Genomic DNA, 71,579 nt, shown 5'->3' on the forward strand with positions numbered 1-71,579 from the left:
CGACCAACTCCTCTAGCCTTTCATCTATTTCTCTACATCTCAAGAGAGGAGGAAGAAGACACTTACAATTCTGATTTTTCTTTTCCCCTTTCTAAGAATTCCGGTGCTATTTAGAGCTTCCACTGCAGTGGAGCGCTTCCTGATTGATGCACTGTCTATGGTTTACCCCAAGATCAGATTAAAGAAGCAGGGGTCCCTTCAGTGAATATCTCTGCACAGTGCTATTCCCTTGGGAAGGCAAGAGATTCCATTATCTTTCACTCTTCATGAGTGCACACTTCAAGCAGCATCTTGCCCAACATGTTCATTTACATCTTCAAAAGCCTGCTTCTGCATATATAGGACAATAAAAACGACAATAAATACACCTTGAAATACAAAGGTGAGCCAAGCCCAACGTCCAAAACTCTTTTGACATCCTATCTTAGTGCTCACATTAATCAGCATGTTACTGCATGTATGGATCTAAAATGAATCCAAATTTCAAATTTAACTTTATTTAGTTGGTTAATGGAATGCTGTTTATGTATTCCTTACCTTCTCTATTTAGCCAACGTATAGAGGATGAAGTTGCTCAAAATCATATGAAACAGAAAAAAGAATGGAGGACATTCCCGGCACTGCATTCTTTTCTTCTATATATTTCTGTTTATTCTAGTTATGGCCAAAGGAGCACATCTGACTTAATTTTTGATAAGTAATAAGAGTATATCATAGTACTTAATACTGCCATAATTTTATCAATAATCTCACTAGGAACAAAGCCCATCTTGGAAACGATGAAATCTCTCCGCATCTCTAGCAATTCATCAACCGACTACTTCAGATGAGAAATCTAATTGGCCAAGTGTGAGAATCTTCATAACTTAGTTCTTGAGGATTCCAATACCATGAAGCGAAATAGCCATGGATAGCATCCAACTGTCATGATACCAAAAACATCTCCTCCTCATCCAAGTCCTACAACACAAATCTGCATCAGGAATAAAACCCTTATTTTTTTACCTTCTCAATTAGTTCTTCTAACATTTCAGGTATCTTTTTACGTCTTTGGTGAGACCAATCTTCAGCTTTGGAAGTATGAACATCCTTATCAATATCCACCGAACTCATTGCAGAAATTTTCTTCAACTTCATATCCTTCATTGCACTTTTCACCTCAATAAACTGGTTCCAATTTCCACAGGAAGCATAATGCTTCGACAGCAGGGCATCAGTCCTCTCGTCCTCTGGAGCAAACTCCAGGGCTCTATTTACAACTCTTTCTGCCATGTCCACTGCTCCATGAATCTTACAAGCACTTAAAAGTATTCTCCATAGGACCACATCCGGATCTTTTACGTGTTCTATTAACATTTCAGCCTCTTCAAGTCTCCCAGAACGTCCCAGCAAATCGACCATACCATGCTAGCATAGTGATCTGTGGACAATTCGATATTTTGATTGTCCCTGATGATGGCAAAGATTCGGCAGCCTTCTTCAACTAACCCAGCATTGTTGCACGCTAAGAGAACATTCAAAAACGTGACGTCATTGGGCTCAAGTCCCAAATCCTTCATTGTGTTGAGTAGTTCAAGCGCTTCATATGCAAAACCATTTTTGGCATAACTACAGATCATGGAATTAACGGATACCACGTCAAATTCAATCAAAGCATCAAAAACAGACCTTGCCATTTCTGTATTTCCACACTTACCATACATGTCAATGAGGGCGACACTTGCATACTTATCTCTATCCAAATTTAATTTCGTGGCTATGTCATGGATTTGTCTTCCTTCCTCAAGCTTTGCAAGCTTTGAGCATGCCTGAAGGGCAGTAGATAAAGTGAAAGAATTAGGGATTATTGAACTGCGAATCATTTGTCTAAATTTTGCCAAAGCAATGCCCTTTCCGGCCACCATTTTGCACGAGACCCACCATAAGAGATGTCCAAGTCACCTGGTTCGGATTAGAAAAGCGTTTAAAAACCTTTAAAGAATAAATTATCAAGCCACATCTGGAATACATAGTAAGAAGTGAAGTCTGAGAGGCAACAGCAGATTCGAAGCCGGATTTCATGGCTAGACCATGAACCAATTTCCCATTTCTTGAATCCTTTAAATTCCCACAACTGATCAAGATGCTTGCAGTAGTAAACTCATTAGCCTTAACTCCTTCATTGATCATTTTTCCAAAGACCTGGAGAGCTTCACCCTCTTCACCGTGCTGGTTGTATGTTGGTTACAACTAGGGGTGTGCAGCGGTTCGAAATTCAGTTAAATCGGCGAAGTCGGTTCGATTAACTGACATGGTCGGTTAAGTCGGTTAATTTGCCGACATTTAACCGACAAGGAAAAATTTCGAAATTTTCGGTTTTGGCGGTCGGTAAACAGTCGGTAGGCGGTCGGTTAACGATCGGTTAAAGCGGTCGGTTAATCGGTTTTGGGTAAGATTAAGCCTTAAAATGGGCTTTCTGGCCCTTCTTAATTTGGGCCTCATTTTTTTAATGGGTCAAAGACTCAAAATAATTTTAAGGTTTATATCAATATGGTTTATTTTTTAGACAGTATTTGGGCCATTTGGCTATTTGCCACTTGCCAGCAAGCCCAGCCTGGCCAGCCAGCACTCAGCACTCAGCAGGGCCACTGGGCAGTCTAGGCCAGCAGGCCCAGCACGACAGCACCACCAGTAGTAACCACACTTGAAAATCAACTAGCCCATTCAAAATTTCAACTGAAAATCAAAATTATTTTCTTAATTTCTTATACCTTATTAACCTTAAGGCAATAAGGCTTGAGTCCTTTTTACTGTTTTACATAATTTTTTTTTTTTTAAAAAAAAAGAAAAACTGGAAAAGTGGTCCAGTGGCAGAATAGTAGTGGTCTCGGTGAGTCGGTGACTGCAAATGTGAATTGTGATTCTGTGAAACACTGAAAATTCGAAATATGCATTATGTACAATTGTGTTGTGCTTTCAAGTTTTACTGCTTTGTGTCTTGTGCGGCTGTGCCTTTGTGCAAAATTCCAAAGACCAAATTGAAAAATGAATCAAAATGTCAAATAGTGAAATACTCAAATGTAACCCTGGTGGAGCCCTTGTCACGTGGGGAAAGCAAAGCACCATCACTGCTGCACTGAGCAGTCGGCGACTCGGCACTGGGCAGATGACTAGGTCAGTAAGGTCACCGACTCACAGGTGGCCAGGTGGGGACTGTGGGGTCGTGAGGACTCGGGGTCCCGGGGAGGCGTCGCCGCAGCCGGCAAGCGGCAGCAAAGAAAATGCCAAATCCAAATGGAAAATGGAAATTATGGAATGGCGATGGCCAATCAATGGAGAGGGGATCCGGGAGTCGGGACCGGAAATCAGGATAGCCAGACTGCCAAAGCCCGAAAGCCGTCCATCAAGGCGTCAACACCGTCAAGGTTAGGGCAACTGGGCAAGGAGGTTCACGATTCACGAATCATGAAACAGTCGAAAGAGATGAAGAGCGGAAGAATGCGATGAATATATACTCCATACAAAACAGAGTCATTTCATGTGTAACAAAACGACACCGTTTTGACCATTTTGTGGTTTTTTAAAAAAATCAATTGAAACGACGTTGTTTCTTTATCACTAAAACGACGTCGTTTCAATATAGACGGTCGGTTAACCGATCGGTAATCAGTCAGTTAATTTTCGGTTCAGGTCAGTTCGAAAATTCGGTTAACCGCTTAACCGACCGCCTACCAAACAGACCAATATTCAGTAAAAAGATTCTCTTCCGACTACCGAACCGAATTTTATCGATTAAGTCGGTAGGCGGTCAATTTCGGTTCGGTCGCGGTTCGGTAGGCGGTAATCGGTTAATTTGCACACCCCTAACCAACAATTAAAGCTGTAAATAAAACCACGTCTTTCTCCGCAACGCGGTCCATCACAAGCCTTGCATCTCTCAATTTACCAAACTTAGCATACATATCAACAAGAGCACTGCCAACAAACACATTAAAAACCTCCAAACCCAAAACCACGGACAACCCATGAGCTCTCCGGCCTTCAAGTACAAGACCCAGATCAGAAAAAAGCCTTGAAGACACTGGAGAACGTGTACTCATCGGGTAAAACTCCCTCCAAAGCCATCCTCTCATAAAGCCCAATAGCATCTTTACTCCTTTTATGGCTAGCGTAAGAAGAAATCATTGAGTTCCCCGTAACTATGTGCTTATTATGCAATTCATCGAATACTTTGACGAGTATCCTCGACACTACCGCACTTAACGTACGCATCCATAAGCTTACTGCCCTACATTTAGGTAAAAACCAGATTTGATTATGCGGGTCTGGATTTTCCCCACGTCTGTTGAGGACCTCTCCTCCGTACATAGTTGAATAACTTGAATCAGAGATGAGTAAGACTGTGAGGCGCCCTCGGTGAGGCTTGTGCTGTTGAAAGAGGCGCCAAAGGAGTTTTGACCAAAGCACGTAAAAGCTTTGAGGTGGAGTTGGTTAAGTTGGCCTAGTCTGCTTACATTGATTTGGACGGTAGAGCTCGTGTACCCATTCAAGAGCATGGGGAAATAAACGGCTATAGAGTGCGGACTGCGTTGCATCCGCGTCTGGGAGGAAGAAACTGAAAGAGCACTGTTTTGCATGTCGTATATGGTATATATATATATATTACGGTTTTGTGGCTTAGGGTAGGGGAAGGAGAAATAATAATAATATGATTTTAAGGTAAAAAATTTCATAAAATAAATATAGAAAAATTCAAAATCAATCTACGTGTTACACTAATTTGCAATAAGTTCTATGTAATATAAAATATTACAAGAACTCGCCGTCCTATGCAAAAAAATAAAAAATAACACACAGATCCTTACATACAACTTTCGTCTAATTTCTTATAAAAATAGTCAAATATCACGTGAACACTAATTAAATTATGACACATCTAACTCATAATAATAATATATGTATTTAAACCAAAAATAAATAAAAATTCCTGGAGTGGGGTGGCCGAATCACCTCAAATGGACAGAGTTGGTTCAGTCACTCCAAATATGCTCGGGGGATGGTCTCGGCTACCCCAAGGTGGCTGGACTCTATTTGCAGGAGGTAGAACAAAATAATCTTGAAATAGAGTAGGCCTTCAAAGCATTCTTAGTAACCTCACCAAAATAAATTTTTAGTCAATTTGATGAAAACACGAAAAAAACACTCTTAGCAACCTCACCACTTTAACTAAAAAGTTTTGATGAGTGAAATTACTCGCCAATTCTGACAAATAATATCCATTCACCAGCTCCCTCACCAATTTTACTTTTCTCTCACTCACACGATCACAGCTCACGATTAGTTCCGAAGTTGGTTCTATTTGCTGAATATTTTCGAGACTCTGTCTCTCTCCCTCACATACGGCGCACGTCATAAGCAGCATTACTATTATCTGCTGCAGCTGCCAATTCCATCAATCTCTCATAGTCTATCTCAGTGGACTTGAACTTCAACTTGATTCCTCGATGGGTCCATGACCTGATACAAAGGAGCGCCTCTGCAGTTTCATGTGGCATACTTGCTTATCTATTCGAAAATATGACGGTTAGCATAAAATAAATATTCATAAGTATGATCATTTGGAAAATATAAATTTTTAAAATATATGACTATTAGGATCAAATAAATATTTATAAATATGACCGTTAGAAAAAGACAAATTTTTAAAAACATGACCATTAAAATAAGACAAGTATTTAAGAATATGATCGTTAAGAAAAGACAAATATTCAAAAAAATATTAAATAGAGAAAGAATAAAGAAATCTAAAAAAGTATTATTTAAATAGAATATTAAATAGTTAAAATAGTGAGACTGCTGGGAGAACTTAAAAAAATGGCTCACCAGAATAGAGAAAAATGGTTTTTAACTATTTTGGTGAGTAAAATTTGGTGAGGCTAGTAGGAATGCTCTTAGAGATCGTATCTAGTACCATGTTAAAAACCAGAGAAAACGACGAAGGTAAACAAAGAAAGAAAAACTTCATACAAACTGTATATTTTCTTGATGATTGATCATGTAGATTACACAATAGGATATATACAAGAAAATTGAGAGACAATCCCGTAATTACATGGTGCGTATTAACTATGATTATTATTAACGTGGAAGTCACCACCGTAAAAGGAAGAAATTATCCTCGCTCCGCAAGCTCAATAGGTGATCGACAAAATTCCGGGCCGGATTTTTCTTTCTCAGTTGATTTGTGAGAGGTGAGTGAATGACGCCCTTAATTTCCTTTTTTGCTCAGATTCTCTTCCATAAGAGCTTTAAAGTAGAATCTGCACATAAGTATGAGAAATGCACCGATAACAGCTACTCCTAAAGGACAACTAAAGTGAGCAACACAACCTAGCTGTCAATCAATCACTTGATGATTAAATGAGATGAGACTAATGATATGGTGTTTTCCCTGCAGATTGGATGAAGGCTTGAAGCAAGCTCTGGGCTGCAAGGGTTTTATCAGGTGTCCCTGAAATAACGACCCTCCCTTCTCTTTCACCAGGACGAGGATCATGCACTTCGACTTTTGCACCTGAAATCTGATTCAGATTACCAAATGAAGAGGTAAAAGATCTAACTGACTGCAAGGGTTAGCACAATTTAAATGAAAATGTTTATATGTTTATGTGTGGATGCATATAAGCGTGTTTATGCTTATTCACGAGGATAAAGCGTAAAAGATGAATACAACACAGTCCACAGAACCACAACAATAATTCCTTTTGTCTTTGTATAGGTAGTTACCTCTATTATGCGATCCAAATTGGTCCCATCTTGACCGTAAACAGAGCCAAAAACATGTTCAGAAATCAAAAGTTCGACCGTTGTATTTGTCACAGTAGCAAGGTTGTTTCCACTGCGCACACAAAAAAAAAACAATATCTATAATATACACACACATAAATGTATGGAAATTTTGAAGGGCAGATATTTGCAGCTAAATAGGTCTTAAAGAATGTTAAATCTTTTGATTTTCTATCAAAGGTGATTAATTTTATCAACGGCCCCAATACGTCACTGTTATGTTTTTAGTAAAATGAAATAGATTTGCATCTAAGAAGCTGAGGGAAAGCATCCAAAGGAGTTTGGATCAACCCATTGCATTTTGCTAAGGGATAGAAGTACAGGTTGGTTCTCAGTATAAAAGCACCACCATAATCAATAAACAATGCCCTTTTTTTTCAAATAAGTATTAAGATGCCAATTTTCTTCCTCTTTGTCCCTTTTCTCTTATTTTATCTAGATATTAAAAATTCTGTAATATTAAGTAATCATCTTAAACCATCACCCTTTGCATAAGTTAATAAACACTAAAGCTGTTATACCTAAATTATAGAAATATATGCACTTCAACTGAGGCCCTACCTATAGTAGTCCCCATCCAGCCACCTAGAACTATCCAAATATCAAACTTTGAATATATTATATGAGAAAGTGCATGCAGAGCAATCTCACTCCTCCCTTGGTTCACTTGTATGAAAAGAAAAGACAAGAAAAGAAAAGAAAGGACAGCTTCCGTAGTTGCACAATACTGACCTCCCGAGCTCTAAATCACCACCAAAGGTTGTCAAGCACCTTTCATGATCTGAAATCCCTGCGGTTTGTCCTCTTCCCACAGTCTGCAATTATAGCCACCCCAAAACACTGAGGCCCTTACAGTGAACTACGTATTTTTGAAGAATCTGGAGAAAGCAATGACAACTGCAAAACGATGAGAAGGGGAAGAGAGAGAGAGGGGGGGTTCACCTGTGGCAACTGCAACAACGGTGGTGAAGAAACAGCACCTTTGTTGTGGGGAACAGTGTTGTTTCTCACAGGGCCCTCGTTCACTCTTACACAGCGGGATTTTGCTCTTGCTTCTTTGAACACCTCACTGGGCAAAAATTTATCCCTCAGACTACCAGTGACTTGAAACAAAGCATTCTGTACACTTTTATACTCTCCTGTAATCTGCACAAGTTACATGTTTTTCTTTCAGTATAAATATGGCTAGCAGTTGACACCAAAAGTTTCTTAGTGGTTGGAGTTTAAAACAAGGACTCATAGCTCTCCATAAATGCCTGAAAGGCCATCTACATTAGGCAATCGCCCAACATCACAAGATATAGATTTCATTCTTTATAACAATTAGCTGTCGAAGTTTTGTTGGTAGACGACAACTTGCCAAAATGCAATCACAAGAAAAATTAAGCAATAAGGACCTGAAAGGTATCACGCATGCAGGTATCCTACAATGAACATATAAATCTCTCTTATTCTTTCCTTACTTAGCTGAAATTAAGCATATAAATCACATGTAGAAAAATCTAGCAGGGCTATCCTAAAATTTTGAAAAGAAAAGGAAATTATCATGTATCTAAGAATTATAATAACTCAAAATTAACTGGATAACCCAAAAAAGAAGTACTGATATGGAAAATGTATGGTTTTAAAAAGAAAAAATTTAAAAAGAAAAGAAAAGAAAAGAAAAAAGCAATTCATAAACACCAAAAATAAAACAACACTTTCACAACATAAGGTGATCATCAAAATCAAAATCTCACAACATACTCTAGTTCAGTTGTGTTGATTAATAAATATGAATCTGTAAGATCCTTCAAAAATCACAGTTGAATTTAGATAAATATGAAAGGTAATCTCACCTGTACTACTACATCATTCACTAGAGCACAATCTAAAATCTGGTCTCTTTCCAATATCAGTATGTCAGCACCAGTGACTTCTCTCATTTCTGAAAGTACCTTACCGTTATTGCCACTCAAAAAAGCAACCAAGTCTGATGAAACTAGAAGCTTGGCTGTAACAGGTCTACCCTCACTCCAGCCTGATAGATTTCCCTTTCCAATGACACCCTCGATAATTCTACAGAACACAAGAACTACAGCATTTTGTGCAGGAGAGTACGCTGATTCAAGGTTCTACAAGATATCAAGTCAACCCCAGATCAATGATAAAGATGATATAGGGGACTGTGAGTGTGTGCATGAGTTTGTGATCCAGAAAGAATTTTTTTTTTAAAAAACAAATGTAGAATATTTCTACAAAAACTACTCCACTAGTGTCAGAATTAATGGTAGAGCTTCTACAAATTACAATAGCACAACGAACCTCCCATGCAGAGATGGTGACAACACGGTCACGGGACTCAGTTAATGGAGATGAAAATGATATAGAAGCACCAGCTTCATTCTGCAGCGCTCTGACAACGGTCCCTTTTTTGCCAATCACACACCCAGCCGCATGACCAGAACACAGCATTCTGAACACAACTTCTTGTCGTGTACCCTTTCTGTCTTGGCCCGAAACTACTCCATCAGCACGTATCAGTGTCGACAATGTATTGGCATTTGAAGCACTATGCCCCAAATTTCCAGGCAAAGGTGGTAATGGCGAACTAAGATGTGAGAAAAGCTCTGCATGCGGCTCAGGAGAGGCTCCATAGGAAGAGCTTCCAAGAGGTCTTCTTAAAGGGGTTGGGGCTTTGCCTAATGATAGACAATCTTGGAGACAAGTAGAACCATCCGGTTCTTTCTTTACAGCCAAAAAGCCATCTGTAATCTGCTCCCTCACAGTGCAAACAAATTCTCAGATGGGAAAAAAGGAGCAAATTTTTTCTCTGCTTAGATATGTCTACCAGTCTAGCTTTGATGTGAACCAGATTCTATTTTATGTTCAGGTAAAATTACCTTAAGAAAAAATTTAATGAAGTTGGCAACAAAAAAATAAGGTGTCGAACCAAAGCTAATCAAATATTCATGAAAATTGCCATTAAAGCTTCAATATAAAGTAATCATATAAATAAATATACCATTAAGTCGATATTTATGTCCCGGAATTTCTTTCTCAAAGAAAATACTTACTACAAAAGTAATAGATTAGCATAGGACATAAGTAGATTGGGCACTAATAGCTCTGGCCTCCTTTTGGTGCTCTAAGAAAAGCAAAAATGAAGGAAAAGAAGGAAATTCCAAAAGTATTTCACTTCCATAAAGCATTTTTTATTGCACTTTTGCTTTCATTTCTCTCATTTTCTTTCCAGAGAACCAAACATGGGGCCTGAATCCCATGGCCAAAAGAATTCTCTTTCACCTGAATCAATTCATCTCCCTTTACTTTTGCTATTAGTTGCCTAATCTACATATTTTTTCTAGGGAAAATTACATTTTAGCCCCCCAAATTACCACCCATTTTTCAACTAGCCCCACAAACTGCCAACACTCCGACTCCGGCCCCCCAAACTACCAAAACCTTTGAAAAATGCCCTATTTAGCAAAATATCCCCATATTACCCCTATCACGTGTCATTTTTCAATTAAAAAATAATAAATAAATAAATTAACAGGCCACCCCATTTTCCTTATTTTTTTAAAAAAATTAAGTTTTTTTTAGTTTAATTTTTTATTTTTTATTTTTTATTTTTTATTTTTTATTTTTTATTTTTTATTTTTTATTTTTTATTTTTTATTTTTACTTTTCTTCTTTAAAAACATATTATTTTTTAATGGAAAAATGACACGGGGCAGGGGTAATATGGGGATATTTCGTCAAATGGAGCATTTTTCAAAGGTTTTGGTACTTTGGGAAGCCGGAGTTGGAGGTTGACAGTTTGTAAGGCTAATTACAAAACAGGCGGTAATTTGGGAGATAAAATATAATTTTCCCTTTTTTCTATGTTGATCTTTTGCTTTTGAAAAGAAAGAATTTTCGTTTGAAGTGAGGCCTGTGGAGTGAACTATATACTTTTGAAGAAGCTGGAGAAAGCAACGACAACTGCAAACAGGGGGGTTGTGGGGGGGATTTCCACCTGCTGTAACCTCAATGCTGAAGAGAGAGCACCTATGTTGTTGGGAACAAGATCATTTCTCAGAGGCTCCTCAGTCACTCTTATATAAGGCTTCTTTGCTCTCACTTGACTATCCCTCAGACAACCAGTGACTTGAAACAGAGCATTCTTTACACTTTTATACTCTCCTGTAATCTGCACAAATTACACGTTCCCTTTTCAGTATAAATTTGGCTAGCAGGTGGCATCAAAAGTTTCTTACCAGTTGAAGTTAGAAATAAGGATTCATATGTCTCCCTAAATGCCTGAAAGGCTGCCAACCAGTTAGGCAATCCACCAACATCAACATCACAAGATATAACCTTCCATTCTTTATAGCTATTAGCCATCCAAATTTTGTTGTTATATATAATTTGCCAAGATAAAATCACAAGGAAAAATAAAGCAATAAGACTAGGAAGATATCACGCATGCGTGTACACATACACACATGGGATTCCCCAACAGTAAACATATAAATATTTCTTCTTCTTCTTTTCTTATTTGGCTCGAATTAAGCATACAGATCACATGCACAAAATTCTAGCAGAGTTATCGTAGAGTTTTGAAAAGAAAAAGACATCATCATGTATCAATGTATTGTAATATCTCGAACAAACAGGATAACGAAAGAAAATTACTGAACGGACAATATATGGTTTACTAGAAAACATACTTCATAAACACTGAAAATAAAGAAACTTTTCACAACACACAAGGCAATTATCAAAACCAAAAGCTCACAAAAAGCTCTTGTTCAATTGTGCTGATTAATACTATAAGATCCTTCATATATCACAGTTTAATTTAGATAAATATGAGAGGTAATCTCACCTTGACTACTACATCATTAACTGAAGCACAATTCAGAGTCTGCTCCCTTTCAAATGCCCATATGTCAGCACCAGTGACTTCTCTCATTTCTGAAAGTACCTCACCGTCATTGCTACCCAAACAACCAACCAAGTCTGATGCAACTAAAAGCTTAGCCATTACACGCCTACCCTCACTCAAGCCTGATACAAATCCCTTATCAGCGACAGCCTCAATAATTCTAGCGAATAGAAGAACTACGGCTTTTTGTGCAGGAGAGCAGGCTGCTTCAAGGTCCTACAAGAAATTAAGTCAACCCCAGATCAATGATAGCACATTTATACAAAATTACTCCACTAGCATGAGAATTAATGGTAGAGCTTCCAGGAATTATGGTAGCATGACAAACCTCCCAAGCAGAGATGATGGCCACACGCTCGCCGGACTCGGTTAAAGGAGCTGCAAACATTATAGAAGCACCAGATTCATTCTGCAGAGCTCTGACTATGGCCCCTCTTTTGCCAATCACCCAACCAGCTGCATGATTAGTACACAGCATTCTGAACACAACTTCTTGTTGTTGTGTACCCTTTATGTCTTGGCTGGAATCTCCTCCATCGTCAGCTCGTATTGACCAATTGCTATTCAAAGCACTAATCCCTGAGTTTCCAGGCGAACTAAAATATGGAGAAAGATCTGCATGTGGATCAGGGGAGGCTACGTGGGAAGAGCCCTCGGAAGAACCTCCAAGAGTTCTGGTTAACGAGGTTATGGATTTGTTTGACGGTGGACAGTCTTGGAGACAGTTAGAAACATCAATCAGTGCTTTCTTTACAGCCGAAGCAACACCAGTAATCTGCCGCCACAGAGCAAAATTTTCCTCTGTTTAGTAGATTGGCTATACTGTGATGCTAATCAGACTCTACTTTACTTTCGCGTAAATTTTTCTAGAGAAAATATGTAAGTGATAGAGATTATAGCTCCAGTATAAAGTAATTATAGAGATTGATATAGCATTATAGACGATATCTATGACTCAAGTAAAAACTTCATGAGAAAAGCGACAAATCAACGTAGGGACCAAAAGCTCCCTTTGGTGCTCTAAAAAAAGCGAAAAAAGAAAAGAAATGCTAAAAGTAATTCGCTTTCCTCTCGCACATCTGCTTTCGTTTCTCTCGTTTTCTTTCCCGAGAAGCAAACAGATTGTGCCTGAACCCCATGGTTAGAAGAACTCTCTCTCTTTCTCTCACTCTCACCTGAATCAACTCGTAGTCCTTGACCATCCAATCCGGCGCCGGGAAGATCCTGACCTGAGCGCCGCTCTCGCAGCTCACTCTTTTGATGTTCTTACCTCCTCTCCCCATTACCGGGCCAATCTGAGACTTGTGCGCCACCATTTTCCACCATACCTCAATCTCATTCTCCGCCACCGCCGATTCCCAAACCCTCTCGAAAACCTTAAGCATCGCCTCCTGAGCGCTTGACACCTCGCGCTGGGCTTTCAACGCGGATCCGACGACTAGGACGATCCGGTGGTCGGATCCGGGCGCTGCCGCCTCGCAGTGAATTCTGGCGGCGGTCTCTCTCCGGATGCGCGACACGCCGGCGCCGTTTTGGCCGAGGAGGCCGCGGGTGGCCGACACGTGGATGAGGAATCGGAAGGCCGCCTGGCTCGGTGAGAGCTTGGTCGCTTGCCGTTTGGGATGGCCCCGCTTGTGCGAGCCCTTGCGTTGTTGTTGCGTTGATGAAACGGCGTCGTCCGGTTGGTCCCAAAGCGATGAACAAGTAGTCGAATCTTCCATACCTCTCTCTAGAGGGAGTGTTTGGGGTCGTTGCTTTACAAGCACTGAAACTTGGAGGTATGTACAGTACACGGCTAGTTCGCAGCGCGCGGAGTTGGCTCGGACCTCACATACTGAGAACCAAACAAACGAGGTTGCGCTATAAAGCGCGCGAGGATATTAAATAAGGCCTCTGGCAAAAAGAAAAGAATCGCCAAACGGTGCCCCGTATTATTATTAATTAACGCATTTTATTTTGTAAAAATCTTTTAAATACTAATTATTATTTTTAATTAATACGACATATATAATAAATATTAAGATGATAAAAGTTAGATTATAAAAATGGTAAATACTGGTATAACAACGTTCTATCACATTTAATTTAAAAACAATAAATAAGAATTATAAAAAATCCATATGATACAATACCATAATAATATTAAACGATGTTAGTGCTAAGAAACCCCCTTTCGGATTATTTGGACTTGTAATTAAAAACTACTTTTTATTCTTTTTTTTTTTATTTAAAAAAAAAAATGAAGAGCTTAGCTGAATCATATTAATGTTGCAAATTAAGGATTCGGCTTCTATGCGAGATGTTGTTTTAGACTAACAACATCTATGCGGTAGTTTACACTACCACATAAAAACCGAATCCGCAAATTAAAACAAGGTCAACGACTCCAAATTCACAACACGATCACCTAATATTGCATAAAAAAATAAAAATAAAAATAAAATGTTGATTTGGCAAAACTTTTTGGACGGTTGTTCTTGCTTTTTGTTTGAAACAATATTTTAATTTAACACAAAGATAAAAAAAAAATAGCTTTAAATATTTTGTGTTTTGATTTATATATCAATATTTTTAGTTTGTTTTGGTAAAAAGCAAAAAAGAAAAAAAAGAAAATACCAAACCGATTGAAGGGAGTTGTGCTCGTTTTCTCAAAACAACACCAAATAAAAAATAAGAAAAATTACACATCATTTCAAATTATTAGGCAATTTGAAATGTGGTTCCAATTTTCAATTGAAGTAATGACTTTTCAAAGTATCATAAACTTATTCTATACCCAAAATGACAAAAATATTCTTAAAAGACTTAGAAAAACATTTTAAAAAAATTATGGACCCACCCACAGCCATTAATTTGTGGGTCGCAAGCCACGTGGCCACTTTGGTTTTTCTTTGTTTGTTGCGAACTTTTAAGAGTATTTTTGTGGGACAAAAGAAGTATATTACAAATTTTTGGTAGTTTTTTTTATAAGTGACATTGCTTTAATCAAAAGTTTAAATAATATTAAAAATTATATGATAATTTGAGGAAAATATATGCACTTTTCTTTAAAAATAAGAACAACGTTGTTAATGGGACATGCTTTAGAGCATTCATAGTAGCCTCACCAAAGTAACTAAAAATTATTTTTCTCTAATATGATGAGCTACTTTTTTAAAATTCCTTCAACAGTCTCACTATTTTAACTATTTCACTATCACTATTCTATTTAAATAATATTTTTTCATATTTCTTTATTCTTTCTCTATTTAATCTTTTCATACAACAAGTTATCATACATCTTCATCTTGAGAGTAGATCATTGCTAAGAAATTCACAAAAGTTTTCATTTGCTTCTCAACTAAATTCAAGAAAGAAAGAAAGAAAAGATAAATAAAATAACTACAAAGTTTATGTCAGGAACAAAAAAAACCTTCGTGTCCATGAAATAGGGACATTATCGTGTAAGAGAGATGAGAGATGAGAGATGGGAGAAGAAATAAAAGAAAAAAATGTGTTGTGATCATGTGAAAAAGAAATGAGAAACAAAATTGGTGAGTATTTTCACTCACTAAAACCATTTAGTTAAAGTTATGAGACTGTTGAGAGTGATTTTTTAGTATTTTCATCAAATTAGCTCACCAAAAAATAACTAAAAAGCTATCTTGATGAGACTACGAGGAATATTCATATAATTTTTTCAATCAATATTTAATTCTAAATTTTCTATTAAAAAAAAAAAAATGTAAATTAAATTTGAACCTTGAAAAAATTACTAAGATTTATCGCAATTCGTTTTTAAATCCGTTCTAGTTTTGTACTGCCATGCTCCGCTGCCTCCTCATCGCAGCCGCCACAGACCATTTCCGAATACACTCAAATGCGTCGAGAACCATAGCCACACACAACCATTCAACATTCATGAATGGGTTCCTCACCGCCGCCCGATGCACCAAGATGAGAAATACGACGGCCATTATCGCCCCAGGCGAGCCCCTCCTCCACTTCCATTTTCTCCTACTCGTCAAACCCTTCTTTTCCGTGGCCTCTCTCCCCGCGGACCATCTCCACCCGGACCCAATCGATCTCCCGTCCCAGCTCCTCTCCATCCTCTCCCGCCCCAATTGGCAGAAACACCCCTCCCTCAAGAACCTAATCCCTTCCATATCCCCCTCCCATGTCTCTACCCTCTTTACCCTCGACCTCGATCCCCAGACTGCCCTAGGGTTCTTCCACTGGATCTCCCAAAAGCCAGGGTTCAGTCACAACGTTCACTCACACTCCTCGTTGCTCAACGTTCTCGTTCGTTTCGGTCATCTCGGTGCCGCCGAGAAGATTCGGATTTTGATGATCAGATCGTGCGAATCGCCCGACGATGCGCGATTCGTGTTGGACGCACTTCGGAGGATGAATCGCAAAGACGGTGAGTTTCGGTTCAAGCTTAGTCTTAAGAGCTATAACATGCTGTTAATGTCGTTGTCGAAGTTCCTTATGGTTGAGGAAATGAAGGGCGTATATTTTGAGATGTTGGAGGATTTGATTCCGCCGAATATATATACTTTGAATACAATGGTTAATGGGTATTGTAAATTGGGGAATGTGGTTGAGGCACGGTTGTATGTGAGTAAGATAGTGCAGGCCGGGTTGAGTCCCGATACGTTTACATACACTTCGTTGATATTGGGGCATTGTAGGAATAAGGATGTAGATAGTGCTTACAGGGTGTTTAAGCTTATGCCGCAAAAGGGTTGTCGAAGAAATGAGGTTTCTTATGCTAATTTGATTCATGGGCTTTGTGAAGCCGCACGGATTGATGAGGCTCTTAAGTTGTTCTCCCAAATGGGGGAGGATTATTGTCGTCCGACGGTTCGGATATACACTGTTATCATATGTGCATTGTGTGGATTGGGTAGGAAGGTTGAAGCTTTGAAGTTTTTCGAGGAGATGAAAGAGAAAGGTTGCGAGCCAAATGTTCATACTTACACAGTTCTAATCGATAGCATGTGTAAGGAGCATAAGCTTGATGAGGCAAGAAAAATGGTACATGGGATGTTAGAGAAACGGTTGGTTCCCAATGTGGTCACATACAATGCTTTGATTGATGGGTATTGCAAGGAGGGAATGACTGAGGCTGCATTGGAAATTTTTGGTTTGATGGAGTCAAATAAGTGTAGTCCAAATGCTCGTACATACAATGAGTTGATATGCGGGTTTTCTAAGAAGAAAAACATGCACAAGGCAATGATGTTGCTTAATAAGATGCTGGAGCGGAAGCTTTCACCAAGCCTTATCACATATAATTCCTTAATCCATGGGCAGTGTAGAGCAGGTCATTTAGATACTGCTTATAGGTTGCTTAACATTATGAAAGAAAATGGTTTTGTTCCTGACGAGTGGACCTACAATATTTTCATAGACACTCTTTGTAAAAGAGGGAGGATAGAAGAAGCTCGTTCCCTCTTTGATTCTTTCAAGGAGAACAACATAAAGGTGAATGAAGTTATATATACTGCTTTGATTGATGGGTACTGCAAGGTTGGGAGAATAGATGATGCTCAATCTTTGCTGAATAGAATGCTTAGTGAGGACTGTTTGCCAAACTCATTCACTTATAATGTAGTGATAGATGGGTTGTGCAAAGACAGAAAAGTGCAGGAAGCATTGTTGCTTGTGGACAAGATGGTAAAGATGGATGTGAAGCCCACAGTTATTACTTACACAATTCTCATTACAGAAATGTTGAAAGAAGGTGACTTTGACCATGCTAATAGGTTACTCAATCGTATGGTTTCATCGGGATGCCAGCCTGATGTCTGTACTTATACTGCCTTTATTCATTCGTATTGCAGCCAAGGGAGATTGAAAGAAGCAGAGGATATGATGGTTAAGATGAATAAAGAAGGAATATTACCAGATTCGCTGACTTATACACTATTAATGGATGCATATGGACGTCTGGGATTAATAAATCGTGCACTTGATGTTCTAAAGCGCATGTTTGATGCTGGTTGTGAGCCTTCACATTATATCTATTCATATTTAATCAAGCATCTCTCAAATGAAAAGCGGATAAAAGAATATAACAACTCTGTGGAACTTGATTTGGTTTTAAACACTGCATTAATTGATAATGCAGATGTTTGGAAGATGATGGAATTTGAAAATGTTATGGAGCTCTTTGAGAAAATGGTTGAACAGGGTTGTGCACCAAATGTTAACACTTATGACAAGCTCATTATAGGACTTTGCAAAGTCGGGCGCTTAGAAGTCGCCCAAAAGTTATTTAATCATATGCAAGAAAGAGGATTGTCTCCTACTGAACATATCTATAACTCGCTTCTTAATTGTTGCTGTGTATTGAATATGTATGGGGAAGCTGTAAGATTGGTGGATACAATGATTGAGCTTGGTCATTTACCGCATTTAGAGTCATGCAGACTGCTTCTTTGTGGGCTATATGATGAAGGAAATAAAGAGAAGGCTGAAACTGTTTTTTGTGGTTTGCTTCATTGTGGGTATAATCTCGATGAAGTAGCTTGGAAGCTTCTAATTGATGGCTTGCTCAAGAGGGGCCTAGTTAATAGATGCTCAGAGCTATTTGATATCATGGAAAATAAGGGTTTCCAGGTTCATCCTCAAACATATTCAATGTTGATTGAGGGACTTGATGGAAAATAAGATATTTATTCTTGGTATTGTTTCCATTATAGTTGTTTTTATTTATGATGAAAGAGGCCTTTCCCATTGCTGTTTTTCTTTGACGATGGGGGCTAATAGTATATTGATGGAACACCAGATTCTTTGGACACAACTTCAAAACAAATAGGTGGCCTGTTGCTCTAGCAGAGAAATTCATGTTAGATTGTCACGGAGAAGCTGTTTTCTGAGAAACACAGAAATTTGGATGTTCTATCAGCTGTTTGGAGCAGTAGCACCACACTAGGCAAACAAATTTTATTGAACATCAGGAGGCAAGTGAATATCTCTTCTGATTTGTAAATTCTTTATTTCTTGTCCTGGTACTTTTGCTTTCATTTTTAATTAAAAAAATTCTGATCAAAGCTACTTTAAGTGGAATCTGAAAAAGAAAATTAAGTTCTCAGATTCTACTGGCTTGAAGTATTACTTTCTTGAATTTCAATATATAATCTTTGACTGGATTCTATAGTTTATTTTATTTTAAAGCTTTGAGATCCCTGGTTCAGTAGTTACTATTCCTTTTTCCATTTTTATTAGTGAACTGTTTGATTGCTGTGTCTGATATTCATACTGTTGCTGTCATGATCTGAAAAGAGAACTTGATGAACTAGCTTTTCACCTAGTTTACTTTTGAAAGCCATTTTATTACATTTGATGGAATAATGTTTTGGTAGTCTTCTGAAGGCTTGTTCCTTACAGCTTTAAACTTAGAGCAGTTGAACTGCTAAATTGCTATGAATGATTATTAGATAATGAACTGAACACAGTTATAAGCACTTCATATCTTGAGATATGTAAATGTTTATGCACTAAACGTCAGGGTCACATAATAAATTGTGACCATATTACTTAAAATTTATTTGTGACGATATTCCCCGATTTGTTTAATGACAGATTTACGATAACTTATCTGGTCTGGTTGTAGTCTGGCAATGATTACTGCACAGCATATTTCTGAAAATAACAGTAATGAGTACAGATTTGTTTTCCCCCCCCTTCTTTTGGTGGTATGTGTGCATATATTTGAGGTACTAATAGATCTCCTGACTCTCACCCTTATAATCTTCTCCCCCTAAATCATCTAGCAAACGTTATTGCAAATAGTTTTTCATATTGCTGAAAAATCCACTCTCTGTATGCAACACCACTCTTATAACAGTGTGCACCACCCTTGTATGAGTTCCAAACTCCAGAAAACTCATAAAAGAAAACAGTAAAAAGATGTAGCAGAGAAGGAAGACTGGTAGAGAAGAGGTGTGACTGGGGGTTGCCTTGGCAGAGTTTACTCATCTCAGACTAAATGATCCTGCCAGTAAGAAAAAAAGGATAAAAGAAAACTAATCAAATATTAAATTAGCCAATGAGTTCCTGCTCAAATTTCACCTTCTCCCATTGTAAGAATGAGATGGAAGGTGTAGTCATGGGTTCAAGACTCACTAAGTGCGGGTGTAACTTATAAAAAAGGACAAATAAAGTATAATAATAACAATGAAATAAACAGTAAAAAAAATGGAAAATCTGAATAATATAGATTATAGAAGAATATCAAATCCGGATTTATATATAAATCTTATGAAGAACTTTAGGAGAGAAATATTGGGCAACTGTGCAAAGTAGCCGTGGATTTCTAATTGCTAAATAAATACTTAAATTTGGAAAAAGTTGTAGGCTGACAACTTCTGTAATGCTAATTGGCAGAGTTTCAGTATTGTTCTCAAAGGAAATTAAAGTGATGAAGATGGTGAAGAGTAAGATTATAAATATATTTATGGAAGTTCTCTTTCTTTTATTTTCTTTTTTCTTGTTTTTCACTTTTTTTTTCAGGAAAAATGAGGGAATACTTTTCCTGGAATATATACTAAGATAATTGTCTTCATAATTAGTTTATGTTTTAGTCTTAACCTTTTTTATTCTTTCACACTTTACAGGATGTGTTTTGCTGGTTCTTGAGCACAGGGTGCTCTAGTCTTCTATCTTTGGACAAGGATCCTCTCCATTTGCCTTGAAATGGAGAGGAGTCATTTTATGGTCAAAACTTTTAAATGATGTGACAACATATTCACCACGTGACATCATATCTGTGAAATAAAATCTTGACTATGAAATGGCTCCTTTCCATTTCACTTAAAATGGGGAGGATCCAATTCCTCTATCTCTGCACCCAAGTGAAAAGGTTTTATGTGCATTTATGTGAAGCTCACCACATAGTGGCAAATAGATGGATCTGCTGAGCTATCAATGCAAAGAAGGATGATTGAGGTAAATGAATGCATGTGGCTGCATGAATTTGTATAAGAACAAGGATTATATTCTTTTTCAAATGTTATGATAAACAGGGTAGTTACATTGTTTTACTGTATGTAAATTGATGCATGCTAACGTGCCGAATACATTATTTAGCTTTACTTATTGAATTATTAAGTCAGAGAATGAACCAAATTTGTAATACTTCTTGTCTGCCATTTTGCGTACTTATCCATTCTAATGTTTGCACCTTAGTGTTCTGGCCTGCTTGTTCTTAATTAAGAAGGCATTACATGCTGACCCAGCATATCCCACTATTTTTCTTCTTGTCTGTATTTGTTAGTGTTTTCCTGCCACTGGCTGAAAATAGGATGACAATTACCAAATTGTTTGTCTCAATGCAATCAGGTGATGATCCTGTTAAGATTTTACAGGGGAAGCCCGTTAGTTAAGATTACATCTGCAGATGATCCTTTAATCCTCTTCCCCCGTTTACTATTAGAAGGCCTGTCGTGGAAGTTTGAGATTTGTTCATTATATTTACTGAAAATTTGGATTCCCGTTATTGTATCTCACGTTGAGAATTTGCATATGTAATGTAGGTCAAGTTTGAGATACCAATGAGGTGCAGATGCATTTGCATGCAATATTCATCTTTCCTTTTCTTTCTGATATGAAAATTCCCAGACTGTGACTAATCTTAAGGATACTATAATTAAATCAGAATGCATTTATGTGCTTTTAGGCATATAATGTAGGTTTGGTTCGAGAGACCAATGAGGCATTCACATGCTTTCAGGTTTCCAAGTTTTTGTAGCCACTTCCATGGCCCATTAATAGTATTGTTCCTCTGGCAGGCAACATATCCTGTCCACGGATGAAGGGAGCTAGAGGTGATATGAAAGCATTAGAGCTATGACTACGTGGTTGGCTACAGGGCAATACAATTGAATCTATAATCTGAAGACTCAAGTCATCTGCTCTGATCGAGATTGGCGATCTGCCAGGCATTTACCCCACAGGTGCCTTAAGACGGGAACAAAAAAGATTGTTGAGTCTGCGTTTCAATGGTAATCAGCCTCATAACATATGCTTGCCCACTAACCAAGAGTGGAAGAGGTACCATACGCACCAGTTTCGTCTGATTTTGTTCCTTTTGATTGGAAACAAATGCGTTTCTTCATATGGAAGCTTTTTTGTTTGTTGTATTTCTAGTCAAATTGCTTGGTTATGGTCACATGCATTTGCATGCAGAATCGAACAAATCTTGTAACTGTCATAAAACGAGTTACAGAACTGATCTGTAGTGTCAAAAAGGTCTGGAAGCTGAGCTCCTTTAGAGGTATTACAAATGAGGATCTCAGTTTATATTCCTAATTAAATTTTACAGAACTGTTTGTAAATTGATGTATATTGATGTATGCTTAAGTGCCTAATATTATCTTCATCACTTTTAGCTCTTTTTTTTCAATTAATTATTGAGCAATTTGTTATATTAATACAATCCTGTAGCACTTCTTGTGTACCCTGTTCTTTTTTCTCTTCGTTATTATTTTCATGCACTAGCATTACAGGGATTTTTTTCCAGAAAGAGAAACCAAGGGCAATCTTTTCCACTGTCGAGATGGATGGCAGGCGCCCCAAAAATGTTGATTCATCAGAACTATTCGTTCAAAATGATAGTGATCCCCTTGTAAATCAAGTTAATTAATGAATTTAATGTTGTACTTCCTCGCCAATTAGTGTCTAAGTGTGAAAATATCAACAGAACACTGAACAGTCCTCAGTCATCAAGCCGGCAAAAGAGAAACAAAATGTAGGCTTTAAAAAAGTTGGTAACTAAAACAGAAAAATGTAGGCTTTTAGCTAAAATGGAGAAAACATTTGCTCAGCCAGATATAAATGCTCCAAAAAAGGTTAAAATGTCGAAATCTTAACACTTGTGTCCTATCAACGTGCTGAATTATCTAAAAATGGATTATATATCTAGATATATATCTTGCATATTAGATGGATTTATTCTTACTAATATTTTCTTATATAATATTTTGGAGTAGCTATTTGTTGATGGCCCATTCATCCCACCACGTCAGCCAAGCTGTCGAAGGCCCTTTTGACGTCCTTCAAACCACTTGTGACTTGGGCTTTGGACCCCACTGGAACCCGTTCAAAAACGGGGGCCCGAATGGAAACTCTTGGTCTCCTGTCTATGAGTCTATGACTACTAAACGGGTCCACTAAATGCCATATAAGTGCGCCACAGTAGATCCTTTCCTCCTCACGCATATAGTCAGTATGTCATGACCAATTAATCCATCCTTTATTACCTTACTGATTTAATAAGGAAAGATGACGTTGGGGCACTCTGCTTAAGGAAGGTGATTTATTAAACGCCGGATATTGAATCCGGTAAATCACGCCGGATAATGAATTAGAACACTTCCTTAATTCAAAATATCAAGTCTATGGGTATAATTAGACTCATTAATATATAGTATATAAAACCTCTCCAACATGTGAAAATTTAAAAGATTGAGGATCTTATGAAACTCTCTGTAGAACCATTTGGAGGCACCGATCGATATTAAACTATAAAACAGCAATAACAACATGTCTAATATTGAAGAAGAAGAAGAAGAAAAAAACCGTCATTTGGCTTTGTAAGACGTTTATGTAAAAGCAATTTACAGAGGCAAATTCATGCTAACTTAAATTACTAGCTTATTACATAACTTTTTGTCAAGGACATTTTGCTTAATCTTGTAGCTTCTTTTTTTTTTTTTTTTTTTTTTTTTTTTTTTTTTTCCACTGTTTGTGGAAAAAAGAAAAAAAGAAAAAAGATTAATTCAACGTGCCCTTGTTGACATGCCTGTGGTTCCCAAGAAAATGAACAAATTTGTCTATGTATTTGGACTGGAGGTTCTTGTCTCCGATGATGGTGGCCATTTCCTTAGCTTTGTCACGATAAATCTTCCCCTCCTCATCCTTCATCACCAACTTCAGCGTTTGGGCCACCGAGTCACTGGTAAACGACCCATCTTCCTCATTTCTGGGTACCTCAACACCCACTTGCCTCTCTTCCAAAAACCTTGCATTCAATCCTTGGTCCGACAAGAAGGGCAACAGAATAAGCGCACGTCCAAATTGAAACGCCTCTGTCACTGAACCCCAACCACAATGAGTCAAGAAACCCCCAACCGATTCGTGAGCTAATATCCTCAACTGAGGCGCCCAATCCGTCCAAACAATCCCACGACCTTCGGTTCGCTCCTCGAATCCTTCCGGTAGCTCAACTGAATCCTCTCCGAAGACAGAGCCGCTTTGCTTTCTTAGAGCCCAAAAGAAGGGAAATCCCGATTGCTCAAGTCCAAGAGCTAGCTCTGTGAAGTCCTGTTGATTTGGTCGAATTTCGCTTCCGAGTGCTATATAAACCACTGATCCTTTCTCTTGCTTGTCTAACCATTCAACAATCATATCCCATGTGCTATCTTTGTTGCTGTCTCCTCTTTCTTGAGTCGAAGGTGGCAATAAGCCCACTGGAATTACAGGTATGTAATCATGAAGCTCTCCAAGGAGCTTCAACCACTTACCTTCGACCTCCATGCTGGTTTTAACAACCATGGCCTCCGTGCCTGAGACCACCATCTCAACACGAAACCAGTCTGAAACACCAGAAGCATTGTCTCCACGGTTGTCAAAGATTTTCTTCGCCTCAAACAAACGATGCGCTACTTTGGTTGGAAAAGGGACCCATTTGGGAGGGACAGTGAAATGCTCCGGCTCCGTCCTTGTACTTGGATCGTGCGCGTCCGATGTCCTCGTCCCTATTGGAAAGAAACACCACGTTGATGCGCTAAAGATACTGAAAAAGGCCCGTGAGATGCCTAGCTTGGTAGCGATTGGTGGTAACCAGTGGGGGGCAAAATCGTGAATAATCCAATCAGGAGCTGAAGTTTCTAAAAGATGAGATAAAGGTTCTTGGAGGCCATCGTGGGCTTTCTTAAGGTAAGGGATTATGTGGAATGGTACGTCCATGGTGGCTTCTGCGTTTTCTGGCAGGTTCTCTACGTGGGGTAAGGGCAGCTTCACGAAAGTTATTAAAAGTGATAAATCTGGAGGGATCTTTGGGAGGCGTTCAATGTTTCTAGGGGTTGATATGAATGAAATACGGTGACCCTTTTGGGCAATGAGCTTGCCGAGCTCTAAAAACGGGATCATGTGACCAAAGGCTAGCCATGGGAACATGGCTATGTGTAGCTTCTGAGGCTCATGAGGCCGCTCAGTCATGGCGTTCATGATTGTGGTTGTTTTTCAAGTTTATGTTGATCTGTGGCTGATAACTATATATATATATATATATATATATATATATATATATATATATATATATATATATATATATATATATATATATATAGGAGGAAAGCTAGCTTGGACATTGGCTAATTTGGCTTACGGCTTTTGCACAAGCGATCGTGGAAAATATAGGTAAGAGATAAAATGTATTCCTACCGGCCATCTTCCATATTTTTTATATATCTCATTTTTTAAATTTTTTAATAGATTTATAAATCATTAGATCTCATCAATTTAATAATAAATTTAAATTTTGGTTATATAAAAATGTGTATAAAAAATATATGTGTAGTAATATTTTTGGTCAGTGATGAAGACAGTATATATTAAAGCATTTCCAGCGCGCAATGTTCTAAATGTCCTTGTTCTAATGGTAGTCCAGCTATGTTAATTGTAAACAATTTTTCTTTTCCAACATATATTATTTTAAAATGAAAGATGTACAAGCTGAATGAATATTATAATACAAAGCAACGGTTACTTTTTAAGAAAAATTGCATCATTAATCATTGTGTTTGACCTAAATTATAATTCGTTCCATGTTGTATCAAAACTAATTCTAAGAACTTTATGGTAGACCTAATTTGCAAATTGCTTACACGAATCAAATTCTGTTAAAAAATTTAGCAGATAGCTTGTTAGGGGCCGGGGATGACTGGAGCACGTATGGGGGTGGTGCGCGGCCACCCCTATTGGTTGGGGGTGGCTGCCCAACCAACAGCCACCCCTTTTCTCTTTTCAATTTTTTTTTTAAAATATATATATATTTATTAAGATTAACACATGTCACTATCTTATTAGCATTGATATAACGCCTAATTGAATTTGTCAAAAATTTTAACGGAATTTGATTCGAGGGAGTGATTTGTAAATTAGGTCAACTATAAGAATCTCTAAATTAATTTTGATACCACGTACATAGAATGATTTATAATTTAGGCTAACCACACTAAACCAATAGTACAATTTTTTATAATTTTTATTGGTTCCATCACCCAACCATAGGGACTTTCGGCACTTACCATGCAAATGCCTATCAAATGAAAAATACATAATCTAAACCAAAAAAAAAACAAAAAAAACAAAAAAAAAACGTAGCTTCTATATATAGATACGCTCACTTTTGATCCGATCCCATTGTCTATAATTTAATCTGTCAATTTATCCTCAGATCTTCATCAATTTGTTACGACTTTGTTGGTACAGTTTCCGGTATGGTGACGTGTCGCCTGGTGATTTGCTGCTGGGTTCTGATCCACTACCTCAATCCTGCAAAAAGAACAAACAACTCGTCGGGGGTGCCGACTATGCCCACTCCGATGCCTAAGTCAGTTTAAATCAATTTTCTGCAAAGAATTCTTAATCTTAATCTCAAGAGCTTAGATAATTCGTGATTTCATACCTGGTGCGGTTGTCGTATTTATAGGCTGGACTTGCAGTCTTACCAGATTTGCAATCTTACCAGAATTCTTGACACCTAGTTGGATTAGGAGTTTGAGTCCTAGCTTAGTTGAACTTTAACCATATCTTCAGGGAATTCGAATGGGATTGTAGAGTCCGAAGTTGATTGCGTTTATACCTCTTTAAACTTGATTCCGTATCAATAACTATCTTATCCCATTAATTATGGAATTGTGGTTTATCCTGATCTTCTGGGATTCTATCCTCATCGCATTCTAAGACAACTGCGGCACACTTCAGCCAACCTCCGAGGTGATGATACCCGAGATATGTTCGCTCCGACTTGGAGATCTCGGGGTATCGCCGCACCATAACAGGGTTGTGTAAGGCCAAGATGTTGTCGCGCTGAATTGATATTATACCGAGGCGTTATTACCCCGAGGCGCTATTACCCCGAAGTGTTATTACTCTGAGACACAAATACCCGAGATATGTTTGCTCCGTTCAAACTAGGAGATCCCGGGGTATTTTATATACCGTAGCCTGGAATGTGAAGACCGAGACGTCGTTATACCTCCGAGATGTCTTTATATGTCCGAGACGTCTTTATACCTAGACGATCTTTCTTTGCTGGGCGGAACAAATGTCCGAGACATAACTCCGAGATGTCTTTGAATCCACGTGTCTCTAGGGTTGATTTTATCCCTAACAGACTTAAACATTAGAAGATGTTCCACCGGCCAGACCTCTCTCTGATCGAGTTATATATGTATCTTCCTTAATTGTAAGTCTCCTTAATAATTAACTTGATGTTAGGTGTGGGGTCATTGTTCTAACAGATCGATTTAATTCTTAATTTCTTCAATTTGCAATCATGTGCTACAACTTACTAGATCCAAATGGATCAGACGAGAGATCCAATAATTTATACATTAATTAATTGTATTAAATGTAATACCGATATTTCCATATAAATATCCCGGCCTCTTACATGAGGTAGAGCACACATGCATGTGATGAGCTTCAGCCCATCTGAAACTTATTCTACTTGAAAATATTGTTGAAGTTTTTTATAAGAAAGATTTCACATCTGTCTAAGTAGCGACGAAAGTGATATCAAAAAAAAAAAAAGTAGCGACCAAAGCGCGCGTGGGAAGAAGATACCTCTTGACTTTTTTTCTTTCGTTTTTTTTCCACCCTTATTGAGAGCGATGTGGGACCAAATTCCGCATTTCACAGCGACGAAACTTTCCGGACGTCTTGACCATCCGGTGGCTGCTAGGTTCGTTCATTTAGCCTTCTGAGGTACTTGTCGATGGGTTTCCAGGTAACCAAGGAAACTATCCACGTACCGGTCCTGAGCTTCCCTGTCTCCAAACAACCCCTTCATCTCCTTGGCCTTCTCCCTGTACTTCTTGCCCTCTTCCTCCACTATCACCAGCCTTACCGACTCGGCCACTGAATCCCTCGTAAACGACCCATCCTGCTCGTTTCTCGGTATCAAATACCCAATCTTTTTCTCATCCAAAACCTTGGCGTTAATCCCTTGGTCTGCAAAGAAGGTCAACAGTATGAGAGGTCTCTCAAACAGAAGAGCCTCCACCACCGAGCTCCACCCGGAGTGAGTCAAGAATCCACCTACCGAGTCGTGAGCCAAAATCTTCAGCTGCGGTGCCCAACTCGTGCACACAACCCCTCGTTCTTTTGTTCGTCCCTCGAAACCCTCCGGTAACTCGATCACCTCAATATCAGCTGCCCCCCTTCGAGTTCTTAGCACCCAGAAGAACGGTACCTCGGACTGTTCCAACCCAAGAGCTATCTCCGTGAGTTCGGTTTGACTCGGTTTCGCCTCGCTCCCGAACCCCACGTACACTACGGACCCCTTGGATTGCCTGTCCAACCAAGCTTTCATCCACCGCCACGTGTCGCTGTCATCTTCGCTGTCGTATGCCGTGGGGGGAAGTTGACCCACTGGGAGAACCGGTTTCCGATGGATATCCTCCAAAAGGCGTAGCCACTCTGGCTCAAACTCCACGCAGCTTCTCACAGCCATTACGTCGCAGCCTTGAAGCACTTCTCCGAAACGATATATATCGGAAACGTCTCCCTCGACGCCGGTCACGCCTTGGTCAAAGACTTTCAAAATCTCGAAGAGCCGAAACGACACCGTTGTATGGAATGGGGCCCACCGGGGTGGGACCGTAAACTCCTCGGGGCTCTTGCGCTCAGCCAGTTTTTCTTTCGTCCCTAAGAAGCCCAAACAGGCCGCAGTGAATATACTGAAGAAGGCGGTCGGGATGCTGAGGTTTCGGGCTATAGCCGGTAGCCAGAAAGGAGCAAAGTCGTGGAGAATCCAGTCTGGACGTGAATCTTCGAGGAAGCGAGTCATGGACTCTTGGAGAGCATCGTAAGCCTTCTTGAGGTACGGGATGACGTTCAATGGGACGTCTATGGTGGCCTCGGCATTGTCGGGGAGGTTGTCCACGTGGGGCAGTGGAAGCTTGACGAGGTTTATTATGGGAGCTAAATTTGAGGGGACTTTCGGGAGACGATCGATGTTCCGAGGGGTGGATATGAAGGAGATGCGATGACCCTTTGAAGCAATGAGCTTGGCGAGCTCTAGGTATGGCATCATGTGGCCAAAGGCTAGCCATGGGAACATGGCTATGTGAAGCTTCTTCTCGTCACTGGCCATGGACGCGACAGCCATTGCTTTGGAGTTGATGGTTTGAACCTAGACCAGGAAAGGTACTTCAGAAAGCGTGAGAATTGAATCACTCCACATGACCTATATGTATAGAGAAAGGGAAATGGTTCATGCTTCTTCTCCCTCCCTTTTTTTTTTTCTTTTAATTTTTGAAATAACTAAAATAGTGGACGGAATCGGATGACCTAGCTGGCTAGCTTGATAACCGGAAATCCGGAATAGTTTATACAAATTTCCACGTAAGCTGAATGAACTTGCGATCACTACATAAATAAAAAATAAAAAATAAAAAATAAAAAATAAAAAAACCCTTTGATTTTAGCCGCGTGGTTACGTGGCTGTTTTGCCATGTGAATAATATAGCACGTAGCTAAATGATTTGTGTAGGTAATTAGTCATTTGGATTTTACCCAAGTCGCTGATTAGCCACGTGGCTAATAAAATTTTTCCAATTTTGCCAGGAGTTGAAATTTTTTTTTTTTTTCATTTTTTTTTTAGGTTTGAAATTTTAGCCACATGATTTATTGCCCACATTGCCAATTGGCCACGTGGCACATAAACCACATGGCTAATTTATTAAAATTATTTTAACATTTTTTATATATATATTTAAAATTGTAGCCATGTTTTGGCCACGTGGCACATCAACCACGTGACTAATTATCATTAATTAATAAAACTTCCATCCGACCCATTTTTAATTTCCCTAATCTTTATCTCTCTCGTTCTTACTTTTTTTTAATTTCCCCCCACCCCCCCCTCTTCGTTTTTTTTTTTTTTTTAATCATTTCCCCCCGCCCCCTTTTTTAACTATTCTTTTCATTTTCTTCTATTTTCTTCATTCTTTCCCTTTTTCCCACGCATGCATGCCTTTCCTTATTCTCCTTTTTTTTTTTTTTTTTTTTTTTTTTTTTTTTCACACAGAGAGGGAGATGGGAGAGGGAGACCGAGAGAGCTAGAGAGAGAGAACTAGAGCGATTCTGAGATAGAGCCGTGGTCGACGACGGTGCTGGAGTCCAGAGGGTCACGGCCCGAGAGGTAGAGATCGAGATCGACCAACTCTCAGAGATGGAGGAGATCCGGCCGACTCACGTTCGCCGGCCGCGGATCTCCGTCGACCACAAGTACTCTCTCTCTATCTCTCTCACTCTCTCTCTCGTGCTACTATCTCTCTCTTATTCATTGATGTTTCGGTGATGCAAGGATCGGAGGACTGGCCGAATTTTGAATCTGATTTTGTGTTTTTGTTGTTTTGGCCTGATGATTTCCGGCAAGTGGGTTTTTGTTGTTTAGGTTTGATAGCCGACGAGTTGGTTTTTTTTTTTTTGATTTCCGGCAACTTGATTTTTGTTTTTTTGGTTTTTTGAATCTAATGTATGTGATTAGGTTTTTCTCATTTTGGGTTTTTGTATTTTTGGTTTGATTGGTTCGAACCCGGCGACTGGGTGATTGCCGGTCCTGGCCTGGATGTACGCTGGAAATATCATATATAAACGATATTGGGAGGTCTGTTCTGTTTTTTTTTTTTTTTTTGCTCTTTATTTTTTTTTAAAAGGATAAATTTTTTTAGCTACGTGGCTTTAATTACAAGTGGCTAGAAGTGCCCATTTTTTTAAAAAAAATAAAATTACATTTAGTCACTTGGGGTGGCATGTGGCTAAATAGTCACATATATAAAATGCCACGTCTCTAAATATATATTTAACAACAATCGGATTCACTACGCATAACCCACGTAACTAACTGAACGTGGCTAACTACATGTGGCTAAAAGTTAGCCAAGTGCCTATTGAGATCGATTTTATGTCGATACGAGTATTATACTGCCCAAGTGCCCATCGCGATAGATAATATGTCAAAATATATATATATATAAAAGTAAAGAGAAGAAAAGGTTCAGTAGAGATATACATTCAAACTGATATATTGTTCTTCAACTTTTATATTCTCTACCACACATTTTTTCAGAATATTAATTTCTTGGTGTAAGAAGCAAATGTTAAGACCTAAGACCTAAAGAGACGTTAGGCTTTGGACCTTCTTAGCCTGCAGCGACAATATTGAAGCATTACGCGAGCTGAAATCAGAGTTTCATGCGACTTAATTGAAGCGACAATTTTCTTGAGTTTTAACTTAATTCAGATAATAATTTCTGTTAAGACCCCAAAAAGGATTATAATTCCTGTTATGAAATTTAACTCTTTTTTCTTTTTCTTTTTTATTGAGAAAATAAATATTAAGAAGTCTCCGAGCTAAGTGACCAGAGAAGTGTTGTTTCGAAGGCATGTCACTGAAAATCCCTTTTGCCCTATCTGTTCGAGGGAGCAGGAGTCTATTTTTCACATCTTTTGGCAGTGTAGCTCCTCTATGGCAGTTTGGCAGGAGGGATGTAGAAGGGTGCAGAAATTATCTCTGGAGGAAACGGATGGAAGAGGATTTCTACTACAGCTACGTGCAAGACTCAATGGAGAAGAGCTTCTGGAAACCCTGACCTTGGCTCGTCTAATTTGGCTAAGACGAAACTCTTTCATCTTCAATCAATCCTTCTCGGACCCAGGCTCCATAATTTCTCATGCCCGGGACATAATGTCAACTTTCACTGAGGTCCATTTTCGGTCTCTAGAGAGTGGATTGCCCCACTCACAGCCTCGATGGGAAAGGCCTCCATTAAGTTGGAAGAAAATAAATTGGGATGCAGCGTTGGAGATATCAAACAGGAGGGTTGGTATAGGACTGGTGGTGCGAAATGGTGCTGGTGAAGTGGAAGCTGCTTTAACAGTGTGTATCCCTTTTGTCATAGATCCAACATTGGCTGAAGTTCTAGGGGCTTGGCATGCCCTTCTATTTTGCAGGCAGCAGAGGTATACCCATGTGATATTGGAAGGGGACTCCCAGGAGGTGGTGAAGGCACTGAGGAAGGATGGCCCTTGTTAGACGAGTTATGGCCAGATTATTGAAGACACCCGATCCTGTTTCCAGTTCATCAATCCGTTGGAAGTAAATTTTGTTAGGTGAGAGGCAAATCGTGCTGCACATGTAATGGCAAAATATGCAGTTGGTTCTCAACTCAATCATGTTTGGATGGGGGAGTGTCCTCCTCTTATCCGTAGTATTGTAGTCTCTGAGACATCTGTTGACGATTAATGAGATAAGCTCTTCCATTCAAAAAAAAAAAAAAAAAAAAAAAGACCTTGATCAGTTGATCTAACCATGAGCTTTGTTATCCTTGATTGAGAAAAAGATGTTCTAACTAATTGGGTGCAATTTTAATTGATTTGAAGAAAAATTCAGAATTTTGCTCCCTCGAGTTAAGCCATTGCACCGAATATTTCTGTATGAGAAAGATCTCCATAAATTTATTTAATTTATTTAACATAATTTCCTTTTATAAGTGATTCGCCATAGGGATTTGATTCATACACAACACCATCACAACAATCACACAACAACCTCTCACATAAGGGTGGGCCCCAGTGTGTGGGGTCCATCCTTATGTGAGGGGTTGTTGTGTGGTTGTTGTGATGATGTTGTGTATGAATCAAATCCCCCTTCGCGATAAGAGTAAATCCCAAGTGGCGACGTTAATTTCTAACCGATTGATTCGAACTTAGAATTACTCTACGAAATTTAAAAGATCGTGATCCAATAAAATAATATATTATTAATAGCTAACAAAAAACAACAAGATCCAAATCTTATCGATCACCTGCATATATATTGTCAACTTGCTACAGCTGTTGATCGACAAGATGCCAGCGGTGAGATTCATGATTTTTTATTTTTTATTTTATATATATATATATATATATATATATATATATATATATATATATTATGGATATGAATCAATTAAAGAAAGAAGGCAGGATTGTTCAAAACAACTCAAAACACAAGTCAAGAAAACTGAAACAGCACTATTCCAAAGATTTGAAGGAAAAAAATGTAAATAATGTGGTTGGGTAAAAAAAATATGAATATAAAATTAAAATCTAAAGGAAGAAAATGATTATTAGGTAAAGTCAATAATGTGTAACCACAATTTAATTCACAAAGAAAAAAAATAAGCAGGGTTATCTCTAATTAGCAAATAACTTTCAACTACTTGTTCTCTGTACTAAAATTTGGGACAGAAGGTTTAAATCATTTTGACTTGGGCCAGAAGGTTTAATTATAGATCTAGCTTAGCCTGCACTGCTCTATTGTAAAAGGCAGCTTACAACCTTTTTACTCGTTATTTTATACATCTAGCTTTCATCCGCTGATCATTTCATCGAGAGAATAACTTCAGTTATAGTTTCTAAGATGGTATGAATGACGAGTACGTTTTTTTTTTTATGTTATTCGTTCTCCTACTACTACTGCAAAATAATTAACATTAAGAGACTTTGACAGGGTCTCACTCCGATGCTTAAGTCAGTCTTTAAAAAAAGAGTATACTAAATCAATGCACAAAAATTCAGTCTCAAGTTTATATCTCGTATAATGATCTATTTATAAGCTAAGAGGTCGAGTCAAACCTGAATTAGCACTACAAAAAACTCTACAATTGGCCGCGTGTCTACAGTGCCTGTTATTGTAGACACGCGTCCAATTAGCCACGTGTATACAGTACACGTGGCTAGAAGGGGGCGCATCACAGTTGGCCGCGTGTATTTTTTACACGCGGCCAGTTGGCCACGTGTATTTTTTACACGCGGCCAGTTGGGCACGTGTATTAAATACACGTGGCCAATTGTTTTTATCAAATATATATTAATAAAAACAAATTTTATTAAATTTTGTATATGACCGCGTGTATTTCTTACACGCGTCCAAGTAGCCACGTGTATTTTTAATACACGTGGCTAATTGTTTTTATTATATATATATATATATTAATATATGTATATATACGTATAATATAATTGGCAATTTCTGAAGGCAGTGGTGCGCGGGAATTGTCCCGCGCGCCACTGAACAAGAATTTCAAACGGAAAAAAAAAAAGAAAAAAGAAAAAAAAAAAAAGTTAAATATACACGTTCTCTCTCTCTCTCTCTCTCTCTCTCTCTCTCGCTCTCCCTCTCTCTCTCTCTCTCGCTCTCTCTCTCTCTCTCTCTGTCTCTCGCTCTCTGTCTCTCGCTCTCTCTCTCTCTGTATCTCTCTCTCTCTGTCTCTCTCTCTCTCTCTCTCGTACGTGTGTTTTCCTCTCTTTCTTTTTTTTTTTTTTTTTTTTTTTTTCCAGTTATTATATTTTTTTTCCTCTAAAAATAAAGAACTAAATTAAAAATACAATCAATTATTTAAAAAATAATTAAATACAGATTTAAATTAAATAAAAAATTATTTTTTAATTTTTTTTTAAAAAAAAAAAACATATTGCCACGTGTATAATAATACACGCGGCCGACAGTTGGCCGCGTGTATTAAAATACGCGCGGCCAATTAGCCGCGTGTATTTTAATACGCGCGGCCAACTGTTGGCCGCGCGTATTAAAATACACGCGGCCAATTGCGCAGTTAGTCTCAACCGGATCTGCCGCTTGTATTTACGTGGCGACTTGCACGCGGCCAACAGTTCGCCACGTGTACAGTGACCGTACACGTGGCGACCTGCAAGTGGCGAAAAACAATTTTTTTTGTAGTGTAGGTTTCCTACTCCAACTTAACTTAGGAGCGCCATCAGAACCTGATTTGGATTTATTCTTCATTCGTCTTGGAGTAAGATTCTGTCCCAAATCTTCAAGGATTAGATTTGGACGGAAGTCCGATCCCAATTCAATTAGGACTAAGGCTGTTGACAGGATTCTTCAATGAGTCCTAATTGGACTCAGATTGTGACTCCTACTTGGAGTATGAGTCTAATCCGAATTTCATGGGATGAGATTGACGTAGTCCTGGAATTTTGGAGGTTGAGACCTAAATCAAGGAGCTAACATCTTGTCATCTATGATGAGACCGATACCTGAGTTATCGGACGTGCTTGTTTGGAGCCTTGGCTAAAGAATTCGAATCTTGATCTCGAGACGTGTCCATTTTCGGGACTCCATCTGGATGAGTCGCATATCATGTATTCCCAAAAATAGCCTTTTTCGGAGACAATTAGTTTAGGTATCAATCTCTTAGGATAGGCCTATCTGGGAGTCTTGATGTCTTGACTTAAAGGCCCACAATTCTCCGTGGGGCAAAGCTGGCCTTTAGGCACGATTCTTAATTTTCAGATGGGCTGGTGACATCGAGTGGTATTATTTGCAACAACTTCTATCGTAAAAGCCGTGGAGAAGCCAGTCTGGACGTGACTCTTGGAGGAAACGAATCATGGACCCTTGGAGAGCGCCTTAAGCCTGCTTGAGGAACGGGACTACGTTCAATGGAACGTCTATGGTGGCCTCGGCATTGTCCGGGAAGTTGTCCACGTGGAGGTAGTGGCAGCTTGACGAGGTTAATGAGGGAATTGAAGCTAATTAAACTTGGGGGCCAAGAGGTTTAGGGAGGTGATTGATGTTTCGAGGGGTAGAAACGAAGGTGATGCGATGACCCTTCGAAGCAATCAGCTTGGCGAGCTCTAGCTAGCTAGCTAGGTATGGGATCATGTACGTGGCCAAAGGCTAGCCATTGGAACATGGCTATGTGAAGCTTTTTCTCATCGTTGGCCATGGAAACGACAAGCAATATTGGTTTGGAGTCGATAGTTAAGGGTATGAGAATCACTCAATATTTGGTCCATATATAGTGAGAGGAGTAATGCTACAAGAATGACTCCAAATGTTACGTAGCTTTTAAAATTATTATTAAATTTAAAATATTCATTACTAAATTTTGATTTAATGGTGATTTTAAAATATACAAGGGTCGGATCATCTCTACAAGACTGCAAAGGTCAAATAGAGATGTTCTCTTCAAACTACTAATTGTGTCAAAGTCTCCCTTAACCTACTAAAAAATTTCGATGTCCCTTAAAACCAATAAAAATACAAAAATGATCCTAAATTTTTTTTAATAAGCTAAAAATGTTCTTGTAAATATGGGAAAAAAATTAAAAATTAAAAAACATTAAAAAAAAATTGAAAAAATAAATAACAGAAATTTTTTAAAAATAAATAAATATTAAAAAAAAGAAGGAAAAAAAATTGAAAAGACAATTTTTTTTTTTTGGTTATATATATATATATATATATATATATATATATAAATTTTTAAAGGCATTTTTATCATTGGTGGAATATTGACATTTTTTAGGTATTAGGAGGACATTAATACAATTTGTAGTTTTAAGAGACATTAACAACGGGATGATAGTTTGAGGGAGCATGCGCATTTTTCCTTATATCTTAATATGAATAATATTAGATATTATATTTTTATCTTATAATCATCTAAAAATATTGATGTAACACTCCAAATCAATTACTGAATCATCTTTTTATTGAAAAATGTTTTTTTATTTAACAATGATTAATTTAAGGGTTATAGTTGAGAGTGGCACATAAGCCTTCTTGGATGAATGATCATAAAATTATAGTATTTAGTATTTCTCTTTCGGTACAAGCTAGTCTTTTCAAATATTGAGGCCGGTGCTAGTATATAATTAGTAAAAAACTTAATTAAAAAATAAAATTGTAAGTTAATTAATTAATTATTCATTTATTTACTATACACTCTTAATTATTTAATTAATTACGAATTATCACGTCAATTTGTATGAAAATATATACAGGGACTGCATGCCAAATGCCCCAAGGAGATGGTCTGCAAGGAAAACAAAAATAAACAAGGAAGCTTGTGGATGATCCACTTGATTCATTCCAACACCATGAGTGCCGGTGGCCAAATCAGTAGCTGATACTCTTATTTATTTGCAAACATTCAACTAATCTCTCTTTCTCCAATTGATTCACCCTCAAACAATACAAATAGCACTTTTTTGGGATTTGCAGATAATCCCAAGAATGCAGCAAAATCTTGGAGCACTCCTTTTATGGTCTGAACAGGCTTAACAGTAATAGCTAAATTAAAATAAGAGGAGATCATCGGCAGTAAGCTGCTGCAACTTTGATCATCTAGGATGAAACTCAAAAGAATTCTTATCCAAGGCCAACTTTGCCAACAAGTTCGATAGCTACCCACCACAAAGAGATAAAGAGATAACATTATTAAAGTATTGATTAAATAATTAAATTTATATCTCTCTATTAGCTTTAACTTTTGAGATAAGTGATAATTTAACATAGTATCAAAGCAGAGGTTCTAAGTCCAAATCATGTCTTTGTCATTTTACTCTCATTTTAATTAAATATTCCACGTGTTAGGTCTCACATATTAAAACGGAGTTTGAGACCACAGGTGATGAGGAGTGTTAAAGTATTTATTAAATGATTAAATTTACATCTATCTATCTGTTTAAGCTTTTAGGACAAGTGGTGATTTAGGAAAAACTTTACTTATAACCCTTAATCTTTCTTTACTTTTGCAATTAAGTATTCAAACTTTAAAAAATGTCAATTTAGAGTGTCTATCTTTCAAATTTTTTTTCAATTTCAACCCTCCGTTAAACCCTTCATTAGAATTTTTCGTTAAATCTTGTCAAAATTTTCAAAATACACCTCATTTTTTTTAGGAAAAAAAAAAAAAAAGAGAAAAAAATTGCAAAGATTTAAGTGTTAGTCAGAATTTAAGAGAATTTTCAAAAATACCTATGCCTGAATCTTTGAAAAGATTTACAATTTCTTTTTTTAAAAATTAAAAAAATATAGGCCTATTTTAAAATTTTTGATTGGATTTAATGGAAAATTTTAATGGATGATTGAAATTGAAAGATTGATACCCTAAAATAACACTTTATTAAAATTTGAGTACTTTTTAATTACAAAAGTCACTACAAAAAAATGAGCAAAATTTCTTTTGAATGTTACTAAATAGAAACGTGCAAAAGTTTGCATGTTACTAAATATAATGTCAATATAATTTTTTTAAAAATAATATAATTTTCAAGAATTAGTAATGTGCAAAATTTTACATGTTACTAAATTACACGTTAATAATTTAGTATCGTTCAAAATTTCTCAGTGCAAAATTTACTACATTACGAAATATTTAAAATTATATTATTTTTTAACAAAATTATATAATTTTAAATATTTAGTGTCATGATAAATTTTCCACGTCACTAAATTAGGAGAAAGGGTGAACAGAAAAGAGATAAGGATGTTTCTAAAAACAAACAAAAAGAAATTAAAAATAAAAAACAAAAAGTTTAATCATCAAACTTTTCGTGTCCCGCGCGCCACTTTCCCCCAAAAGACTAATCATGAGTTTTTTTTGTTTTTTTGTTTTTTTGTTTTTTTAATATTTTGAAAGATGAGATTTTTTTTTTATTAGTTTTTGTTTTAAAAAAAATTATATATATTGGTTTTTTTTTAATTTATAGTTTTTTTAAAAAAATAAAAAATCTTATTTTTCATTTTTTTTTAGTTTAATAGAAAACTGGATTTACTTTTTTCTTTTTTCTTTTTTCTTTTTAATTGTTTTCATAATTTTCAGTTAAAAAAACTTTTTCGTTTTTAATTTTCATTTTTTTAATTTTTTTTTCGTTTTTCTTTAATTTTTTTTATTTTGTTTTTAAAAAATAAATTTTTTAGTTTTTTTTCGAAAAATTGATTTTTTTTTTTTTTTATTTTCAGTTAATTTTTTTTTAAAAAAAAAAATCTTTTTTTTTTTTTTTTTTTTTAATTTAATAGAAAACTGGTTTTTCTTTTTCGTTTGTTTTTTTTAAAAAAAAAAAAAATTTGTTGTCATGATTTTCAGCTTTTTTTTTTTTTTTTTTAAAAAAAAACTTTTTCATTATTTATTTCTTTTTTCTTTAATGTTTTTAATTTGTTTTTAAAAAATAATTGTTTTAGTTTCTTGTTTCAAAAATTTGGTTTTTTTTTCGACCAGAGTAATACACTAGGATCGGTTGGATGATTCTATCGATTCTATGATCATGTCATGATCGATCGCACGTTAGATCGAACTGATAACTGTGTCAAGTTTTATTGATCGGATGTTCGTGTCACAATAGATCGGACCGATGCACTATGATGAATTAGATATTCGATCAAATATTCACTTGTGTCAAGTTTGATCGATCATTTGATCGTATCACGATCGATTAGGCATCCAATTGTAGGCGTTTTTGTAGCGGGAGGAAGAAAAAAAATAATAAATGAAAGAATTAGTGACGTTTTACATTTGACACATCACTAATTTGTGACAGATATTCTGTCGATCCTATGATCCTATCATGATTGATCGGACTAGTACTTATTAGGATCAATCACACGTTACATCGAACATTCACTATGTCAAGTACGTTTGATTGAACTCTATCACGATCGATCGAACTAATTAATGCACTATGATCGATCGAATGGTCTATCGATCCTATTGATCTATCCTGATCGATCGGATAATCTATCGATCCTATTTATCTATTGAACATATTGATCTATCGTGATCGATCGGATGATCTATCAATCCTATTGATCGATCAGATGATTAGATGATCCTATATATATATTTATTTATTTATTTTTACATACATTAGTAACGTTCTGATTTTTTTACAAAGTTAGTAACATGCAAAATAACAAGTCACTATTTAGAAATGTGCAACACTTTTGCGCGTTACTAAAATTTAGTAATGCAGAAAAGTGTTGCAGGTTACTAAATAGTAACCTGATGACAATTTCCATGTTGCTAAAATCTTAGTAACCAATGGTTTAGTAATCTGAGCATAACATTACTAAAGTAAGGTTACTACACTCTAGACCTCTAGTAACCTGCAAAAGGGTTTTGCACGTTATTGAAGTAAGGTTATTAGAACCTAAAATTTGTGTAGTGAGTGATGAAAGATCAAGGATTATAAATAAAGTTTTTTTTGTGATTAATTTAACATGGATCGATCCCCTTGTCTCAAGCCTCTCATAACTCATTCCTTCAAAAATATCCAAGTACAGTCTCATTCACAGCCATTGAGAACTGAGGATTAATTAGTTTTTTTTTTTTTTTTTTGAAAGAGAGGATTAATTAGTTATGCATTAATATTCTGCACCCATTTGACATAAATTTGAGGAGCACCAAAACATTTCAATCAATGCAGATTAAATTCTCATTCCGAAAAGTCATATGTTTGCTTTCATCAAATCTATTTTGGGTGTGCATCGAGCTCTCCCTTGTCCTTTGTGTAATATCTCACTAACTCTTGTGTGAGGAGGACATTTTCTGAAACACTTCGATTAGGAACAAAGGCTGTTTAACTATTACTCACAATCGAGTCCAAACCAGGCAAGACCAGTCTATTGACTAGAATCTTAGTAATACATTTATAGACCACATTGCAGCAAGAAATTGGTCTAAACTCTCCCATCCAATAAGGATTTTGCTTCTTAGGAATGAGTGTAATGATGGTAACATTAACTTCCTGCATGTTTTAGTCTCTTCAAAAAACTAAAAAACTTCCTGTTTTAGTAATTAATTTTTATGTCCTGATCAAAAACGATTGTATGGCTTCAATCAAATCTTACCAATAAAAAGCCAAGCTTTTTGTAAAAACCCAGCTGAATATCAATCGATCCGGTCCTGGAGTCCTTCTGCAATTCATTGGAAAAATTGTTTTTCCAATCTCCTCAGCAAAAAGTAGTGGGACAGGGGTTCTGTAACTTTGATTTTAAACTGTTAATTAATTGTGTTTAGTTTTAAGAAACCCAAGCACTAGAATTAATAGTGGGGCTGGGGGGTAATGTAAACTTTGAATTTATTCCCATCAGAAACTACTCAGTACTCAGCCATCAGTTGGGCATCACATTCCCCACAAATTGTAGGAATTAATGTGGTTTCCATGCATGGCATCATATTCCCAAACGAGATTGCGGGCAACTGTTGGGTCAGGAATTCTCTAGCGACTCAGTCAAATGCAAAATTTATTGTTACTGTTGGTACAGTTTCCGGTATGGTGTGAATCTGCACGTTCCTTTGATGTTCTTCACGCTTCTCAATAACTCTGCAAAACAACAAAACCTAGGGACCCTTCCGGGGGTCCCGCTTCGATGCCTAAGTTAGCTTCTGTGAGAAAATAATGCTCTATGCATAAAATTGAGTCTTAGTTTATACCTGGGGTATAAGCCTATTTATAGGCAAAGAGGTGGAGTTAAACCTGGATTAGGACTCCTGCTCCTTGTTGATCTAGAACTGCTGTCAGAATTTTAATTGGACTTTAATCCTTCTTAGACTTCTAATTTGATATCTTCTTAGACTTCTGATATGATCATTATTCTTATCTGATCATTATTCTTATCTGTTTGAACCTTATTTGACTTTTGAATCTCCTCTTTCGATCGGGTTGAGTGGGATTTATTTCCAACAGTTACCCCCCAATTCCCTTATCCGAAGCTTGCTTGAATAATGGGAATTCCATGTCTAAGGAAACCCGATCTTTGTCTCCTTCTAAAAACCTGCTAACCTGCAAAACCTGAGGGTTAAATCTTACCCCCCCATTACCTTCTTGTTTTTCCTTAGGGTTTTCTCCCTGTCTCTTGAAAAACCTGCAAAACCCGAGGGTTAAATCCAACCCCCCTGGCTCTCTTTATTTCTCTCTCTCGGCAAGGATTGATCCGAAACTCTCGGCTAGGACTGATCCGAGAGTTTTCTTCTTGGACTCGGCTAGGACTGATCCGAGATTCTCGGCTAGGACTGATCCGAGACTCTCGGCTAGGACTGATCCGAGACTCTCGGCTAGGACTGATCCGAGAGTTTTCTTCTTGCTCTCGGCTAGGACTGATCCGAGAGACTCCTTCTCAGCTAGGACTGATCCGAGAAGTTTTTTCTTGCTCTAGGCTAGGACTGATCCGAGAGGCTCCTTCTCGGCTAGGACTGATCCGATAAGTTTTTTTTTCTTGCTTTCGGCTAGGACTGATCCGAGAGGCTCCTTCTTGGCTAGGACTGATCCGAGAAGTTTCTTCTTGCTCTCAGCTAGGACTGATCCGAGAGGCTCCTTCTCGGCTAGGACTGATCCGAGAAGTTTTTTTTCTTGCTTTCGGCTAGGACTAATCCGAGAGGCTCCTTCTTTGCTAGGACTGATCCGAGAAGTTTCTTCTTGCTCTCGGCTAGGACTGATCCGAGAGGCTCCTTCTCGGCTAGGACTGATCCGAGAAGTTTTTTCTTGCTCTCGGCTAGGACTGATCCGAGAGGCTCCTTCTCGGCTAGGACTGATCCGAGAGGCTCATTCTCGGCTAGGACTGATCCGAGAAGTTTCTTCTTGCTCTCGGCTAGGACTGATCCGAGAGGCTCCTTCTCGGCTATGACTGATCCGAGAAGTTTTTCTTGCTCTCGGCTAGGACTGATCCGAGAGGCTCCTTCTCGGCTAGGACTGATCCGAGAAGTTTTTCTTGCTCTCGGCTAGGACTGATCCGAGAGGCTCCTTCTCAGCTAGGACTGATCCGAGAAGTTTCTTCTTGCTCTCTGCTAGGACTGAGCCGAGAGGCTTCTTCTCGGCTAGGACTAATCCGAGAAGTTTCTTCTTGCTCTCAGCTAGGATTGATCCGAGAGGCTTTACCTACAAAATAAGCGACATCAACGGGTTCTCGGTCCCTAGACCGGGAACACTCCGATGCTTAAGTCAGCTTTATTCATTTATTCTGAAAATACTTATTCCCAAAATCTGGGGAATTTTCTGTCTAGTCTGAATTAAAAATAAAAGTCTAGTTCTTTGCAAATATAAATGCTCAAAAATAAAAGCAAGCCTAAAATTTCCGAGAGTTTTTTTTATGGGATCACGGGCAGATACTGTTGTTGCCTCGGCTCTCTATGCTGTGGGCTTCTGCTTCTTCGGTCCTCTCTTCTTTCTATGTCATCTCGGGGAGCATTCTCTTGATGCCTCTCGTCTAGCTGAGGACGGTCTCGGGGATAGTAATCCCGTGGCTGTTGATCTCAGGGCTGATAGTCCTGATGATTCCGAGGCCTGTTATTTCTTGGATGGTTCCGTCGCTCTCCCAAGAACCGAACTAGCTTGCCATTCTTTATGAATTCTTCTATTAACAACCTTAGGGTTACGCACCCCTCGGTGTAATGACCTGCTTGTTTATGGAAATCACAATACTTCCCTGCATTCCTATAAGGAGGATTACCTGGTATCTTTTGCGGTTCTCGAAAAGCTGGATCTCTCTTGATCTCCATGAGGACTTCTGATATCTCGGCATTGAGAGGTGTAAAGTTGTAATCTTTGAACTTCTTTACCTGCCTCTGCTCTTCCCCATCAGCTTTCCTGAATTCTTTCCTTTTCTTTTCTGGGGTTGTCTCTCGGGGTAGTCTAGAACTGGCCATAGACTTCAGCGTCTCTTCTTGATTAATGAATTCTTCTACCTTATCCATGAGGCCCTGCAAGGTACTCGGTTGCTTCCGGATCAACTTCTTCATCAAAGGCTCCTCGGGTGAAATTCCCTGATAAATGGCAGCAAAGATCATATCCTCGGTCGGATCTTCGACCGTAGCCTTCTCTCGGTTGAACCGAGCCATAAACGTCTTAAGACTTTCGTTGCTTTGCTGGTGCAATGATAGCAAATATCCTGAAGGCTTCTTCCTTGTTCGGAAAGCTAGAAATTCAGTTAGGAATATTTTGGACAACTCCTTGAACTGATCAACGGAATTCGGGGGCAGCTTCCTGAACCAGTCTCGGGCATTCCCCGAAAGAGTAAGAGGGAAGGCCCAACATGCTACTTCATCGGGTGTCCTGTGAAGGTCTAGATGAGCTTCGAAATTCTCTAGGTGATCCAAGGGATCTCTGTCTCCTGCATAACTTAGAATTTGGGGTACCTTAAACTTATCGGGAAGCCGATAGTCCGCCACCCGTCTGGTGAAGGGTGAGTCTGTACCCATTAGGAGCTTGTCCACCATTACGGATCTGCTTTTGTCCTTTCTTTCCATCTCCATGTACATGCACCTTCTCTCTAGCTCGGCAATAACTCTGCTCAGATCTCCTTGGTGGTCATCCTCCCTCCGAAGATTAGTGTTGTTGTTGTGATCTTCTTCCTCACGCTCATCCCTGTTCATCTCGGGATTGGGCTGTCTTGGCCTCATGCGTAACAATTCTGCATTTAAGTCTTCAATCTGTGCTTCTAACGCTGCTATCCGATCTTGGTTTCCACCGGGCGGTGGAGGCTGTGGATCATTCTGAATAACCGGTTCCTGTGGGGCCACGGGCTGTCGATTGGTCTGGCTTCCGGAACGTGTATTCATCACCATGCTGGATCTTCTTTTTTTTTCTTTTATTAGGAACGAAAAATCGTTTCCCACAGACGGCGCCAAACTGTTAGTACAGTTTCCGGTATGGTGTGAATCTGCACGTTCCTTTGATGTTCTTCACGCTTCTCAATAACTCTGCAAAACAACAAAACCTAGGGACCCTTCCGGGGGTCTCGCTCCGATGCCTAAGTTAGCTTCTGTGAGAAAATAATGCTCTATGCATAAAATTGAGTCTTAGTTTATACCTGGGGTATGAGCCTATTTATAGGCAAAGAGGTGGAGTTAAACCTGGATTAGGACTCCTGCTCCTTGTTGATCTAGAACTGCTGTCAGAATTTTAATTGGACTTTAATCCTTCTTAGACTTCTAATTTGATATCTTCTTAGACTTCTGATCTGATATCTTCTTAGACTTCTGATATGATCATTATTCTTATCTGTTTGAACCTTATTTGACTTTTGAATCTCCTCTTTGGATCGGGTTGAGTGGGATTTATCCCCAACAGTTACTAAGGTCCAAGAGTGGACCAATAACCTAACTCAGGCTCAGACAGAGGACTGCCACTGCAAAGGCTAGAGAGGGGATCAAGATCGAGGACCAATAAGGTCCTTCCCCCCTCTCATTCCCCAGGTAAACAATCAAAAACCTAATATAATTCTCTCTATACTCTCAAGAGAGGCTAACTCCTTCGATCTCTGAGCGTCAAAATGTCTACGGTTAGAGAACCGACGGCCTGCTGACAATCCTCTTCCTCTTTTACAACGTGTTTATATATAGGGGACGTTTCCTGGATTTTGTAAGTTCGTAACACGAGTAAATAAAAGATCAAAATCAATACCTATAAAAGAGAAGTTGTTGGAGAAATAATTAACACCAAAGACATGTGGGCCTAAGGTAGTATCGGGGGCCGAGCCCTTCGGGTTGGCCCGGCCAGATCAGACCTAAGTACAAGACCAGACGTTATCTCCAAAAAGACGGATATTCAAAATATATCAAGATAGACTTCTATCCCATCAAATATGGGATAATGTACCTAATAGAATGACATTAGCTAAAGAGAGTGTCATATCCAGTTTGGACTCTACTACCCAATTTGAATTCTATGAAGATAAGACTCAAGACTATGTGATCTAGGACTCAGTCTCCTAATTAGAAAGATAAGATTCAAGACTATGTGATCTAGGACTCAGACTCCTAATTAGATTATGCTCCAAGCACTCTAGCAGTTTTATAACTGTGAACTGTGAGCCTATAAATAAGACTACTACGCTAGGTATTAAAAAACGAGTACATTCTCTGAGCTTTTGAGATTACAGATATTTTCCAGAAAATTAGTTTGAACTGACTTAGGCATCGGAGTGGGGGTCCGGTCGGCACCCCCATAGTCCGACGAGCCGTTTATTATTTTGCAGATTACGAGGAGAGCGAAGATTAAGGAAGGAAGGCAACGAATCACAAGGCAACACGTCACCGTACCGGAAACTGTACCAACAGTTTGGCGCCGTCTGTGGGAACGAGGAATCGTTCTTGTAAAAAAAAATATATTTGCGTCGGTGACTACAGATCGTGGCTGAAAGTAGCCTATGGTTTCTTTCTTCAAGATCTTCACGAGTCCATGACAGATCTATTAACGTAAAGCAGATTTGCGTCCACTAGCAAAAATCAAAGTTCTTCACTGTGGATGCGCAAGATAAGTCCATACCTCTCTTTTCATTCCGATTTGTTAAATTGTGGAAAGAAATTCGTGGTGTAGATAACTATCTGTGCTATTATGAAATCCAATGATAAGAAATTTTGGAGTGTCAGATCTGAAACTCTCTTCAACAGGAGACAAAGATCAATTGGAATGGTGCTTCTCTTCTAATACTTGCTAATTTTTGATATTTTTTATTGGCACTACAAGACAAATAATTGGGTTTATAAAAGAAGAGTGATGGTTTGAAGTTGTGAAGCCTTGATTTCACGTAAAACTGTAAAGGTTCTTAGCCCATGCCTTTTCTCTCATTAGAAAGAGATTTTTGAGTCAATAAAAGTATATCTCTAAATCTGGTTTTTTAGCGACAAAATTAATCGTTGACAAGAAGGTATGTGCTCGTCTATATTACCGGCAATGTGTTTGTTAACCTTCTCTGTAGAGATGACGAGAAAGAAAGGGCCATGACGCTGTCAATCACAACCTGATCACACTGATCATACGGCCATGATTCCATCCTCCAGACTTAGGTTCTTGTATACCCACTCAAGGCTGAACGGCTTGGTCGCTATGCAAAATTCTACTGGATAGCAAGAAAGGATCTATGGGGAGCAATCTCAAGGCCCCAAGTGCCTCAATGGACATAATCGTTGTTGACTCCGAGAGAAAAATGAAGTCCAAGGGAAGAAAGGAGACTCTGGCTCTAAGCTTGGTCTGGATAGGATTTTTTAAACCCAAAAGGGCCTGATCCAGTAAGCCCAATCAGGTTGGCCCCAAAAAATAAATAATAAATAAAAAGGATACAGGGCCGGATACAACAATGCAACAAGACTCTCACGCACTTAGAGACACCTCCTCTTTTCTCCAGCTATCTAGAGGCCCAAACAAAACTGATCAGGATCCAGACCTTCCCAGCCGCCCAGATGGTCGTCGAAAGCATGTTGCTCGTTTCAGTCCGAGCTCCAGAGGAAGATTCACGCCGGCTCATCTCGAGTCAAGTTCAGATCCTCCATCCACGGGGTTATGAATTAGAACCCCTTCTAATCAATTCCAGTGGGGAGGATGAAGAATTCGCCACCACGAAAGTCAGGCCCTGGTGACATGATCCATAGAACGACAAAGGCAAACTTCCGTTATTTTTGGTTTTGCCCAGTACGACGTCAGACTACAAACGGAGAGGGTGTATTTATAGACCCGGACCTCAAGAGCAGCGATGACGCTCCACTGTCATAGTAGTTCAACCCAGAAACTCCTGGTTCTCGTCCCGAGCTCAGCTACACTCCGGTTCTTCCCTAGTCAGTGCCATCGACATTCTTGATATAGCCATTAAATCCGGAGTATTCCACAGCCTTGTTCTTGCCCAGCTTGAAAGCCCTCGACACGGGTTGATAGTTGATGCTCGAACAGGTCTGGGCACAAAATGACTGGAGATCCCCCATTAAATCGTTGAGCTGGTTTAGTAGCTTCGGTTTTTTATACAGTTCACACTTCACAGGGCTTGATTCTTGCCGAGTCTTGGAGCAATAGGGAGAAAGTTTCCTCTGATGGGTAATCTTGGCTGGATGTATTTGTTCATCTATGGGTCCAAAAAAGCCCAGCCTCGTCTTGCGATCCTCGTAAATTTTGGGCAATTGATAGAAGTTCACAATTTGGAGTGGCTAAAAAGTCTTGACTTGAGCCACAATATCTCGTTATCCACAGGACGTCAAAAGTACATCTTTGGCACTTCGAGCTCCTCCCAATGAGATGTTGGAGCCCCAAACAGTGTTGTTTTCTTCTGGTTCTCAAAACTTGGCAGAGAAATAAGATAAAAAAGAATGGAGGGGAGTTATTTATGAACTCCTTTGACAGAAAGGGTCTAAGGCGATCTAGTGGCTGGTTCTACCAAGATTCAGACAGAACCGAGAAGCATCTATTTCCACCGAGGCCCACAATTCTTATGGTTCCCTCTCATCTTTAGGGAACTTGAGATCCGCAACTTACCGAGGCAGTTATGGCTTCATGCTGACCAAGCTTGTTTTGAGATTGAAAGGGGTTCAGTGCACTGTGTGAGGATTGAAGCTGTGGGTTTGGAGAAAGGCAGCGTCAGAATACTGAGCAAAAATAAAGAAGAAGAGCAACCTTTATGACCGAACCGAAGATTTCCTCTTACAGGTTGCCTTGAACAGCCCCTCTGGCACCATCGTGTCAAGATCCTCCCATGACCGAAAGCGTGAAAAGAGGCCATCTTTACAACCGATCACTGCCGAATTGATAGTCAAATGAATTATTGAACTCCTTTATTACACCGATAAAAGCCCTCAGGGAAGGAAGCAGAGACGCTCCAGTTTATTGGGGAAACGAAGAGAAACGTTGGCGCTGTGCATCGAGTGGTTTTTGCCGAAATCTTCAGTCAGAGGTGAAAATAATCAGGAATTATCAGAGTTGTCTTCGGAATGTGAATCAGAGTCTGGGTCAGAACTATACGGCATCGGAAAAGAAGAAAAATAGGAGAAGGGAGACTTGAAGAAGCCAAATCAAGTTTTTGAAATTGGCTTTCCGATACAAGCCTATGATGTTTCTGTTTAAAAATAAAAAAATAAAAAAATAGTATGGAGGTTAGTATATTCCGAGACATTTTACCGAGGCGAAAAGTTAGATCCGAGGTGTTCTACCGAGGAGAAAAGTTAAATCCGAGGTGTTTTACCGAGGCGAAAAGTTAAATCCGAGGTGTTTTACCGAGGCGAAAAGTTAGATCCGATGTGATTTACCGAGGTGAAAAGTTAGATCCAAGGTGTTCTACCGAGGAGAAAAGTTAGATCCAAGGTGTTTTACCGAGGCGAAAAGTTAAATCCGAGGTGTGTTACCAAGGCGAAAAGTTAAATCCGAGGTGTTTTACCGAGGCGAAAAGTTAGATCCGAGGTGTTCTACCGAGGAGAAAAGTTAGATCCGAGGTGTTCTACCGAGGAGAAAAGTTAGATCCGAGGTGTTTTACCGAGGTGAAAAGTTAGATCTGAGGGTGTTCTACCAAGGTGAAAAGATAGACCCGAGAGTGTCATACCGAGAAGAAAGTATAATCCGAGGGTGTTCTACCGAGGCGAAAAGTATGTACCGAGATGACACATACCGAGAGTATTATTCCGAGGGTACTATCCCAAGGAGACTATGCCCGAGCTCCTAGTTCCAAATGGCACACTTTGAGGACCCCTCTAGATTTGCCATTCTCCTAAGTGCACAGTCACGTGCCGAGGGACAAATCCGAGCCGAAGGTCCAGTTTGAGGAACTCTCCCAAAGAGCACCATATCGAGTGGCGTGCAGGATAAGGAGCTCCAAGTAAGATGGTCCATCTTCATTGAATTCATTAGATAAGTTCATACTCTTCTTTTACAACTATGATTTATGTTAAAGTGAGGATAAATGTAGGTTTTTATTTTATCAACCAGGAAAAAAATATATATATGTATGCATGCACTTGTACGCTTTGCCGAAAAATATATATATTTTTTGAAAAAATAGACTCATGTGTTGAGGCCTCACTCCTGTCGTGAGTGAAAGGATCACAAAATCATCCCAACGGATGAAAAGGATATATAGTGCTACTATGTATTCTGCTATTTTGTTTTAGTATATACAGTGCTTTGTTAACCCTTTTCGCATAAAAGATATGGGGAGACAACCCTTACAACAAATTAAACAAGGAAAGTCTCTCGGTTAGTCCAACACCGAGAGCCGGGGAGACAACCCTATAGAGAAAACAAGGAAAGTCTCTCGGTCAGTCCAACACCGAGAGCCAAGGAGACAACCTTGCAGAGAAAACAAGGAAAGTCTCTCGGTCAGTCCAACACCGAGAGCCAAAGAGACAACCTTGCAGATAAAACAAGGAAAGTCTCTCGGTTAGTCCAACACCGAGAGCCAAGGAAACAACCTTGCAGAGAAAACAAGGAAAGTCTCTCGGTTAGTCCAACACCGAGAGCCAAGGAGACAACCTTACAGAGAAAACAAGGAAAGTCTCTCGATTAGTCCAACACCGAGAGCCAGGGAGACACCCCTGCAAAGAAAACAAGGAAAGTCTCTCGGTTAGTCCAACACCGAGAGCTAGGGAGACAACCTTGCAGAGAAAACAAGGAAAGCCTCTCGGTTAGTCCAACACCGAGAGCCAGGGAGACAACCCTGCAGAGAAAACAATGAAAGCCTCTCAGTTAGTCCAACACCGAGAGCAAGGAAGAACAGAGAGTCCCCAGGTATTGATCGATCTCTGCTAAGAATAAAGCAGCAGTTCAAGACAGAATGGAAGCACCTCTTCATCAAACTTCTCCAAAGATGATCAAGCTACATCAGTGTCCATCTGACTCCTCACCTCGAACGACTCGAAAGAGTTATGGTGGGGATGTTCAGGAAAGAAATCCGCTCGAATCCTTTCCTCGAACAACCCGAAAGGGTCATGGAAAGGATGCAAAGGGTTGAAACCCCTCGGTTGGGGGTTTCCGAAGGATGAGGACTAGAATCCGCCCGATTCCTTTCCTCGAACAACCCGCAAGGGTCATGGAAAGGATACAAAGGGTTGAAACCCCTCGGTTGGGGGTTTCCGAAGGATAAGGCTAAGGATATCCAAAGAAGAATCCACCCGGATCCTTTCCTCGGACATCCCGAAAAGGTCATGGAAAGGACATAGAGGGTTGAAACCTCCCGGTTGGAGGTTTCCGAAGGATAAGATGATGGATATCCCGATTAGAATCCGCCCGAATCCTTTCCTCGAGCAACCCAAAAGGGTCATGGAAAGGATTCAATGGGAAGAAACCCCTCGGTTGGGGGTTTCCGAAGGGATAAGATTAAGAATTGGCCCGGGTCCTTTCCTCCGAAAAACCCGAAAGGGTTATGGAAAGGATACCAAGGCGAGATTGGAAAGCTTTAGGAAGATAAAGCTGCTGCAGAGGAAGGTAAAGCTCAGCGACCTGACTACCCACCTCAAACAACTTAGCCTGCGGTTGCAGACTAAAGTTATGGGGGGTAGCCCAGAAGGTAAAGCTTCAGTAGGACAGAGCTTCAGGAAAGATTCAGAAAGATAAAGCATCAAAAAGATAAAGCTTCAGAAAGAGTTCAAGGAGATAAGGCTTCAGGATGATAAAGCTTCAGGAAAACAAACAGGAAGGTAAAGGTTTAGAAAGACAGATCTTCAGGAAGAAAAAGGTTTAGGGAGATCAAGTTTCAGAACGACAAAGCTTTAGGACGACAAAGCTTTAGGATGACAAAGCTTCAGAATGATAAAAAGTTTCAGGAAGGAAAAGTTTCATGAAGGAAAAGTTTCATGAAGGTATGAGGATAAAACCTCTTTAAAAAATCATCAAGTAAGACTCAACACTTTGATGCAAATAGTTTTTTTATTCTCCTCTATAAAATTTTTCAACAAACCGATTGTTTGTTCAAAATTTTTTGGGGTAGCCTAAATTTCAAAAAATTAGACCAATTCTTCCTTCGGAAAAAACTGACACAAACCGATTGTTTGTTCGAGTTTTGGGGGTAACTCTAGTATAAAAAGTAAGATTTATAAGAAACCGAGATATGTCTCGGAAGAACTTTTTGAGTGAGAAACTTTAAACTTTTTTCCAAGTAAAGATGTCCAATTCAGTTTGAAAAATTATGATGTTCTACGGCTAGTAAGATAAGGAAAGTGAAAGTCAAAATGTCAAAGACTTCCATTCATTAACATTGAAATTTTGTTCATTACAAAATTTTTTTTACATGAAAATGAAAAGATACATTTGAAAAGGAAAGTTCAAGTATTTACAGGTTGAAGCCCTGAGACTCACTCCGAACTCCGAGATCTCTTTTACACCATCGTCCAAGATACCAAGAGGACTTGACTATCCGCCTCGAATGACTTAGCCCGCGGTTGCGGACTAAAGTTATGGGGGGTAGCTCAACAAAGTTAAAGCTTCTACAAAGGGAAAATCACCGAAGCTACAACAAACTCTCAAATTAAGATCTCTCAGGAGCAACTCGAACAAAGATACGAGGAGACAACCCCTATAACAAACCATACGGGGATATCACCTCTACAAAAAATAACCAAGTAAGTTCATCGCTTCTAAAAGATTTTTTCATATCCTCTTCGGTCATAACTTACACAAACCGATTGTTTGTTTAAGTTAAGGAGGATAACTCAAAGTAAGATTTTTCTCTCCTAGTCACGGAGTTCAAAACAAAAGATTTTCCCCTCTTCAGCTCGGAGGTTAAAACAAAAGATTTTTTCTCTCCTAGTCACGGAGTTCAAAACAAAAAGATTTTTGAAACTAAAGATTTTTCTTACCCTCCTCGGAGTTAACTTACGCAAACCGATTGTTTGTTCAAGTTATTAGAGGATAAGTGAGAATTGATTTGTTATGGAAAGTTTTTCCATAACAAAGAATTCAAACATTACAAAGTTCGAAAATAAAGATATTCACAGGTGAGACCAAGCTAGATGGTATTCAGATTAGAAGATTCGGTACGCCAAGCACAAAACCTCGGGCCACCAGAAGGCCCTAGTCGCTATAAGTCTCGGACAACCAAAGCCTCAGCACTAGTCTGGGCCTCCGAAGCCCCCAAGAGAGATTTTTGTGGAAGCGGTCTACGAAGCGCTACCGATGAAGAAGCTTCGGGTATGTTAAGCCTTTTCTTCTACGGTTTACCATTTTTTGTCAGACAAAACCTTGATCTCAGGAAAGTTGTACGCAAAGTGTTCTCTCAGAGTGGCATTTCACCACAATCTTGGTGAAATCAACTACATCAGTCCGATCCATCTCCTACCAAGAGTAGGAGATCATTTTTACAACTTTGGCCCTACCGACAATATTATGTAGAGGCATTTATGAAGAAGATATCTATGAGAAGTTGCTATTAGTACTATGACAGATCACAAGTTGGATCCACTCAACCCGATCCAAGGAGGAGATAAACATTTAGCATTTAACAACTACTTCAGGAAAATCAGGTATCGGTTATCCCTGGTAGAATTGAGATAGGACTTATGGTCCAATCAGATAAGAAGAATGATCAGATCAGAAGTCTAAGAAGATATCAAATTAGAAGTCTAATAAAGGATCAGAGTCCAATTAGAACTCCGACATCAATTCTAGATCTCGATTAGAACTTTGACAGCATTTCTAGATCGATAAGGAGCAGGAATTCTAATCCTTCCAGAGATTCGAGGTATTATTCGTCATAGTTACTTTGAAAGAGGCGACAATTGTCAGATACAAATTACGGAAGATCCAGATTCAGAAATTGAGGTATTTAATTCTCTTACATTCTAAATTCAAATAAGAGAATTAGGGGGGTAACTGTTGGAGAAATAATTAACACCAAAGACATGTGGGCCTAAGGTAGTATCGGGGGCCGAGCTCATCGGGTTGGCCCGGCCAGATCAGATCTAAGTACAAGACCAGTTGTTATATCCAAAAAGACGGATATTCAAAATATATCAAGATAGACTTCTATCCCATCAAATATGGGATAAGGTACCTAATAGAATGACATTAGCTAAAGAGAGTGTCATATCCAGTTTGGACTCTACTACCCAATTTGAATTCTATGAAGATAAGACTCAAGACTATGTGATCTAGGACTCAGACTCCTAATTAGAAAGATAAGATTCAAGACTATGTGATCTAGGACTCAGATTCCTAATTAGATTATGCTTCAAGCACTCTAACACAGTTTTATAACTGTGAACTGTGAGCCTATAAATAAGACTACTACGCCAGGTATTAAAAAACGAGTACATTCTCTGAGCTTTTGAGATTACAGATATTTTCCATAAAATCAGTTTGAACTGACTTAGGCATCGGAGTGAGGGTCCGGTCGGCACCCCCATAGTCCGACGAGCCGTTTATTATTTTGCAGATTACGAGGAGAGTGAAGATTAAGGAAGGAAGGCAACGAATCACAAGGCAACACGTCACCGTACCGAAAACTGTACCAACAGAAGTAGACTCTTAATTAATTAGAAGTAACAGCAAATAAAAGTAATGAATAATAAATCAAAATCAAATTATGAAAGCGTTCAAGGGCATTTGGGTCCTCCACGCTTGGTCTTCCAGATGCTGTAGATCGAAAGGGCAAAACAGCCTAGCTAGCTAGCTAGCTTGTTCCCATAGTATCCTGGAGGCCTAGGAATCGCACAGGCACTTTTGGCAGAATAGCGTGCACGTACGGTTCGTGGTAGTACTGTGATAGGCATTCAGATGATCGTACGACCACCAGGTCCACCACTAAAGTCTGAATGTCACCTAAATTATTCAGAATTAAGCTTTATTAAGAGAGAAAACAAAGAAGACAAAAACCACCAGGACTACAGCACAAATAAGACCCCACAACCCCGCAATCAGATCGAGCGAGAACAACAACACGAAAGGAACCACCAGGACTACAGCACAAATAAGCCCCTACGACCCCGCAATCAGAGCGAGAACCAAACCACAAAAGGAGTCAATCAGAATCAACTAGCCATGCAAGGCCAACATCACTTGGAACACAAAGAAGACAGGCAGCTGCTAGCCTAAAAAGAACCAACCAAGCATAAGCAGGCCACCTTCTGAGAACAAAAAAAAAAAGAGGTGCCACTGGGAGCAGGTACATAGATTGACCATCCGGTGATTAGGTTTATTCAACCTTCTGAGGTTGTCGATGGGTTTCCAGGTAACCAAGGAAACTATCCACGTACCGGTCCTGAGCTTCCCTGTCTCCAAACAACCCCTTCATCTCCTTGGCCTTCTCCCTGTACTTCTTCCCCTCTTCCTCCACTATCACCAGCCTCAGCGACTCGGCCACCGAATCCCTCGTAAACGACCCATCCTCCTCGTTTCTCGGAATCAAATACCCAATCTTTTTCTCATTCAAAACCTTAGCGTTAATCCCTTGGTCTGCAAAGAAGGTCAACAGTATGAGAGGTCTCTCAAACAGAAGAGCCTCCACCACCGAGCTCCACCCGGAGTGAGACAAGAATCCACCTACTGAGTCGTGAGCCAAAATCTTCAGCTGCGGTGCCCAACTCGTGCACACAACCCCTCGTTCTTTGGTTCGTTCCTCGAACCCCTCCGGTAACTCGATCACCTCAGTATCAGCTGGCCCCTTTCGAGTTCTTAGCACCCAGAAGAACGGTACCTCGGACTGTTCCAACCCAAGAGCTATCTCTGTGAGTTCGGTTTGACTCGGTTTCGCCTCGCTCCCGAACGCTACGTACACTACGGACCCCTTGGATTGCCTGTCCAACCAAGCTTTCATCCACCGCCACGTGTCGCTGTCATCTTCGCTGTCGTATGCCGTGGGGGGAAGTTGACCCACTGGGAGAACCGGTTTCCGGTGGATATCCTCCAAAAGGCGTAGCCACTCTGGCTCAAACTCCGCGCAGCTTCTCACAGCCATTACGTCGCAGCCTTGAAGCACTTCTCCGAAACGATGCATTTCGGAAGCGTCTTCCTCGACGCCGGTCACGCCTTGGTCTAAAACTTTCAAAATCTCGAAGAGCCGAAACGACACCGTTGTATTGAATGGGACCCAGCGGGGTGGGACAGTAAAGTCCTCGGGGGTCTTGCGCTCAGCCAGTGTTTCTTTCGTCCCTAGGAAGCCCAAACCGGCCGCAGTGAATATACTGAAGAAGGCGGTCGGGATGCCAAGGTTTCGGGCTATAGCCGGTAGCCAGAAAGGAGCAATGTCATAGAGAATCCAGTCTGGACGTGAATCTTCGAGGAAGCAAGTCGTGGACTCTTGGAGAGCATCGTAAGCCTTCTTGAGGTACGGGACGACGTTCAATGGGACATCTATGGTGGCCTCGGCATTGTCCGGGAGGTTGTCCACGTGGGGCAGTGGAAGCTTGACGAGGTTTATGATGGGAGCTAAATTTGGAGGGATTTTCGGGAGACGATCGATGTTCCGAGGTGTGGATATGAAGGAGATACGATGACCCTTTGAAGCAATGAGCTTGGCGAGCTCTAGGTATGGCATCATGTGGCCAAAGGCTAACCATGGGAACATGGCTATGTGAAGCTTCTTCTCGTCACTGGCCATGGACGCGACAGCCATTGCTTTGGAGTTGATGTTTTGAACCTAGACCAGGAAAGGTACTTCAGAAAGCATGAGAATTGAATCACTCCAAATGACCTATATGTATAGAGAAAGGGAAATGGTTCATGCTTCTTCTCCCTCCCCTTTTTTTTTTTTTTTTTTTTTTTTTTTTTTAATTTTTAATTTTTATTTATTTATTTATTTTATTTCTTTTTTGGATTGATCCCTACACAACAAGGTTGTGCACAACCACTCACTCCCATTCATATAGGTCCAACCATGTGAGTGATTGTGCATAAATTGTGCACAATCTTGTTGTGCAGGAGCTTTCTTTTTTCTTTTTTTCTTTTTTTTTTTTCTTTTTTCTTTTTTGGTTTCTTTTTAATTTTTGAAATAACTAAAATAGTGGACGGAATCGGATGACCTAGCTTGATAGTCGGAATAGTTTATACAAATTTCCACGTAAGCTGAATGAACTTGCGATTAATATCGATCCTACATTTGCCCAAGTGCCCATCAAGATCGATAGATAATATGTCAATACGAGTATTATATATATATATATTGGATTGAGAAATGATTCTTCACTACTTAAATATACAACTTTTTACCACCTTGTCTATGTGGCAAGGTGGCCCCCACTTTATTTTATTTTTTAAAAATAAAAAAAACTCTAAAGTTAGTAGGGGACCACCTTGCCACATAGACAAGGTGATGAAAAGTTGTATATTTAGGTGGTGGATAATCATATCTCTATTGGATTACCTACTTCAAATCTTTCTGTTTCATAAGATAAGGTATCAGCTCAAAATAAGTAGAAGACCAAGTCCAAGATTGCAGAAAATAATAGTATCTTCAGATTTAAAAATTTCAGTTGTAATTTTAAATATTTGTAACAACCTCATTTGAAAATGAGGCTCTCAGTTTTTGTTATTCAAATTAACATATATCTATTTATAGATAATTATAAATAGAAGCAAAGGCAAAGTGATCATTAAGGGATTGCAAATTAATAATGTCTTTTATTATATGGTATCATAGCCTCAAGATTAATGTCAAATTTTTTTTTTCTGCCTATTATCTTTTTTCCCCTCTCACCATGACTCTTGAAACACCCGTATCCACGCCACCCCAGCCCCAGCCCCAGCCAGCTACTGTTGCAGCTTCAAATCTCACACCAATTTCCATTCCCAAGCTTGAACGTGATAAGTATCCCATATGTACTACTGTTATTGTTCCATTTTTGGGGGGCCATAATTTCTATGGCTATGTTACACTTCCATGTCCACCTAAATTTCTTCAATCCTCCAGCACGTCCACTTCAGCAGCTGTTGGTATTGAAAATCCAGCTTACACAACCTGGTATCAGCAAGATAAGCTCATAATGAGTGCTGTCATTTCTTCACTCTCTGTGGAGATTTTGGCTAATGTCGTTGGCCTTCGAACCTCACGTGAGGTTTGGGTTGACTTGGAGAAAATGTTCGCTTCTCAATCAAAGGCTCATGTAATGCAAACCCGCTATCAACTTGGTACGTTGAAGAATGGTGCTTCGTCTATTTCTGATTATATTCAGAAAGCAAAAACTTTGGCACAAAACTTAGCTACCATTGGTGAACCACTGAAGGACTTCAAGTTGGTGTCCTATATCCTTGCTAGTTTGGTCTAGATTATGAGTCTGTGACTCATTGGTCACTATGGTAACTACTCGTATTGAACCCATTTTACTTGATGATTTGTATGGATATTTGCTAACCCATGAACAAAGGCGGGAACATCACTACAAAAAAAATGTCATTCGCCACGTGGCTACAGTAGTTGTTACTGTAGCCACGTGGTCTATATGGCCACGTCGCTGAATGTAGCTGTGACGTGGCCAATTGACCACGTGGGATTCGTCCACATGATCACGTGGGATTCGGGCACGTGGCCACGTGGTCACATGGCCACTTGGTTTAGTGCACGTGGCCACATCCAGTCACGTTTCATAGTCCACATGGCTGACTAGCCACGTGCACTGGTACAACGTGGCCTGATGGCCACGTGGAATATGACCGCGTGGCTAGTCGGCCACGTGGAATATGACCACGTGGCTAGTCGGCCACATGTCTTCTATCCATGTGGCCAACTGTTGGGATTTTTAAAAAATTACAAGGGTGTTTTTTTTTTTTTTTTTTTTTTTTTTTTTTAACATTAGAGAAAATAGTCCAATACTTTACATGTGAAATAAATCATTTAAAAAATAAATACAAGTTTTATATAAGGGATTTGATTCTTACACTACACCATCACAACAACTGCACAATGATAGAACAAGGATTATTTGGCTATTAAACCGTACTCATCTATGTGAGTTCTCATTGATATATATAGAAGATTACAAGAGAGTTTGAATAACAACACATAACTGCATCTACTTCCTATACAATAGGACTAGAACTCTTATCTAACTTATCTCTTATCTATCTATCATAGAGTTTGAATTCTAATATAACTGAACCTTATCTAGGTTAACACTAGAGTTTGAGTAGAAGTTGATTTCCTAGGTAGTATCCTTAATACCCTCTCGCAAGATCAACAAGGAAGATCGCACGTTGAGCTTGAAACATAGTTGCTGAAAACGTTGGGAGGCTAGTGGTTTAGTAAGAACATCAGCAAGTTGATCTGAACTAGGAATGAACCGGATTTCCAAGGATTTATCAGCTACCCGATCACGAACAAAGTGAAAATCGATCTCCACATGCTTTGTACGAGCATGAAAAACCGGATTAACCGACATGTATGTAGCCCCAATATTATCACACCAAAGTGTTGGTGGAGAATGTAAACTGATTCCAAGTTCTTGAAGTAAAGCACGAATCCATAGGAGTTCGGCAGTAGTGTTTGCAACTGCCTTATACTCTGCTTCTGTTGAGGACCTAGATACTGTAGGTTGTTTGCGTGAGCTCCAAGACACCAAGTTAGAACCAAGAAAAACACAATATGCACCTGTGGATCGTCGATCATCTGGACATCCAGCCCAATCAGCATCCGAGTATGCTTGCAACTGAAGAGAAGAAGTACGGCTAATAAGAAGACCATGAGACAGTGTGTGTTTCAAGTACCGAAGGATTCTTTTAACTGCTTGCCAATGAGGCTGAAGAGGGCGGTGCATAAACTGGCACACTCTATTTACTGCAAACCCTAAATCTGGTTTGGTGAAAGAGAGATACTGTAATGACCCTACAGTGCTGCGATATAGGGTTGGATCTTCCATTGGATCACCAGAGAAGGCAGAGAGACTTGAAGAAGACGCCATTGGAGAAGAGATAGGCTTGGCTTCATGCATTTTTGTTTTCTTCAAGAGATCCAATATATATCGTTTCTGAGAGAGAAGAAGACCCGCTTCAACTTTATTGACTTCAACACCTAAAAAATAGTGAAGATCACCTAATTCTTTTACGGCAAAATCAACACTGAGAAGCTTCAAAAGTTTTGTAATTGAAGCTGGATCTGATGCTGTGATTATTATGTCATCGACATAAATTAGGAGATAAATAGTTACTGTCTTGGTGCGATAAATGAAGAGAGAAGTGTCGGCCTTAGAACCAACAAAACCAATCTGAAGTAACTTATTACTGAGGAGAGAAAACCAAGCGCGGGGGGCTTGTTTTAAGCCATAAATCGCCTTTTGAAGCTTGCACACATGATTAGGAAAGCTGGGATGAAGAAAACCAGGTGGTTGGACCATGTATACATCCTCGGATAGAAAACCATGCAAGAATGCATTCTGAATATCAATCTGCTTGATTGACCAACATGCTGAAAAGGCAAGAGAAAGAACTGTCCGAATGGTTGTAGGCTTGACAACAGGACTATAGGTCTCTCCAAAATCAACACCGGCCTGTTGATGAAAGCCCTTAGCAACTAGACGTGCTTTATGTCGTTCTATGGACCCATCAGCATTCCTCTTAAGCTTGAATACCCATTTACAGCCTACAAGATTCTGAGAAGGCTGCTTAGCAACAAGAGACTAGGTTTGGTTTTGAAGGAGAGCATTAAATTCAACTTGCATAACATTTCTCCATTCCGGAACTTTTACTGCATTGGAGAAGCAAGTTGGTTCAATAAGAGCTGAATCTGTTTCTGCCACTAAAACCTGTGGAACTAGGTATCGGATGGTGCAATCTGTAAGTTGCCTTTGCTGAAAAATGTGATTCATTGACCTTGTACGCATGGGATGTACTCGAACAGGAGGACTATCTGTGTGAGAGTTGGAATTAGGCAGGCTAATCTCAGCAGAGGTAGGAGAAGGAAAACTAGAAAAAGAATTAGAAGGAGAGACAACTGCTGGAATTTGTAGCTGAGAAGTGACAGGAGGTGTTGGCAGTAAAGGAGGAAGAATCGGTGCCTGAACTGGTGAAGGAGAAGGAGAAACAGGAGAGACAGCAGCAAAGGGAAATTGATCTTCATGGAAGATGACATCTCGGGAGATGTACACCCGGCCAGAATCAATGTGAAGACATTTATAGCCTTTATGATGTTGACTATACCCAAGAAAGAGACACTCTTTGGAACGTGGAGAAAACTTATGAGAATTATAGGGTCTTAAGTTTGGAAAGCAAGAACAGCCGAACACCTTAAGAAACTTATAATCCGGAATTTGATTAAAAAGTTTCTCAAAATGTGATTTATTTTGTAACAAAGGTGTTGGCAAATAGTTAATAAGATAGCATGAAGTGAGACAGGCCTCATCCCAGAATTTTTGAGGGAAATGGCTTTCAGCCAAGAGAGCTAGAGTAGTGTCAATAAGATGCCTATGTTTTCTTTCTACACATCCTTGTTGTTAGTGTGTATGAGGACAAGAGATACGATGAGTTATGCCATGAGTTTGAAAATACGAATGAAGGGTGCGATATTCGCCACCCCAATCAGATTGAACGCTTATTATTTTGGAATTTAGTAGACGTTCAACCATGGTTTGAAATTGGAGAAAGGTTGGCATAACATCAGATTTAGCTTGAATTGGATAAACCCAAGTGTAACGACTATAAGCATTAATAAAGGACACATAAAACCGATTTCCATTAATTTAAAGAGTTGGGGAAGGTCCCCATACATCGGAATAAACTAATTCTAAAGGTTTACAAATGCTGGAAGTAGAAGAAGAAAACGGCAATTGATGACCCTTAGCTTGTGGACAGATCTTGCAAGGGGTGAATGCCTTATTTGAATGAACTGGAAGCTGAAACTGAGAAATAACGCGGTGGACTATTCGAAATGAAGGGTGACCTAAGCACTTGTGCCAAGAAGCAGGTGATGTACGATCACCAACAAGTGCTTGATTTATTGATGAAGAACCAGACAAGGGAAGAAGGTGATAGAGACCATCTTTAGTGCGCCCTTAATGGAGGATGATCCCGGTTTGAGAGTCTTTGATTACAAAGTAAGATGAGTGAAATTCAAAAAAGACAGAATTATCAAGGGCAAATTGTCTAACTGAAAGGATATTTTTACAGATTAAGGGAACCCGAAGGAGTTGATTTAGGACAAAAGTACGGCGAGAAAGATTTAAAGAAGCTGAACCAATATGAGGTAGAGGCAAACCTGTTCCATCACCCACACGAATTTGATCCTGTCCATGATAGTCCTCATGAGAGACATTGAGATGCTGCAACAAATTCGTCATATGATGGGTAGCCCCAGTGTCAGGGTACCAAGATTCCTCAGCTGGTAGAACCGGAGATGTATAGTAGGCCTGTGGAGAGAGCTGTTGTTATGGTGGCTGAGTCTGTTCAGAGAAGGACATATCTTGTCTATGGTAACAGCGAATAGCAGAGTGACCAGGTTTGCCACAAATCTGACATGAAGGCCGAGTGGAAGAAGCTGCATCTTGAGAGAAGTAGAACTACGGCCGCGGTTGCTGGAGTAAGACCCACGGCCTAGGTTGTAAGGACGACCACCACGTCCGCGAAATCCACGTCCCCGAGAAGGTGAACTGCGGGTGGTGAAGTTTGCAGCCGGGGGAAGAGCATCAACAGTTGGAAGTTCCTGGTCCAGGCGCATCTCATGGGCGAGAAGGTGACCTTAGAGTTCATCAATGGACAAGGGATCGACTCGGGTTGTGACAGACGTCACAAAGGGATCATATTCTGACCTGAGACCTTTGAGAAGAAAAGACACGCTCTCAAAATCATTGAGAGGCTGACCGGCGGCTGCAAGGGTGTCACTTAACGTCTTGATAGTCTGGAAGTACTCAGTGATTGAGTTGGAGCCCTTCTTGACAGTGGCGAGTTGAAAGTAAATCTGCATGACACAGGCAGGAGCTTGAGAAGCAAACATGGTGAGAAACGTGTTCCAGAGAGCAACAGCCGAGACACATCCAACAGCATGGACGACGTAGGGCTCGGACAGGGTGGAAATAAGGATGCTCAGGATCATCTGATCACGCTGAGTCCAAGCAATGAAGTCAGGGTTGACTATGGTGGCAGGAGCACCGGCAGTTGAGTTGGGATTGGGAATAGTCTGTGCAGGAGGTAGTGAGGAGCCATCAAGAAAGCCATAGGCGTCTTGGCCCTTGATATATGCGAGAATCTGAGTTTTCCAGGCATTGAAATTGCCTTTGGAGAGTTTAATACTAAGGTTGTGATTCATATTTGGGACGATGAAGACAACTGTGGATTGGGTAGGTGGCGGGGGAGGCTGTGAAGCGTTGGAGGCTGCCGAGGCAGATGACTCGGAGTCTGAATTGGCCATGGATCACGACGTTAGTCGGTGAGAGGGCTTTGATACCATGATAGAACAAGGATAATTTGGCTATTAAACCGTACTCATCTATGTGAGTTCTCATTGATATATATAGAAGATTACAAGAGAGTTTGAATAACAACACATAACTGCATCTACTTCCTATACAATAGGACTAGAACTCTTATCTAACTTATCTCTTATCTATCTATCATAGAGTTTGAATTCTAATATAACTGAACCTTATCTAGCTTAACACTAGAGTTTGAATAGAAGTTGATTTCCTAGGTAGTATCCTTAATACACAACAACCCCTCATATGACGGTGGGCCCCAATGTGTGGGACCCACCCTCATGTGAGGGGTTGTTGTGCAGTTGTTGTATTGGTGTTGTAAATCTAACATTTTCCTTTATATAATACTACGTGCATATTTTGGTATATTAATATATTCTATGGTTTGAACTCTAACCCTAGTTTAGTATTTATATAGCATGCATGTATACGTATGGCTAGGGTTTATATTTGTGTAATATATGTATATACATTGTATATACATTAAAAATATATACTTGTTTTAATTAATACTATATACATATTTAATAGTATATATATGGTACTAACCCTAGTTTAGTGCTATATATATATATATATATATAGCACTAAACTAGGGTTAGGGTTGTGTACTCCACATATAAAACATATACTTTAAAAAATATAACAATTTGCAATATATTAATACTATATACATAAACCGCAATTGTTTGTTGCCAGGTACACATAATAACGTGAATGCACAAGTTCATATAGATCATCGATCTGCATAAAAGCCAACCTTGTCAACTAGAACAGGGTAATGTGTTGGCCTTGTGGTCCCGAGCATTCCAGATACTACTTAATTTATTCAACATATATATTTTTCTGGGTATATTTTATTTATTAAACTCTAACCCTAGTTTAATACTATATATAGCATATATACTTAGGGTTCGGGTTTATATCCGTATAATATATATTCCTTTAAGAATATATGCCAATTAACTTCAATGCAATACTATATACATAATATTGTACGTACATATACTATTTATATACCATAACCCTAGACTTGTGATATATAGCATACGTACGTATATAGGGTTAGGGTTTACATTTGTGTATACACTATATATGCGTTTTCATATTTTATACTTTAACAAATTAATGCTACATTATTTCAAATCTTTACACAGTCAAATCACATATAAGTCCTTGTATATTAGCTTACAATTAATACTAGATATGTATATAATATTGTAAATACATAAACTATTCATATACCATAACCCTAGATTTGTGCTATATATAGTATACGTACGTATATAGGATTAGGGTTTATATTTGTATACGTACTATATATACATATATTTTTATATTTTATATTTTAACAAATTAATACTACATTATTTCAACTCTCCACACTTAGTCAAATCTTGTATATTAACTTCCAATTAATACTAGATATGTACATAATATTGTACGTACATATACTATTCATATACCCTCACCCTAGATTTGAACTATATATAGTATACGTACGTATATAGGGTTAGGGTTTACATTTGTGTACGCACTATATATACATTTTTATATTTTATACTTTAATAAATAAATACTACATTATTTCATCCTTGTATATTAACTTCCAATTAATATTAGATATGTACATAATATTGTACGTACATATACTATTCATATACCATAACCCCATATTTGTGCTATATATAGTATACCTACGTATATAGGGTTAGGGTTTACATTTGTGTACGTACTATATATACATTTTTATATTTTATACTTTAACAAATTAATACGACATTATTTCAACTCTCCACACTTAGTCAAATCTCGTATAAGTCCTTGTATATTAATTTCCAATTAATACTAGATATGTACATAATATTGTACGTACATATATTATTCATATACCCTAACCCTAGATTTGAGCTATATATAATATATGTACGTATATAGGGTTAGGGTTTACATTTTTGTACGTACTATAAATACATTTTTATATTTCATACTTCAACAAATTAATACTACTTTATGCAATATACATACGTATATAAGGTTAGGGTTTACTTTTGTGTACTATATATACATTTTGAAATTTTATCCATTAACAAATTAATACTACTTTATTTCAACATATATATCTGTTAGAGTTTACATTTGTGTACGTACTATATATACATTTTTATATTTTATACTTTAACAAATTAATACAATTTTATTTCAACTCTTCACATTTAATCAAATCTCGTATAAGTCATTGTATATTATATATATACATGTGTTAATGGTGTATTTTATTTATTGAACCCTAACCCTAGTTTAGTTCTATATACATAGTATATAGAATTAAACTAGGGTTTACATTTGTGTACTAAACATATAAGTCCTTGTATTAAAAAAAAAAAAAAAAATCCTTGCAATTAATACTATATACATGCATAATGTACATATGCGGTTTAGAAACTATATACATGCATAATGACTCGTATATACCCTAATGTTAGATTTGTGCTATCACTACAAAAATGTTGGTATTCGCCACGTGGCCATTGTGCCACATGTATTAAATACGCGTGGCAAGATGCAGCCGAAAAACATCTTGCTACGTGTATTTATTACACGTGGCACATTGGCCACGTGTCAGAGAAACACGCGGCCGTGTGGGCACGCGTATTAATTACACGTGTCCACATGGCCACGTGTAATTATGGGACGCGACCATGTGGCCACATGTCTGAAATCCACGTGGCCATCGTCTGCCACGTGGATTTATACACGTGGCCACATGGCGACTTGGTCCAATGCACGTGGCCAAATGGCCACGTGGAAGTTGGGCACATGGCCATATGTCCGCCACGTGTCAATATGACACGTGGCCAACTGTTGGGTTTCTTTTTTTTTTTTTTTTTCCATATTTAAAATATATATATACACATAATAATATTACTATATAGTATACTTACAAGTAAAGTATAACCCTAATTAGGGTTAGGGTTTACATTTGTGTCCGTACTTTAATTAACCCTAATTTGGTGCTATATATATACATAAAACATATACATATGCATATACATATACAAGTGTTAATGATATATTTTACTAATAGAACCCTAACCCTAGTTTAGTGTTATATGCATATTGTACAAAACTAAACTCTAATTTGGTGCTATATATGTATATGTACATATACATATACATATACAAGTGTTCATGATATATTTTACTAATAGAACCCTAACCCTAGTTTAGTGTTATATGCATATTGCACAAAACTAAACCCTAATTTGGTGCTATATATATATTCCCATATACACCATTGCCTTAAAACTTTCTAAGTTTGAAAAAAATTAATATATATATAAAAAAAAAAAAAAAGAAAGAAAAAGAAAAAAAACATATAATTAATACTATATACATATATGCATAATGTATGCATGTATGCGGTTTAGACACTATATACATGCATAATGACTCGTATATACCCTAACCTTAGGGTTTAGGGTTTACGGCTATATATAGTAAATGCACTTAGGGTTAGGTTTTAGACTTATGTGATATATGTAAATCGTATACTTAGGGTTTAGTTCCTTATATAGTATACTTATAAGTAAAGCCCCCCCAAGCCCCAAGGTGGCTCCGTCCAAAATGTAATAAATCTCATTGTCTAATTTGCATGTTCCTTATTAATATATAACTGGGTAATTACATGCATTAACGTGTTTCTTTCGTTGTCTAAATTTGTTCGCAGGTTTCAATGGACCAAAGACCTCCTCTTTATGCGCACCGGGCACCACACATTCTTGTGCCGTCCACACCCCGAGGGTCACTGTATACTACGCCACGGCCACACCACCCAGAGGCGCTTATAGACCATTGCTGCTAGTACGACAGGGTACCAGCCAGAGCACAGGCAGGCCGGCTCCGCTAGATATTCTTGTTCGCCATATTTTATGCCACCAACGCTCTTGCAGCTAGGGATCACCTCTCAAAGTCATATGGCTCGACTTTGGGACCAAGAGGGTCATCAAGGGATTAGTAGCCCTTGGTCTTCTTTCCAGTACGGATCGTACGCCTGATTTGGACCTTAACTATGTGGATCTGATAGTGAGACAGAGGATTACAGGTTCCCGCTGACCTAGCCGAGGTAGAGACAGATGTCGACTCCGGGGGAGAGCCAAGTGCCGATTTCGGGGGAGAGTTAGGGGCCGGATCCAGGGGAGAGCCAGATGCCCCATGAGGGCGAATTCGTTGGATCCTGATCAGTTGCCCCCCGATAGCCCCCATGATATGCTTTTCAGAAGACGACCAGCAGCTTCCCCCGGGGGAGGGTTGGCGAGGAGCGTGCAGATGACCCAACGATCCAGCGCATAAAGCCGTACCAAATTCGGTTGATGGGTAAGTACATATTTATACATCATTAAATCCCATATTGTATTACAAATTAATATGAAGTTTGAAATAACATACGTCTATCATTGTTTAATATAGTTTATTTTTTTTATTATATTAACTTAAGTATTTTATTTTCTTTGGTTAGGGTAAATCTAGATGGGAGCATCTACTATGAGGTGGTTAGGGACTCTAAGAGGAATTGGGTGCTCCCGAAGGGGAAAAAGATTGTACTGCAGTACAATGCCGCAACACAACCCGTAGGACGAGCCTGTAACCGTTTTAGGCGACAGATAGGAAATCTTGTGAGAAGCGGGTCCTACATACATATGCAGGACAAATGGTTTAAGGTAAATAAGCAGATTAAGAAGGCTATGTGGGACGCGCTGATAGTATGTTTAATAAAGATGTTTCAATACACATCCGTATTTCAATTAATTAATTTATTTATTTTTAAAAACTTAGGGTTATGTTTTTTTGGAACTTATAAACTTAATGCTTAAATTACATGTGCATGAGGAGTTTTATCTTCCCGTATTTATAGATGAGTGCAAGGCATAGCACGAAGCGTGGGCTGATATAGGACATAAGTATCGTTCTTAGAAGCATTCATTTAAATCACAGCTAGATATTCGAGAGGGTGACACGCCAGAATGTATACGTGCAAGAGTCCCTGCTAAAGTTTTTTAGAAGTATGATTGAGCAGATGTGGAGCACCTGCTGAGGGATTGGTGTACTGAGCAAAAAAATATACGTAGGTCTTTGATTGTATTACTATTATATGTATTTTCAATAACTGTTCAATTAATTTTATGTCTCATTTAAGTGTGTCAATGCTTAAATTTTATGAAATGTTCACTGTGTAGGCGGTCTGTGAACGAATGAAGCAAATGAGATAGCAGAACGACCTTCCCCATTGCTTGGGATCAAAAAGCTATGACAGGTTTATCACGATGAGGTATGGACATATATATGTAGATGTTATAATATTTGTATCTAATTATTTTTTAAAAATAATGTTCTTGTTTGTTATTTATTTCATTTGGATGGCGATAGGCAACTACTTCTGGCACGCCCTCCACTCGAGCGAAGTCGTTCGTCAAGACGCACACGAGGAAGGACGGGACCCACCCGAACGAGCGTACACGGGTCCTATGCGTATGCTACTGATCTATTTTTTTTTTAATATTTCTAAGTTATGCGTGTGATAACGTATATATTGACTACATGTATATTATATATTGACAACATACATGAGATGATGACACAAAGTTTATCGAGTGACCTTGCTACTAGTCAGAGCGTGTCATGAGACACGGTGCGTTGAGCACTGAACGACGCGTACGAACATGCGTTGGGGAGGCCTGAATACACAGGGAGGGTTCGGCAAGTTGGGCCGAACGTTACTCCCGTACGGGGGACGTCTTTCTCATACCGGGCTCTGTCACAGGGAGGACCATCCCAATGTACATCTCGGGGCTGCTCCGTACATGAGGGTAGGATTACGACGATGGAGACATTGCTACGAGCTCAGACCTAGAGGAATGAGGCCTTGGAGCAGCGCATGCGACACGTCAAGGCCATTCTCACCTCCATGAGAGTATCACATACGAGCCCTGGTGCTCAGCAGTCTTCACCTCCAAATGGAGGTGGTACATCGTATGTTAGTAGTGCATCTGCATGTATGATTACAATTGTGTAAACTACTTATTTTCAATCAATGCTATGGACTTTATATGCATATAGATTAATTTTTTAATGTTTTTATTATTTGCAGTTAATACGACGACGATGGGTCCGTTGTCACCCCTTGGACGACAGTACTCTCCATCACCGCTGGGCCAGCACTCTCCCATTGGGACACCATTGCCCGCTACACCGTCCCTTGCGCAGCAATCGCCTGTTGCCAAGTCCACACCTGGTACAAGAATTTGTGATCCCCAAGAACAACGACTTGAAGATTTGTAGAGTTTTTGTTGTTCTGTTTTGTTATTATGATGTTAACAATAACGTTTTGTTGATAACTAATTTATTGTTGTTTTGGATTCAGAATTATTGATTTGAAATTTGAATTTGTGTTTATGTTAAATTTCAAATGTTGTCTTAATATTTTGGTGATATTTTGAGGAAAAAAAATGGATTTAATCAAATAATTTTTTTTTTATTTAAAAAAAAAAATTGTGAGTTTTGCCACGTGGGCTGTATGAACTTACGATTAATATCGATCCTACATCTGCCTAAGTGCCCATCGAGATCGATATATAGAATGTCAATACAAGTATTATATATGAGAAATGCTACATGTACTTAAACTTTTACAAAGGCAGCCTTACTAAGATGATGTGGAATTTATTCATTGGTACTTATAACATTTCTTTTTATTAATTGTTTTAATCATATCCAATGAATAAGCTCCACATCAGTTAGTAAGGCTCTTTGGATTACCTACTTCAAATCATTCTGTTCCACAAGATAAGGCATCAGCTCAAAATCAAGTAGAAGACCAAGTTCTGGATTGAAAAAGATAACAGTATCTTCATATTCAAATATTTCAGTTGTAATTTTAAATATTTGTAACAACCTCATTTAAATTTTGTAATTCAAATTGACATACATCTATTGTACATATAATTATAAATAGAAGCAAAGGTAAAGTCCTCAGCTCATTAAGGGATTGCAAATCAATAATCTGTCTTTCATTATATTATACTGCCCAAGTGCCCATCGCGATAGATTATATATATATATATATATATATATATATATATATATATGAGTAAAGAGTAGAAAAGGTTCAATAGAGATATACATTCAAATTGATATATTGTTGGGGTAGGGTAATACTTCACAAGAGAGAGAAACTCCCGAATTTTCTAGAGAGAGAAACCTTTTGTTTTCAGTCTGCTCGCCGGGGGAGGGAGGCTCCTCCCTCCTCCTGGTCTTTGGTTCTCCTACTCCCTAGGAGTTTTTTTGTTTCCTCCATGGATAGTTCCATTGGAGGTCTGGTTGCTCCTTGCCGTTAGGGCAGGAGTTTTGTTCCTCCCGGACTTGTTTTCGGTGGAGGTTTTGTTCTCCTAACCCTTATGGGTTGTGGAGTTTGTGTTTTCTTTTCTTGTTTTTCTCTTTTTCGGACTGAAAGGCCTTCATACAGCGTTGATTTTGGAGGATCGGCCATTCTCCGTCGTGTCTCCGGTGGATTTCTAGCCGTGCTTCAACAGTCGTATTTCTCTGTGGGCTAGATCTGTAATATTCTACTAGGACTTTCATGATACGCACTTTCCATCTGTATTCACTGTCGTCAACCGGTCCGGCCGTCTCAAGCTGGTGGCCTTGCTGTTCGATCTCGCCGGCGCGTGGTCTGCACGAGTGGGGGTTCTTTTTCTATGGTTAGGCACGTGTGGATCACGCCTTTGTTCTCAGACCATAGCGAGTGGTGGCTGGTAGTTGGCGGTGGTTTTGTGCTGGTTGGGGAGCCTCAGCGGTTGGCGGTGATCTCCTTATTTGATGCTGGCAGTGATGGTTTTTTGGTTTGGTGTTTATTCTCTTGTTTCTTTGTTGTCACAGTGTCTATGTTATGCACAATTTTACTGGACTATATCTGTAGAGAGTGGTTCAAAAATGGCATCCTTGTGATGTTGTGTGTTGTGTAGGCACTGCTTTTAAGTCAGACTTGTTTCTGGCTTAGGATATTGAGGTTTCTTTGTACCTTATGTCCATCTCTGTAATGCCTTTATAGCTTTGTTTTAGCAATTGATGTAGCACATGCTACTTCGTTCAAAAAAAAAAATTGATATATTGTTCTTCAACTTTTATCTTCTCGATCTACCCACACATTTTTTTAGAATATTTCTTGGTGTAAAAAGCAAATGTTAAGACCTATAAGACCTTATAAAGAGACGTTAGGCTTGGACCTTTTACAGCGACAATGAAGCATTACGTGCGCGCTGAAATCAGAGTTTGATGCGACTTAATTGAAGCGACAATTTTCTTGAGTTTTAACTTAATTCAGATAATAATTTATGTTAAGACCCAAAAAAGGATTATAATTCCGGTTATAAAATTCAACTTTTTTTATTGAGAAAATAAATAGGGAAAACTTCAATTTACCCCCATGAAGTTGTCACCAATTTGCAATTCTACCACCAATGTTTCAATTTTGTTAATTGCACCCCATTAAGTTTCAGAAATTTTCAATTTAAGGAATCCGTCCAAATCAACCGTTTGACTTAACGAAATTCAGCCTTTGTGCCGCGCACGTGCCCTTTTTGACAAAATTGCCCTCTTTAAAACGGCATCGTTTTGGACATATGGAAACCAAAATT

At 38.8% G+C, this 71,579-nt stretch overlaps 7 protein-coding genes and 1 long non-coding RNA gene across 9 annotated transcripts; 3 read left to right on the plus strand and 5 right to left on the minus strand.

Moving 5' to 3' along the window:
* Window positions 1–279: 279 nt before the first annotated feature.
* Window positions 280–4,655, minus strand: LOC133852703 (pentatricopeptide repeat-containing protein At5g65570-like). The gene is given in 8 exon segments (XM_062289461.1): window positions 280–330; window positions 1,006–1,401; window positions 1,404–1,886; window positions 1,888–2,218; window positions 3,847–4,046; window positions 4,048–4,209; window positions 4,211–4,268; window positions 4,270–4,655. Coding segments are annotated over 8 exon segments (2,028 nt in total). The 5' UTR covers window positions 4,617–4,655.
* Window positions 4,656–5,980: 1,325 nt separating this feature from the next.
* On the minus strand, window positions 5,981–13,578 carry LOC133851285 (RNA-binding KH domain-containing protein RCF3-like). Of its 2 annotated transcripts, none has more exons than XM_062287621.1 (10): window positions 12,913–13,578; window positions 12,066–12,512; window positions 11,678–11,953; window positions 10,826–10,999; window positions 9,130–9,579; window positions 8,664–8,939; window positions 7,768–7,971; window positions 7,558–7,640; window positions 6,766–6,877; window positions 5,981–6,553 (listed from the first exon to the last, which is right to left on the minus strand). In XM_062287621.1, exons 1-10 carry the CDS (start codon window positions 13,456–13,458, stop codon window positions 6,377–6,379), a joined length of 2,745 nt encoding a protein of 914 aa, XP_062143605.1. In that variant the 5' UTR covers window positions 13,459–13,578; the 3' UTR covers window positions 5,981–6,376. The 2 variants fall into 2 exon arrangements, with proteins under 2 accessions (XP_062143605.1, XP_062143606.1); XM_062287622.1 differs by having other exon boundaries at window positions 5,981–6,560.
* A 1,971-nt stretch (window positions 13,579–15,549) lies between these two features.
* On the plus strand, window positions 15,550–18,686 carry LOC133851917 (pentatricopeptide repeat-containing protein At5g65560). The gene has a single exon (XM_062288544.1). It carries the CDS (start codon window positions 15,638–15,640, stop codon window positions 18,392–18,394), a length of 2,757 nt encoding a protein of 918 aa, XP_062144528.1. The 5' UTR covers window positions 15,550–15,637; the 3' UTR covers window positions 18,395–18,686.
* Window positions 18,687–20,103: 1,417 nt separating this feature from the next.
* On the plus strand, window positions 20,104–22,134 carry LOC133851918 (uncharacterized). The gene is made up of 3 exons (XR_009895856.1): window positions 20,104–20,163; window positions 20,344–20,674; window positions 21,517–22,134. It is a non-coding gene; the product is annotated as an uncharacterized LOC133851918 (long non-coding RNA).
* Window positions 22,135–23,460: 1,326 nt separating this feature from the next.
* Window positions 23,461–24,979, minus strand: LOC133852379 (putative UDP-rhamnose:rhamnosyltransferase 1). Its single transcript, XM_062289119.1, has one exon. It carries the CDS (start codon window positions 24,953–24,955, stop codon window positions 23,501–23,503), a length of 1,455 nt encoding a protein of 484 aa, XP_062145103.1. The 5' UTR covers window positions 24,956–24,979; the 3' UTR covers window positions 23,461–23,500.
* Window positions 24,980–27,340: 2,361 nt separating this feature from the next.
* On the minus strand, window positions 27,341–29,256 carry LOC133852254 (UDP-glycosyltransferase 91A1-like). The gene has a single exon (XM_062288970.1). It carries the CDS (start codon window positions 29,124–29,126, stop codon window positions 27,705–27,707), a length of 1,422 nt encoding a protein of 473 aa, XP_062144954.1. The 5' UTR covers window positions 29,127–29,256; the 3' UTR covers window positions 27,341–27,704.
* Window positions 29,257–31,490: 2,234 nt separating this feature from the next.
* Window positions 31,491–32,057, plus strand: LOC133852704 (uncharacterized). Its single transcript, XM_062289462.1, has one exon. It carries the CDS (start codon window positions 31,491–31,493, stop codon window positions 32,055–32,057), a length of 567 nt encoding a protein of 188 aa, XP_062145446.1.
* Window positions 32,058–54,321: 22,264 nt separating this feature from the next.
* LOC133851115 (UDP-glycosyltransferase 91A1-like) lies at window positions 54,322–56,149 on the minus strand. The gene has a single exon (XM_062287430.1). It carries the CDS (start codon window positions 56,106–56,108, stop codon window positions 54,690–54,692), a length of 1,419 nt encoding a protein of 472 aa, XP_062143414.1. The 5' UTR covers window positions 56,109–56,149; the 3' UTR covers window positions 54,322–54,689.
* Window positions 56,150–71,579: the final 15,430 nt, after the last annotated feature.

The sequence above is a fragment of the Alnus glutinosa genome, chromosome 12 (assembly GCF_958979055.1).
Source record: "Alnus glutinosa chromosome 12, dhAlnGlut1.1, whole genome shotgun sequence".
Classification (NCBI taxonomy): Eukaryota; Viridiplantae; Streptophyta; class Magnoliopsida; order Fagales; family Betulaceae; genus Alnus; species Alnus glutinosa.

Excerpts from the sequence above, each read along its gene's own strand:
- LOC133851115 (XM_062287430.1), bottom strand. The coding sequence starts at position 56,108 with ATGGCTGTCGCGTCCATGGCCAGTGACGAGAAGAAGCTTCACATAGCC.
- LOC133852379 (XM_062289119.1), bottom strand. The coding sequence starts at position 24,955 with ATGAACGCCATGACTGAGCGGCCTCATGAGCCTCAGAAGCTACACATA.
- LOC133852704 (XM_062289462.1), top strand. The coding sequence starts at position 31,491 with ATGGCAGTTTGGCAGGAGGGATGTAGAAGGGTGCAGAAATTATCTCTG.
- LOC133852254 (XM_062288970.1), bottom strand. The coding sequence starts at position 29,126 with ATGGCTGTCGCGTCCATGGCCAGTGACGAGAAGAAGCTTCACATAGCC.
- LOC133851917 (XM_062288544.1), top strand. The coding sequence starts at position 15,638 with ATGAATGGGTTCCTCACCGCCGCCCGATGCACCAAGATGAGAAATACG.
- LOC133851285 (XM_062287621.1), bottom strand. The coding sequence starts at position 13,458 with ATGGAAGATTCGACTACTTGTTCATCGCTTTGGGACCAACCGGACGAC. Across the intron at positions 8,940-9,129 it reads TCACCATCTCTGCATGGGAG|AACCTTGAATCAGCGTACTC; the intron begins GTTCGTTGTGCT and ends GATATCTTGTAG. Across the intron at positions 6,554-6,765 it reads ATTTGGATCGCATAATAGAG|GTGCAAAAGTCGAAGTGCAT; the intron begins GTAACTACCTAT and ends ATCAGATTTCAG.